Raw genomic sequence first — 72,089 nt, 5'->3', positions numbered from 1 at the left:
CCCACTGCCGAATTACCACCCAAGGCCCAGCTTTTCGGCAGCGGGTCCTGGGACAGAAGGAACCCCCCACTGAGGGCCTTCGGGGCACTTCGGTGGTGGGTCCCGTAGCGGAAGGACCCCCCCCCCCGCCTCCGAATTACCGCTAAAGACCCGGAACGGAAGAAGCTCCGGGGACCCAGAGCCTGCGAGAGTTTTCCGGGGGCCCCGGAGCGAATGAAGGGCCCCGCTCTAGGGGCCCCGAAAAACTCTTGTGGGGGCCTCTAAGGGGCCCAGGGCCTGGGGCAAATTGCCCCACTTGCCCCCCTCCTGTGGACAGCCCTGCCTCTGGATACATCTTGCAGTCCCCACCAGCAGACGGAAGATTTGGCCACCGGAAGCCTGCTGCTGTGTCACTCGAGAGCCACACTCAGCTTTCAAGGGTCGGGGGTGTTTTACTAGCTTGTTGCAGACGTGTGTAAGTGCTTGAGACTAAGTAAAGTTTAGCTTTAAGTGAAAGTACTCTTGTGTTGTCCTGTTTGTGCCAGCCATCTCTCGGTCGGACGGCCATGTCGCTCTTGATTTATTTCCTGACACTGCCTCGCACAGAGTAAAAGTTACCAAGAGCTTTGGGTTGAAAGAACCCCAGGTAACAGAAGGGTTCATCCAGATTATTGGACTTGAACACTTCAATCGATGGAGAACATGGTCCTCTGATGTAAGCACAGTGTGGTTTTGGCAACATTAGTGAGGTTATAAAATGGATCTTGTGCCATTAGTTATTAAAATAACTATGTACCCTGGCCTAAGTACAAAAATTGTTACCTGACCTTAATGTTGTAACCAAAAAGAGCAAGGACATTTGACTGGAATACTTATTATTTCAAAATATTCAAAGGTCTGAAGTACCCGTGGGTGATTTTACAAAAGCTGTGGGTGAAATCCTAGTTCCACTGATGGCAAAACTTCCTTGGCAAAACAAGTAAATTCAGTTGACCCAAGAATTCACTCTCTGGCAGCTGCACAATATGTGAGCACAGAGAAGTTCAAGGATGATGCTTCAGTCTTAACTTTGAATTTTCATTCATATCAAAATCATAATTCTAAAAAATATTTAAGAGAGAAGAATTGGCTCCTTTGGTCTACTGAGAAATTCCATCTCAGAACACTGTAGCAGCAGGAAGAGCTGAAGGAATGAAGCAGGACCCTGCTTTCTAAAACTCCAAACAAACTTTAACACAACTAGAGCCCTCACATTGCACCTACTGCCTGCCTGGAGCTGACAAGAGGCAGCACCCCCACCCGCACCCCAAAAAAAGAAACTCTTTAAATAGCCAAACTCCCGGCCTTTCTCAAACCACACCCACCTGCAACCCAGCCAACAGGAGAGGGGAAGCCCATTACAATGTATGACTGAAATTAGCACATTTTGAAATTCTCTCCCACCCCTCCATAGACATGGACAGCCCAGGATGCAGCGTAACTGGTGGGGCTATGCTGCTTGTGAGGAGCTCTTGTAGGGCACTGCGTTCCCTTTTATTTTACGTTATAATAATCTTGCACCTACATAATCCCCGATCCTACGAACACTTAAGAATATGCTGAACTTCACACCTTGTAAATAGACCCTTTCCCTTCAATGAAGCTAACATGCTTAAACTTAAGCATGTGCTTAAGTATAAGCAGGACTGGGGCTATAGACTTTACATATTCAAAGCCCAGTAAAAAGATGAATTGATTAACTCTCACAAGCCCTTTGTGAAGTGAATGAATATTAATATTGTCCACAATAACAAACATGTCCCTGGATTCAGTTAACATTTATGTGCGAGCAACCTGAAAAACTTTAACATCAATACTTTTAAACTAGTTTATTTGCAATTTTTTCAAAGCTTTATCTGTATTACTACATACTAACACCATTTTGTGGCTTTTATAAGCCGTCTTGCATTTCACTGGTATCACATATATGAAGGCTAAAATAAACATAACAAAAAAACCATGGTACAATATGGAAATTAAAATCAGAGGCATAAAAATGAATATCATGTTCTATTCTACTTAATGTATTATGTCTATTGTATTATTCTTAATGGCTATATCACATCACCAGAAAGCTTTATTGCTAGGCTGTGACTTTGAAGCAATACAATCTTTCTTCATTTAGGGTCTGATCCAGTTCCCATTACACTCAAAGGGAGTCTTAAGTTCTCCATAGCTAGGGTGACCAGACATCCCAATATTAGGGGATTTTTCTCATACATTTTTCTTTCTCCCCCCACCCCAAAAATAAAGTGTCCCAATTTTTCACACTTGCTATCTTGTCACCCTACCTGGACCAACAAGGGATGGGAACACTACAGAGACTCATAAGTACTAGAACTAGGGGTGCAGGGGCTGCTGCCACCCCCCTGGTTTGAAGTAGTTTCCATTATATACGGGGTTTACAGTTTGGTTCAATGGCTCTCAGCACCCTCCCAAAACAAATTGTTCCAGCACCCCTGCAAAGACTCCTTGGAGTTATCCCATCTGAGCATCCAGAATGGAGCCAACAGGCCCTTGAAAGCGGATCACATCACTCAGTGTCAAGCTTTTGAGGCAGGCTGGGGAAAGTAAATGGAGAATATGGAAATTCCAGTGGACTGAAGATTTAAATATGCACAGAGATACACCTATCCTCTCATCCTAGCTGAGGTTCCTCTCACCTTTATGATGGCTAAAAAGGCTTATGTGAGGACACTGGCACTGCCATGGGGTCAGTGGCCAGGACATGGGTAGTCACACCTAGTGGTTGGCACAGGCACCGGAGCCCAGGGTCAGAGCCACAGTCAGAGGCTAGGTGCCAGAACTGAAATTAGGAATCAGATCCAAGGGTCAGAAAGAGGTTCCCTGAAGTAGGGCAGGGCTAGAACAAGCACACACAGGAGCTAGCTCAGCCATGAGTACCTGATTTGAAGAGACACTGAACTGCTGCTGGGCTTAAGTGCTGGGCTGCTGACTCTTCAATCAGGCGGTGTAGTCAATCAGGCAGCCAACTACAGGCCAGCTGTTTTTGTTCGGTTCCTAGCAGAGTGGCCCTGCTGCCGGCCCTGGTTCCTGGAACATGGTTTGTGCTGCACCTTTTCTGGGGATACACAGAGGACCCCAGTCTCCCTTCACATCATTATACCCAATGTGCCTTTTTTAAAGAAGAAAAACTGATGTGTCCTTAATTGATTCTGCCTGCTCTAGTAATCACACCTGAGTGATTAAGTTTCTGATCCTCCTCTTACTTACATCAATGTAAAGCAGGAGTATCTCCAACGGAGCCAACAGAATCACACCAGTGTAAAACTGGAGGAAAATAAAGATCTTTGTTCCCAAAGCAATCGTTCACTTTTACAGATTTTCATACACTAAGGATAAAGTTACATTAGATAGGATAAGATGTATGAGGGCTATAAAACCCTCTTGCTTCAGGGTATAGCCAACCTGTAGCTGATAGGTGTTGAGAAGAAACTTCCCCTGTGAGCAAGTTGTGCCATAATTGTCCATTATGGGGACTCTTGCATCTGCTTCTGACACACCTGGTGTAGGCCACTGCCGGAGACAGGATTCTGAATTAAATGAACCAATGGTCTGAGTCTGACAATTCCTATGTTCCTCTGGTGCAAACTGTCATAGCTTCATAATGGAGCTATGAGAATTTGTATCATTAGAGGATCTGCCCCATAATATTTTGTAAGATAGCTCATTGAATAGTCAAAATCGGGTAGTCAAGGCTACTATGCTGGGTTTTTTCCTCTAAAATCAGCCAAAAGTTCGTAGTCATTTTCAAACTGACTTCCATTCTCCAGCTCCTCTGCAAAGAAAAACAATTTCACGATCAGTAGAGAACTTTTAAATATGGTTTTAGAGAAAGTCATATAATGTCAGCATTCATTGTACCTTCTGAATAACAATCTCACACTAATTTTCCTCCCAGGTGTCAGTTACACTGATATCAAAGCAATTGCATATGACAGGAAACTATGGCCCATTACTCTCAAAGTGATTTTTTTTTTACTGTAAAAAGGAGTAGTAGTGGGGATTTCGTGGCTGTTTTACAAAGGCAAATTAGTGCTCAAGACAAATGCAGACCAGAACAATGGTACCAACACTCAAGAATACAACTTCGAGAATTCTGAGCTTAAATGAACCATAAAAGCCCTTTCTATGTGTATTCAAAGCCATATGTGACTGGAAAGCAATTTACTCATGGCCTCCTGGAATTCCCCTGCATTGCTGGGCAAGAACAGATGCTGTGCTTCCCCAAAGGAGAACGTAGGGTGGAGCGGGTCGGGCCATGGCCATACCATCTCCCTGCATCTTCTATTCTACTTTTTGGGCAGCTTGTGTCCCAGGAAGCAGTTCCTGCACTCAGGAGAGCACAGCAATTGCAGTTATGTCAAACCAATGCACTGCTCCTTGTGTCTTCTCCCTCATGAATGTTTTCCACTAGCTGAAGGGTCACAGCTGTCCAATGTGTGTGATCAATTTAAGGTTTGCTTGGGCTGAACAATTCCCTGATTAGCCTGTTCCTTTTGCCACAGATTTGAAATTCTGAATCTACAGCTTACACAGTGCAAAAAGGATAAGATACAGGCGATAACTAAAGTTCCATACTGCTGTAGTGAGACGCAGACCCCTGAGCAGATTCATACAACTGGAAGCATATTTCCCATTATTAGTGCATACAGTAACTCCTCACTTAACGTCATCCAGGTTAAGGTTGTTTTGTTGTTACGTTGCTGATCAATTAGAGAACATGCTCATTTAAAGTTGTGCAGTGCTCCCTTATAATGTTGTTTGGCAGCTGCCTGGTTTGTTCACTGCTTGCAGGAAGAGCAGCCCGTTGGAGCTAGCTGGCTGGGGCTTGGAACCAGGGTGGACCGGCAGCCCCCCATCAGCTCCCCCTAAGTTCCCTGTGTGGCAGCCACCCAGCAGGCTATCAATTACCGGGCAGTTCAGGTATCCCTCCTCCCACCGCCGTGGGCTGCTCCTGCCCTCTGCCTTGGAGCTGCTCCTGGGAGCCTCCTGCATGCTGTGCAGAGGTGGAGGAAGAGAGGTGCTAATCTCAGGGTGTCCCCCTCCCCCCGCTTCTGCTCCCTGCTTCTGTCTCAACTTGCTGATCTACTTAAAAAGGCAATGTACTTAGAGTGGCATCTTAAAGGGGCAATGCACGTCTCTCTCTCTCTCTCCCTCACACACACACACACACACACACACACGGTGTGTGTCTCTGTCTCTCTCTGACATGTTGTGTCTCCTCTCTCCATTCGTGCTGCCTTATAGAGTGTGAGGCTACATTAACAACAATGTGTTAACCCTTGAGGGCTCAGCCAAGCGCTAGTTCATTTAGCAGTAAGGCATTCCCTGGGAAATATCCCACCCTCTGATTTCACCACCTCAACAAAGCTTCACAATCATCATTGCTGTGTACAGTATTAAATTGTTTGTTTAAGACTTATACTGAGAGAGACACACAGAGAGAGTTTTGTCTGATGAAAAAAATTTCCCTGGAACCTAACCCCTCCCCCCCATTTACATTAATTCTTCTGGGGAAATTGGATTCGCTTAACATCGTTTCACTTAAAGTAGCATTTTTCAGGACCTTAACTACAACATTAAGGGAGGAGTTACTGTACTTACATAGCCCCCTATTAGTTATACTAATGTGACTAACCTGGGAGGTTCTATTTGCAATGTCATTTGTCAAAAATAACACTTCCTCTTACAAAGCACTTACAGGAACAGCTATTGTGGCCCCACTTCATAGGCTATATCATAGACTTCATCTCCTGGCCCCTTGCCAGATGCTGCAGTGTTATCTAACGTACAATAGGCTGCATTTGGGTCCTCACTTGTACACAACACTTCATATGTTTGCAAGTCTTTGCTGCTGCTCATTCTGTACGGGGAACCTGTAAAACAATTACTCTGCATCAAAGAGTATATGAATCTCACAGAATTAAAAAAAATCAACTAAATAAAATAGTAACTATCTCCCTTTGAAAGGGACGTTAAATAATTTCTTCTCTCCTACTCCCAAATAATGGAATTTGACTCCATTCTATTCAGCCCAGAATTAAGACTTGTGTTGGTTACTGTCTATAGTACCCCACCTCTAGTAGCGAGGAAAATGATTCAGAATCACTTAGCTGGTAGGTTCTATGGTAAGTAGACAATCACTTCAAAAAGGTTTATCAAAAATTTAATGCTCACATTCATCTCCTGGAATTTCAAGAGCAGCCTGAGCTCTAAAATAAAAAGATAAGGGAAGAATCTATTTAGTCACTTCTATCGGTTGGAAAAAACATTTTTAAAATGATACTGTACTAATATTTCATTGGTTATGTCCATTCAAGGCCATACCTGGGAAGTTGTGCAGATGGCTTTCCTGTAACAGATAAATAAAACACACTGTCAAGTTTCAATGTTTAAAATATTCCTGCAGATCTTACTTACTAATTTTACTTTTCCTACCTTTTGATTTGATTTTCTTTTTATAGATCAACCATGCTATCCCACTGATGATAATAATCCCTACGATCAATCCAGTGGCGGCATACAATGGCACAGAAGCTGAGGCTAAAGAGAGGACCATGGTTAGTTAATCTTGAAAAATTTAACCAGATGGTGGGGAAAACACTTTACCCTCACCTCCATATACGGATAGTGCTTTTCAAGTAATCAAATAATGTTTACCAACTATGTTGATAATACACATTCAGCAACCCATTACTGTGGATGATTCCAGGATACAGTATGCTAGGATTGGTAATAAAAACAGCAGATAACTTGATTTCTGTAAGTTAATTTTTCTTATGAGAAAATATTGCAATACTCTACTGTAATGATGCAACACAATATATGTTACAGTAGCAGTACTGCAGTGCCTAGTGAGATAACTGGAGAATACTGTAGTATTTTAATGGGTTAATGCAGCACAACTGTAAAGCATAAATATTGAGGTTCACATTTTTAAAGGGGCTTTAAACTGTCCTCCATTTTTGAGTCCACAGTCATTTGCAGGTACAAATGTTGGACTCAACTGTGTTTTGCCAAGAGCCCTGAAAAAGCCACAGTCCACCTCCAGGTGTTCCCCTAGCCCTGCACTAAGTCTACACCTGGTGCAGGGTATTTCTTGCAGTTCACTGTCTAGTGTAGCTCGCCAATGTGTTGGGGAGGCAGAGCCAAGAATCTGTCCATTCCCTGCCCATTTTCATTCACCTGCTTACGGAGAGGAGACTGGGGAGGGGAGAAGGGGTGGAGGGAGTGTAGAATCTCTACAGAGCCTTCTGTCATCCCCACACTGCAATCCATGGTTTGTCTTACATCCCGCTACTGCTGTGCAAACCTGACCTTGCTTTTGCCCTATAGCAATTAGGGGCGACATCCTGTCTCCATTGAAGTCAATGAGATATTTGCTATTAACTTAATGGGGAGCTAAGATTTCATTTGTTCCTACAGTTAATCAGATTAATCCCTCAAACCAAGTCATTTACAAAAAATGAAATCTAGACTATATACTCCTTTGGACAAATGGGGGACTGAGGTCAGAGAGATTAGGGTCTAAAAATCCACTAATTTTCCATCCCCCATTTGAGATGCCTAGGACCTGCTATTGCATAGAACTTAGCATTCCATAGCACTTTATATGTTCACTCCCACCTTAGTACTGGCATCTCCCAACTTTGGAGTGCTTGACTTTGCAACCTTAATGCTATTTTAATGTGTGTGTGTATTGAGGGTAGGGGGTTAAATTACTACTTTCTTAAGAAAGCAAACTGAAAAAACAGAAATTCTATTATGTGACATCATATTGATACCCACCAGGTCATCAGCAGGGCTGGGACATTTAGATCCACCACAAAGACCTATGCCACGTAAGCTAACATTGACACTGATAGCAGTAGTAGTAGGTTGTCATGTGGATCAGCACTAGAGGGGGACAGGACACCTTCCCCGTGAGTTTCACAGATATTTGCTAACAGCAGAGGAATGGTGAGACTCAGGAATCGTGACTTCCATGCCAGGCTCTGGAGGGGGTGGCTCTAGCAGGCATGGACTCTTCTGCCCAATCTCCTCCCAGCATGACCCCTTTTGCCTCATCCTCTCAAACCTGTCCTTGTCCCAGTCCTGGCTCTTCCCCATCCCAGTCCTATTCTCCATGCCTACCCTAACTGCAGTCACCAGGTTTCTCATCCCAGTCCCAGTCTCCTTGTCTCACCCCCTCCAAACTTCCAGTCCCAGCCCCGATCTCCCTTCACTCCCAGGTCCAGCCTTTTTGCCAAGCAGTTCCCAGTTCCTCCCTCTTCCAGCCCCTTATCCAACCCGTCTCTCTTCCCAATGCTTGCTCCAGTCTGCCCCTCCTGCACTCATCTTCTCCAGCCCCACTTGTTCAAGGATGGCTAGACAGCGAGTGTGAAAAATCGGGATGGGGGTGGTGGGTAATAGGAGCCCATATAAAAAAAGAGCCCCAAATATCGGGACTGTCCCTATAAAATTGGGATATCTGGTCACCCTAAATGGTTCCCAGTCCCATTCTCCCTCCCTGGGCTCCTTGTCTAATAGCAGCACTTTCCCCACTCCATCCCAGCTCCTTAGCCCTCTATTTTTTGCCCAGCCATTCTCATTTCCCCCCCCACACACACACACACACATATCCTGGCTGATCAGATCTCTGCCCCTCCCCTTTCCTCCTCCCCCCATCCCATTGCTTCGCAGTGCCAGGCAACTTGTCCAGCCAGTCCAAATCTCTTCCTAGTTCCTCATCTGATCTCAGTCTCCCACCACCTAGTGGCTTCTAGTGTCCTTCCCCCCTCCACACACACACACACTTCTGTCTCCAGTTCTCAGTCCCAGTCTCCCCCGCCCCAGCTCCCAGTCCCAGTTTCCCTCTTCCGCTGCCCCTATCCACTAGCCTCCTGCATTCAGTCTCCCCCACCAAACTCCTTGTCACACTCTGCTCTCTCCACCCTCCCACCACTGACTGACTGGCTTCTAGCATCTCTTCATTCCTCCTCCTCCACGAAACCTGGGCCCAGCAGGGATGTCACTGGGAGCACAGAAGTTCAGTCTCAGTTCAATTGCTTGGAACTAGACACAGCATGGCTAACAGCAGCCCAGACCTGCAATTGCAGGGAATGTCCCACTCAGCACTGGGCTGGAGCACTGGGGAATTTAGTGGCTGAAATCTAAGAAGTGTTTACTGAGCATCTGTGCACTGTGATTTTTAAAGGCTTATAACTTGGCCAAATTTGGGCAGACTTTCATGGGAATGGTAAAAGAGACACCGCTAACACTAAGGGTGCTCTCCTGCCAAATGGCAAGTCCCTATTCCAAAGCATTGGGGCACTAGATCTGTTCAAAGAAAATGTCACCAGAATTTTTAACATGGGCAATACAGCATATTTTTCCATGGATTGTTCTCAAAAATGGCTGAACCATTTTTGCTGAAGTTTTCCCATCATGGAAAAATTTATCCCAAATAGCAAACATTTGGCAAAATTATAAGCAACTCTGGTACCAACCCCACCTACAAAACATCTAACTTACATGGAATGGCTCGATTCCTCACTTCTATTGAAAGGTTATTTGCAATCTTCCACACATGTTTTCCTCCTGACCCAGTATTTACAACACATAAATAAGTTCCACTGTCAGAGTCAGTAACCTTCAAGATAGTTATATTATGGACTACATGTTTCTCATCTGAATATAAGCTTGTATAGTTCAATAGTCGTCCTTTGATCATCTCATCAATACAGCAATGTGTATTATACGAGAAAGTATATGGCTCTCTCTCAACAGAAAACAGGCATTTGCTTGTGTCTGTAGATTTGATCCAATACATAACAAATGTTTGTCCTGATTGCTTCATTTGAAATTCACAAGAGAGAGTGATGTTACTTTCTTCTTCTACTAAATGATTATCGTGTGATTTTGCCGGAATGGTCTCAAATGTCTCCTTATCTGCAATACAGAATGAAACAAACACAAAAGATATGACAAACATGCACTGTAACATGTTACATGCTTTGCCTTTGAAAGGATTCTTAGAAGTTTGAAAATTTTCCAATAAAAACACCATCTCAGATACAGAATTCAGTGCAAAAACATTGTTGTTTAAAGTGGGGGGAGGATGTTTTATTTTAATGAACAATTTACAAAGCATTTTTACATTAACAGGTGCAAATACCTACAGTACTATGGCTAGAAATCAGCTATTTTAAATAGCCATTTGGGGCCCGATCCTGTGAGGTCTGAGTACCTTCTGCAAAGTTGCCAACACCTGCACATTCCATTGAAGTTGAAGGTGCTCAGCTCCGCACAGAAGGTTCTCAGCACTGCTGTCAGAGTCTACCCTCACTTGAAACTGGGCGGTTTCAAAGTGAGGACCCGCATGTCTTCCCCCCACCCCAAAATCCTAGGGTAGGTCTCCCCTTCGGCTGCCACCACCCGGTCAATTCCGTGGGCCGGGACACCCCTGTTTCCCCCCTTGGGAACACAGATCAATTCACAGAGGAGGAACCTCCCCCCTCTTCCCTCTCTCCCGCCTGCTCCGGAGACAGAGATGCCTGGATTCAAACGCCTTGAATCTCTACACACAGGGAAGCAGCCCACTTCCCCCTCCCCTTCCCCTGAATTTCCCCAAGGGAAGGAATTAACCAAGTCCAAAGAAAAGAAAAGAATTTATTAAGAGAACAAAAGAAAATACAGAATCTCTATGAATCCAAGCTGGGCACTCATAGGGTATAACCTTGCTAAGTTCTGGAGAGAATCCTCTCTCTTTCTCAGTACAACCAGTACAAGCAGAATTAAGAATAATCAATAACAAACACACAGAATTGCAAACATAGGATTATTAGATAAGGACACAAAGTATCTTTCTAATACTCACTATCTTGACTAGAAGGAATTAGTTCAGAAAGGTGGAACTTGTAGGGACTTGATTAACTCGTCTGGTCTCTTGAACTCCAAACGGCCAAAGACAAAGACCCCCCCAAACAGAGAGAAAAAGTTCCCTCCTAGGAGTTTCAAAATCTCTTCCCTGATTGGTCCTCCGGTCAGGTGCCCACCAGTACTATGCTTTAACCCTTTACTAACTATTCATGACACGCCCCCCAAATCGTCACAGTGGGATCCACTGGTGGCGATTTCCTCCTAGAACTGTAAAACAACCAGAGTAATAAAACACATGCACTATTACATCGACTGCTAAGCATGAAAACATAATAAGAACAGTTTTTAGCCACTTGATTCTGGGAAACTGTCACGAGAGAGTGCATCAGCAACTTTGTTGGAAGCTCCTGAAATGTGTTGAATGTCAAAGTCAAAGTCTTGGAGAGCTAAGCTCCAGCGGAGAAGTTTCTTGTTGTTTCCCTTGTTGGTGTGAAGCCACTTTAGCGCAGCATGGTCAGTTTGTAGCTGGAACTGCCGGCCCCAAACGTATGGGCGTAGCTTTTCCAAGGCATACACAATGGCGTAACATTCTTTTTCACTGATGGACCAGTGGCTTTCCCTCTCAGACAGTTTCTTGCTGAGAAACACGACAGGATGGAAGTTGTGATCCGGTCCTTCCTGCATTAGTACCGCTCCTACCCCACGTTCAGATGCATCGGTGGTAACTAGGAAGGGTTTGTCAAAGTCTGGGGCCCTTAATACAGGGTCCGACATGAGCATCGCCTTAAGCTGGGTAAAGGCTTTCTGACACTCATCAGTCCACTTAACTGCATTTGGCTGGGTTTTCCTGGTCAGATCAGTTAGTGGGGCAGCGATTTGGCTGTAGTGTGGTACAAATCGCCTGTAATATCCGGCCAAACCTAAGAAGGATTGGACCTGTTTCTTTGACCTTGGGACAGGCCACTGTTGGATAGCCTCCACCTTGGCCTGTAGGGGGTTGATGGTTCCTTGACCCACCTGGTGTCCTAGGTAAGTCACTCTGTTTTGGCCTATTTGACACTTTTTGGCCTTAACAGTTAGTCCTGCCTGCCTGATGCGCTCTAAAACCATTTTCAAATGTTCTAGGTGTTCGGGCCATGAATCAGAAAAAATGGCCACATCATCGAGGTATGCAACTGCACAGTCTTCCAATCCTGCTAGTAGACCATCCACCAGCCTTTGGAAGGTGGCAGGTGCATTCCGCAGTCCGAACGGAAGCACAGTAAACTCATACACCCCTGCATGGGTGATGAAGGCAGATTTTTCCCTGGCGGGTTCATCTAGTGGTACCTGCCAGTATCCCTTGGTTAAATCAATGGTAGAGATGAACTGGGCACGTCCCAACTTTTCCAATAGCTCATCAGTGCGTGGCATCGGATAGTTGTCTGGACGAGTTACAGCATTTAGCTTACGGTAGTCCACACAAAAGCGTATTTCCCCATCTGGTTTGGGAACCAGAACCACTGGAGATGCCCATGCACTGGTAGAAGGGCGGATGATACCCATCTCCAACATGTTGTCAATCTCCTGTTTAATAGCAACTTTGGCATGAGGTGACACCCGGTAGGGTGGTGTTCTAATCGGGTGAGCATTACCTGTGTCAATGGAGTGGTAGGTTTGCTCAGTCCGTCCTGGGATGGCTGAGAACAAGGGCGTGAAGTGAGTGCACAGCTCCTTGAGCTGTTGCCGCTGCAGACGTTGCAGGGTTGTGGAGAGGGTCACCTCTTCCACACCACCATTTCTTTTACCTTCGTAGTAGACACCTTCAGGCCACTCGGTGTCATCTCCTTCCTGAACTGTAAAGTGACAGACCTGTAATTCTCTGGGATAAAAGGGCTTTAGAGAGTTAACATGAAACACTTTAGGCTTTAAAGAGGAATCAGGGAATGTTATGAGGTAGTTAACAGCTCCCAGGCGCTCCTGGACCATGTATGGTCCTTCCCAGGACGCTTCCATCTTATGGGCCTGTTGCGCCTTCAAGACCATGACCTGGTCTCCTACCTTGAAGGACCGCTCCTTGGCATGTCGATCATACCAGACCTTTTGCTCCGCTTGAGCATCTCTTAAGTTCTCTCGAGCAAGGGCCCAAGAGTCTCGGAGGGTGTTTTGAAGGTTGCTTACAAAGTCCAGAATGTTAGTCCCTGGAGGAGGTGTAAACCCCTCCCATTGCTGCTTTACCAGCTGTAATGGCCCCTTAACCTCATGGCCATACACCAGCTCGAATGGTGAGAATCCTAAACTGGGATGTGGAACAGCCCTGTAGGCAAACAGCAACTGCTGTAACACTAGATCCCAATTATTGGAGTGTTCATTGACGAATTTGCGGATCATGGCCCCCAAAGTTCCATTGAACCTTTCCACTAGGCCATTAGTTTGGTGATGGTACGGGGTGGCAACCAAGTGATGCACCCCATGAGTTTCCCACAGGTCTTTCATGGTCCCTGATAGGAAATTTGTTCCCGAATCTGTAAGAATTTCAGAGGGCCAACCCACCCTGGTAAAAATGTCAGTTAAGGCCTGGCACACAGTGTTAGCCCTGGTGTTGCCTAGAGCTACTGCTTCCGGCCATCTGGTAGCAAAGTCCACAAAAGTCAGTATGTACTGTTTTCCTCTGGGGGTCTTTTTTGGGAAAGGACCCATAATATCCACAGCTACTCGCTGAAATGGGACCTCAATTATGGGAAGTGGCTGGAGAGGGGCCTTGACCTGGTCTTGAGGTTTTCCTACCTTTTGGCATACCTCACAAGACCGCACATACTTGGCAACGTCCTTGCCCATCCCCTCCCACTCGAAGGACCTTCCCAACCTGTCTTTGCTTCGGTTCACCCCAGCATGGCCACTGGGATGATCATGGGCTAAGCTTAAGAGCTTTTCCCGGTACTTCGTCGGAACTAGCAACCGTTTTTGAGGATGCCAGCCCTCCTGGTGTCCACCAGAAAGACATTCCTTGTATAAAAGTCCTTTCTCCACAACGAACCGGGATCGGGTAGTAGAGCTGAGAGGCGGTGGGTTGCTGCGTGCCGCCGCCCATGCTTTCTTGAGGCTGTCATCGGCTTCCTGCTCTGCTTGGAACTGTTCCCTTGAGGCGGGAGACACCAGTTCCTCTGGGAGCGATGTAGGTGATGAGGTTGTTTCCGTTGACTGTGAACCGCTCTCCGCTGGTGCACAAGGCGTCATTTCAGGCTCCGGCTGAGCCTCTTGGGTAGGGTTGTCTGCTGGTTTTTCCAGTTCAGGCCCGTTGTCGCCCTCTGGCGGTGGAGTTGTAATAGCTGGCGCCGGTGCTGGCGCTGGGTGCCCTTCCAGTTCCGGTTCTGGGACTGGATGAAGTATGGCTGCTGTCGGTGTTGGCCTGGGATCCGGTTCCACCACCTCTGTCTGGGTCTCTGGTAACACAGACGGGGTCTTGGTGGATGGCTCAGGAACAGGGATGGGTGCAGCAGCTCGTCTGTCTTGGCTTCGTGTAACCACTCCCTCTGTTTCTGGCGGCTCAACGTGATGGGCCAAGTGGTTGCCCAGAATCATGGGGACAGAATAATTGTCATAGACAGCAAAAGTCCACGTCCCTGACCTGCCCTTGTACTGGACAGGTAAACGCACTGTAGGTAATGTTACAGGTTTTGACATGAAGGGGCGAACTGTCACTTTGGTTTTCGGGTTGATGAATTTGGGGTCCACGAAGGTTCGGTGGATAGCTGACACATGTGCTGCACTGTCTCTCCATGCGATAACTTCCTTTCCGTCCACTCTCAAAGTTTCCCTAAAGCATACGGGTATTTGAGAGATATCTAATTCCGGGTTTCCTTGGTGTGCAGGTGCAAGGAGTTGGACCCGGTTCAGGTTCTTTGGGCATTTGGCTTTGATATGCCCCAATTCATTGCATTGAAAACATCGCCCACTTGATGGGTCACCGGTTTGTGTTGGTCTACTGGAGACTGGTGAGGTAGAGTGTGACTGTCCTTGGGTTGTAGGTGTGGGTTTGATTGGTCCTCGACGGTAGGGTTTAGTGTCGGTGTGTACCTTGTGGGATTCGCTCCCCTTGGCAGCAGTTTTCTTGTTCAGTGTAACTGCCATCCATTGGGCTCCAATCTCCCCTGCCTCAGTGATATTTTTTGGTTTTCCATCTCGTATGTAGCGTGTAATGTCCTCAGGAACACCATCCAAGAACTGCTCCATCATTATCAGGAGGCTTAGCTCGTCCATGGTTGTAACATTGGCTCCTGATAACCAGGAAGAATAATGCTTGTCAATGTAGGAGGCGTGTTTTGGAAATGACTCCTCTGGTGTCCATTTCTGGTCTCTGAAACGCTGACGGGCGTGATCAGGGGTTATGCCCATCCTGTATTTGGCTTTGGTTAAAAACAGTTTATAGTCGTTCATGTTGTCCCTAGGCATTTCAGTTGCCACCTGTAACAAGTCTCCGCAGAGCTGTGACCTCAGCTCTACCATGTATTGGTCTTCAGGGATCTTGTACCCAAGGCAGACCCTTTCAAAGTTTTCTAAGAAGGCCTCAACATCTTCACCTGCCCTGTAGGCGGGAAATTTTCTCCGAGAAGGTTGATCAGTAGGTTGAAGAGGGAGTGGATTGGTTGGGTGATTCTGCTTAAGCCTTTCTAATTCCAGTTCTTTGTCTTTCAACTCCAGTTGTCTTTTGTGCTCAGCCTCTTTGGCTTGTATTTTCTCCATTTCTCTCTTGTGCTCAGCCTCTTTGGCTTGTATTATCTCCATTTCTCTCTTGTGATCAGCCTCTTTGGCTTTTTCTTTCATTTCAATCTCCTTGAGTTTTAATTGTAATTTCATGTCTTGTAATTGCAGTTCTTTGTGTCTTGTTTCCAGTTTAGATGCGGCCTTGGCACTCATTGTGTCTGTGTCCTGGCGCTGGCCACACCCCTCTGCAGTCCGTGAACTGTTTGTGGTGTTTGACAGTCCCTAACCCTGGCTATGATAACTTGAGTACAGAAAGATAAAGCAATCCTCTGTATAGCAAACTGTGGTTTGTGTAATGTTACTGCTTTGTACTGAGAAAGAGGGAAAGAGTAAAAAAAATTCCTCTGTCTCCCTCTGCTCTGAGTTGCTGTACTCAGCAGCCCAGCTGAAAGGCTGCTGCTAACAATACCCCTGAGAAAAATCTGGTCTATTTCCTCAGGGATCTGTGTTCTCCTGTCTCCTGATCCTTTCAAAAGACACAGGGAGAAAAAAAAAACCTGGCTGGAGGGTTTCTCTCTCCCCCCCCAAACCTGTTTTTCCTGTTGGATGGGAATGAACTTTGGCGAGCCCTTCCCCCCACCTAAGGAATCCTGAGTGGTACCTCGTATCACAATGGACGCAAGTACCGCTCCACAGGAGGGCTTTGTAACAGAAAGCCCTGCAAAAAACTGAAAATACTTCTAACCCTGAAACTGCCTCAGAGTGCCTCTGGTAGAAAAGCCTTGCCTCTCTCTCTGGGTCCGAAACACCGCTGCCACCATGTCAGAGTCTACCCTCACTTGAAACTGGGCGGTTTCAAAGTGAGGACCCGCATGTCTTCCCCCCACCCCAAAATCCTAGGGTAGGTCTCCCCTTCGGCTGCCACCACCCGGTCAATTCCGTGGGCCGGGACACCCCTGTTTCCCCCCTTGGGAACACAGATCAATTCACAGAGGAGAAACCTCCCCCCTCTTCCCTCTCTCCCGCCTGCTCCGGAGACAGAGATGCCTGGATTCAAACGCCTTGAATCTCTACACACAGGGAAGCAGCCCACTTCCCCCTCCCCTTCCCCTGAATTTCCCCAAGGGAAGGAATTAACCAAGTCCAAAGAAAAGAAAAGAATTTATTAAGAGAACAAAAGAAAATACAGAATCTCTATGAATCCAAGCTGGGCACTCATAGGGTATAACCTTGCTAAGTTCTGGAGAGAATCCTCTCTCTTTCTCAGTACAACCAGTACAAGCAGAATTAAGAATAATCAATAACAAACACACAGAATTGCAAACATAGGATTATTAGATAAGGACACAAAGTATCTTTCTAATACTCACTATCTTGACTAGAAGGAATTAGTTCAGAAAGGTGGAACTTGTAGGGACTTGATTAACTCGTCTGGTCTCTTGAACTCCAAACGGCCAAAGACAAAGACCCCCCCAAACAGAGAGAAAAAGTTCCCTCCTAGGAGTTTCAAAATCTCTTCCCTGATTGGTCCTCCGGTCAGGTGCCCACCAGTACTATGCTTTAACCCTTTACTAACTATTCATGACAACTGCATGTTCAGTTCATTGGTGGTCATCAAAATAATAATTCATGGGCTGGACCAGCTGTCTACTGGCACCACAAAAGTGGGGCATGCTCTTAGAGGTACTAACTATGCAACTCCACCTACAGATACATGTCCAGTTTCACTGAGAAAACTTCTGAGACTTAGGAACACATGAAGGAATTCTTCCACTCTACTCTGCCTTGATAAGGCCTCAACTGATCAATTCTGGGTGCCACATTTCAGGAAAGATGTGAACAAATTGGAGAAAGTCCAGAGAAGAGTAACAAAATGATTAAAGGTCTAGAAAACATGACCTATGAGGGAAGATTGAAAAAATTGGGTTTGTTTAGTCTGAAGAAGAGAAGACTAAGAGGGGGCATGATAATAGTTTTCAAGTACATAAAAGGTTATTACAAGGAGAAGGCTGAAAATTGTTCTTCCTATCCTCTGAGGATACAACAAGAAGCAATGGGCTTAAATTACAACAAGGGTGGTTTAGGTCGGACATTAGAAGAAACTCCCTAACTGTCCAAGTAGTTAAGCACTGGAACAAATTGCCAAGGGAGGCTGTGGTATCTCCATCATTGGAGGTTTTTAAGAACAGGTTAGACAAACACCTGTCAGGAATGGTCTCGTTATTACTTAGTCCTGCCTTGAGTGCAGGGGACTGAACTAGACGATCTATTGAGGGCCCTTTGGTCCTACACGTCTATAATTCTATGATAACATCTGGGAAACCACATTCTCACACTGCAGTAAACACAAGTTGTCATTTCTGCTGCCTGGTTCAGGGTCCGCCTTGGCCTAAGTGCTGATAGTATCAGCTACAAGATACATTATTAGACAAATGGCTGAAAAACTGTGAAATTGTGAAACAGCTATTAAAGATTACATATGTTCTGAATAAAGTAGTTGAAGTGCAGTGTATATTAAATAGGACATTCAGAGAACACTCATTTTTAATATGTGCATGAACACATTTAAAAACAACAATGGCCTATAGAGTGAGATTCTGCAGCATTTATAAGGTCAAATTTTCAACTAACCTCAACCAGGGTCCAAATTGCAGACACAACATTTAGCATATACCTGTTATGGGTGCTCGACAAATATTTGCACACACAACTTAGGTGCCTTGTCTGCACAAATAGTTGTTTGTATGTGCAAAATAGGCACACAACCAATGTTATGAGTACAATTGACTGAAAGCTTAAAACACTAGAGGTAAGATTCTGTGCTGTGCCCCTAGATGCACAGAACAAAACTCACAACCCAGGAGGAGAGGGGCTGAAGTGGATTTAAGCAGCCCCCCAATACAATTTAGGCAGACCTGAGGGACAACTGCCCTGAATTTAAGCAGTGCTGCATTCTGCAGCCTGGCCGCAAGCCATATCTGCTATGTCAGGAGTTGCAAGAGTGTTGCTGAAAAGACAGTCTGCTGCTGTCTTCCTTAGTTCCTCTGCCAAGGGGGAATTCTACCCACACCAGATGTTCCTTATTTAAGTCAAGGGAACACTGGTGGAGAATAGTATTATTCACTGTAAGTAAAAGGGGCAGAATCTGGTCCTCAGTCCTGAATTCTATAAATAAAGCTCCTCTTAAACTCACTAACTCCCTTTCTGGCCTCTCAGCTCTAGAATTTATTAATAAAAATAAACCCCCTCCCCCACAAGAAAAGCACTCACCTGCAGTCAGGTTTATTATCACCACAATAAAAAAGTTATAATGTCTGCAGTGAGTCACATTGATAAAATGTGGGCAAGTCTGTGATGTTCCAGTATTTGTAAATTGCTCACATGCAAATACCCCACCACCTCTGGAAGTAGAAGTTGATAATCGGTTTGTACACTTTGTTTTATCAGAGCAGTTGTTTGGTCCATTGATTACTTTGGGCTGTTGATTACTGCAGTTGATTACTTGGAATTGTTGCAGAGATTCTTCAGTTTCATACCAAACTGTTTCCTTCTTCCCATTAGCCACTGTTCCATTGCACATAAGTGTGAAATTTCCATTTTCATAATGATGAAAGAAAGTCTCACCTATTAAAAATATGTAAATTGTTAATGATGTTAAATGATTCAGAAATCATCTTACAAATAATAGTGTAAAGAAAGTGCTGAAGGCTCTGAGCATCATTAAGGGCCCAATCCTGTGGACTTGTGTGCTTCTGGGATGCTGCTCTGTTTCTCCTGGGTCATGTTGAACATGCTCTCCTTGCCATCAGCAGAAGCTCAGTGCTCTTTGATTTCCCCAGTAGCAGGCTTGAGCCCATATTCAATTAAATAAATACATAAATAAATAGAGCTGAATGCAATTTCTCATTCAGAATTTCCTTAGCAAAATGGAAATTGGTGACATGTAATATATTAGCACTCTACGAGTTCGCTGAGGGCCAGACTCTGTGATCCATATTGCTGAGAGTAGTAAGTAAGGTGCTACTCCTTCTGAGTAAGGGAGGCAAGAGCTGGCCCCAAATATAGAGAAAATCCCTTCCCTAAAAAGTGACTCAGTTTTGCTTAGTGTAATATTCTATGAAATACTTCACTAAGTGCAATGTAAAATGTCATTGCCACTTGAGAAAACCGAAGAAAGAGTTCACGCTGTTATCTTTGCTTTTGTTGCAAAAGTGTTCCCACAGACCCAGGTGTAGCCATAGATTCACTGCATCCCAGGGCTGTTGCTGGATCTATTGCTCGGAAAGAGAGATCTGGGAACCACCAGTAAAATCTCCCCACTCCCAGTTAACTTTGCCACCAGTTTGTGCACTTTTGAAACATCCCCCTAACCCTCCCGCTCCATATTTCACACAAATGCACTTTCCTGACATCTATAATGACCCTCCCCACTCCCCAGTTCATTTATTGGTTGAGAAAATAACCTTTTACAACATTGTTAAAGTCAGTAAATATAGCTTGCAATCAGGAATACTTCTTGTTGAATTATTAATAATATTAGAAATAATTCATATTAATACGGGAGACAACAAGACACTAATTTAACCATAAATTCCCTTATTAAGTCCAAAGGCCAAATAGTATTTTAACATGCCTCTAAACATGCCTGTCAGCTTTAAAATAAGCAGTCACTACGCCCAACACAGTAACAAAGTATTCATAAGCATGTGATCACTTACAAATAGGCCAGACCTAGGGAAAACCTAGGGTATCTAGTCCTGGTGTACACAAGCATAATCAGGTGGTAGGGTGTGATAAAGAACCCTCAAATTCACAACTCTTTTTATACCCTTCAAAAAAAATGATGCCAGAGCCAGTTATTACATTAGCTAATGGCTAATTTGAGAGTTCACCCTAATTTTCAGTTTTAATCCAGATAAGATTTACAACGTGCTTTCTCCCAGGATTTTTGCTCCTTATTTCTTCTCCTCCTCCCTACTGTCCAACAGCTTTTTCATTGAACTTGGGTTCACCCAGGCTTTACTTTTAAGATCATATAGGTATGTGGGGTGGAAAGGTCCAGGCTGGCTTCTTTGCCTTATTTAAAACCATCTGCAGTCAACCCTGTCAGTCAGAGGCATTCTTCTAGAAATTTCCTTATCTCATTAATTTTTTGAACCAGCCATGCTCCCTACTCCATGTCTTCTGGCCTTATTATTTTCAAGGCTTTCCTACTACTTGCTAGTCAGGGCCTTTCTTTATAACACAATCTATTCTTAACCAAACTTAAAACAACTCTAATTCGTCAATTTCATATTTATTCCACACTTCAGTATGTGTTTGATTTAAACATCCCAGAAAATGAACTTGACACAAAATACTCGTAAGAATTAAGAAAGTGAAATATGCATAGAAAGGAGCAATTATTCTTAATGGGAAACATACCAGTAATTTGTCCTAGAAAAGCCAGGATCACCAGAAAATACATTCTTCTGGGAGGAAGGGTTGCAAAGGTTTCCTCTTCTTGGTTTTGTCTCTAATTCTAAAAAATGTCTTGTGAAGAGAGAGGAAAGCGGAAGTTTGGTGAGCACAACAAAAAGTAACAGGAAACAAATAATGAGAATTACCACACTGCCCAACTGCAAGATATGCTGTTTATTTTAGAGTCGGAGACACTTCCATCACAAACAAGCCTACTGTCATTCAGTGATGACAGAGGTAATGTATACCTTGGGAAATAAAGTCCAAAGACTAGAGGCTCTTAGGCAATAGGAGAAAGTCTTCCCTAGAAAAGAAAGTCTGAGGTGTCCACAATAATTTGCTGGCTATCCCCTGCCCATATCAGTTGTGTGACTCCTGCAGTGTACCAGGATAGTGTAGGCCTCACACAGTGGACAAATATCAGGTGAAATGGAAGCTATTTTAGTCTCCCACTTATCTGGGATTCCACTGGGCCTAAGCCAATTATCTGAAAAGCAGCCCTATAAGGTATCTGGGTCAAAGATGCAGCAGTCACTGAGTTACTAACTGGTTCTTCTTCCCTGCCCCAAGGAAGACATCCAGACAGAAAACACCATTTGGGGAACATAGACCACGTGAGGGCAAAAAGACTCCTTCATAAGTCTCCACTACCTCCACAGGGGTAGTGGGTGTGAAAATCAGAGAGAAGGTGAGTAGGGCCTGTGAACAGGCGGTGTATGCCACTCCAGCTCATTTGTACAAACTGCTGCATTGGTCCTTTCACATTTAAGGGGCAAGGTGATACCCACCAGTTTGTGAGAAATAACATGACTTTATTCCCCTCCAATAAATGGAATTAACTCTTCTAATCAAAAATCTGTTTGTCTTGTCTTCAGAAATGCTAGATCTTCAGGGGAGCTAGAAAAACCTCAGTCGGTCTGACCAAGTTGTGCTGAGGATAGGAGGACATCACAGGTAGTTCTCTAATCCACTGTCAGCGAGTATGGCAGCTTGTCTGGGCAGTAGGGATGGCTGGAAAGTCTTATCAAGATCCCCTGGAGTTCTGTTGGGAGTTGTCTTAAACATGGGTTTTTTTGGAGCTTGAAGCCTCAAGAAGCAGCCAAGAAGCAGCAGGCTGAAGCTGAAGAATGGAAGCTGCTTGGAAAGAAGACTGGAACAACCTGGAAAGCAGCTACCTGAAAAAGCAGCAGCAGTAGTAGAATTCCAAGGTTGCCTTGGCAACGAGGAGCTACCTTGCCAGCAGCAACAGAAGATCAGTAACCACCACTGCATCCGCAGCAGAGGAGCAACAGCCACACTCTGGGAATCGGACAAGACAGAAGGACCAATAGAGGAATTTGAGGAAAATTTAAATAAGGAGCGTAAATCTGATCTTCTTTTTGATCTATTATTTAAGAGTGTATGGGTTTATCTGTGAATAAAGCTGGATGCCTGCTTCTTGAATGAGATCTCTGTTACCCATCCTGCGACTGGCTGATCACCGGATGTTACAACTCACAGGATGTTAAATGTCAGGTGTTAAATGTTAATTGTCACATGTTAAGTATCAATGTTCATGTTAAGGAAATGTTTTAATCTGTGCATGCAGTAATGGTTTCTCATATGTGTATATAGGGGCTGCATATACTGCATTGTATTAAGTACGAGGGTAAATTATATCATTAAGACAAAAAGCCTTTATGGATACAGGACCTCTATATGCTTGTTACATTGAAACCTCTGTATTTCTTGTATGTGTTAAGATATCTTATGTAGTTTGTGTCTTTTGTTTTATTGCACTGCTTTAACTCCTTATGTAATTCTGTTGCATTTTACTATGCTCTATGTATCCTTGCTTGCTTCGTTTACTACATTGTAACCATTTATTTCCTCTAATAAATAAGTCTTTTGTTTTTGAAGAGTTACTGCTTGTGTGTGCTTCCTAGAGCAGAAGGCTGTATCCCTGTCCTTTCAGCAAGACTAGCCTGCTCTGGGGAGCCCTCTGCGGGTAAGAGACAAGCCCCCTGGTAGCACTCTGGCAATTCCTTTAGGGCGAGCCACAATCTTGTTTACCCCTTTTGTTAAAATTAGACAAACTTGTAAGTAACTTAATTAGTGTCTAAAGTTTTGGGTAACAAAGCCTCCCCCTGCTGCTGGAAGTCCTGTAGTGCTCTGAAAATCTCCCCGTACTCCCAGAAGACATTGTAGCACTATGAAAACTTCCCCAGACCTCCACACGCCATCATAGTGATAGGCAAACCTCCCATGTACCACCAGAAGCCATCACAGCACTGTGAAAGCCTCCCAGGGCTGTACTTAGGCATACACAGCATATGCAGCTGCGTGGGGCACCCCAAAATTGGGGGCTCCATTCCCCTCACTGGAATCCCCTCCCCTGCACTGGGCCGGCAGGCTTCTCCCCGCCCCCAGCCCAGCCCCTCCCTCCTCAGCTGGCCAGCTGAGAGCTCCAGCCTCCGGCTCTGCCCTCCCAGCGCCGGGGAGCCCAGAGCGGTGTGGTAGGTTACTGGTGGTGCAGCAGCCTGGCCCATGCCATCCAGAGCCTGCCTGCACCACTTGGTCTCCAGCAGGGGCTGGGCTGGGGCCAAGACAGGAGAAGCGAAACTTCCATGCGGGTCAGCGGGGGGAGGGGTGAAGCGGGCCAAGTAGCGGGAGAGAGAGGAGGAAGGGACTTAAAGTGCCAGTGCGCTCACCGTCTCTCACCACTTCCCTCTTTCTCACACACACACACACATTAGAGTGACCAGATGTCCCGATTTTACCCCCCAATTCCATCCTGATTTTTCACACTTGCTATCTGATCACCCTATCTCACACTCACATACACTCTGCCTCTCACAAGTCACAGTCCCCCGACACAGATTGTCACACACACATGCAGTCTCACACTCCCCAACACACACTGTGTCAGAGTCTCCCAATGCACAATCACACACACTGGCTCTCTCTCACACACAAATAAACACACAGACACACTCTGTCTCACACACACACACACACACACACACACTTGTTGTACTGTCATTGTTATTACTGCTTGGTACTTCCTGTCAAAATGCTCATGGCGAGCCAAGAGTGGCTAGGGGCTGGAGGAGGGCTGTGGGCTCTGGCAAGATTCAGGCTCCGTGTGACAGCGCAAAGCCTGTCTTGAGCCACTGCAGGTGCGTGTCAGCAATGGGTGGGGGGGGAGTTCTGGAGGTGGTGACTGTGCCCCCTTGACACACTGGGGTAAGCAACACCAGCTGGGGACCACCTTCAATGGAGCATAGGGGAACTAGTTTAATAATACTGTGTAAGGCCCCATAAATCCTAAAGATGGCCCTGAAGTCTCCCATACTTCCAGAAGCCATCATAGCATTCTGATAGCCTTCCCCTACTGCCACAAGCCATCATAACACTATGATAGCCTCTTTGTACTGCCACAAGCCATTGTAATGCTATGATAGCCTCCCGATTCCACCACAAGCCATCGTAGCACTCTGAAAACCTCCCCATACTTCCAGAAACCCTCATAGTGCTATGAAAACCTCCCTGTACCACCAAAAAACATCATAGAACTATGAAAGCTTTCCCCTACTGCCATAAGCCATTACAGCGCTATAAGGTTTCTCTTGACCACCACAAGCCATCATAGTGCTATGAAAACCTGCCCATACCACCAGAAGCCATGATATCACTATGAGAACTTCCCTGTATAGCCAGAAGCCTTCATAGTGCTACGAACGCCTCCCAGTACTGCCATAAGCCTGCATAACAGCATGAAACACAAACTTAAACATATTGAAATGGGCCACTCCTAAGGGAGAACGTTTGTGGTCACAGCCATCATTGGCATTTCTGTTTCTGTAAATTCAGCAGGAAGGAAGGGTGAACCAGTTTGGAAAAAGTTACAAAAAAACTCCCACCTCCCAACCTTTGCCCAACCTTAAGCTTATCCTGGACCAAACTGTTCCCAAAGTTAGAAAATATCTGGTTCCTACAGGCCATGAGATGGTAAGTATACTTCCACCTAATCTCTCCCCGCAGTTTGCCTTCTGTGGATGCTCTTCTAAGGCCTGTGAGCTTCCTTCAGGGGACATAATGATGGGCCTATTCATACCTCAAGCCCCTACATTAGTATCTGGAGTCAACTACATCAGGATTTAGTAATTTCTCACTGAGCCCTGCTGCTCTCTCTCTTTATGGGTAAAAAGTATTCTGGAATTTGCAGCTCACATAGTCCTGAGAAATGCCAGTTTCCTCTTTTCCAACCTCTCCCCATTCATGCAAGATTAGTGGCCAGAAAAAAAATCTTCTTAATAATCCCATGGTCCTTTCAATTCACTAACTGTTTCACTCAGCCTAGGGCAGAAGGCCTCATGTATGCCCTCTGCAACCCTTAATCCTCACACTAAGAGCCAAATCCTGAAGTCCTAATTTAGTTTAACTCAGTCAAAACTGTACTGATTTCCATAGGACCAGGATCAAGCTGTATGGGGCAAACCAGTTTCCAGCCTAAGATACTCAGGCTGGTTGCTGAAGAGATCCATGGTCGAGGGAAAGCTGGGGAGGAATCTTCCTTGGAAAGTTATAAAGTTGAGCCACTGTGGAAACTATTCTCTGGAAACCCTGCAGTTCAACCCTAACCCATCCCACTGCCTGTTCCATTCCTAACTCCAACTCCTGACAGGGTTCTGTGCCATACAGAAGGAATAGTCCCTGCCTCCTAAAACCAGCACTCAACAGAGGAACCACACTATTTCAACTGTCGGAACCACTCTGCTACTACAGAAAGGGATGTCCCACCCCTACCCCCTCCATTGAGCAAAATGAAGGGACCACATGATGGCAGAATGGCACTAAAAACCAGAAGGGGCTGCTCCATTGTATAATGACTGAAGACTCTTCCTCTTGGTTTTACAGAGACTTTGTAAAGTCAATTTAGAAGCAAATTTTAGTTTTGCAAAAGGAAGCTTTTAGAATACCTAGCAGCATCAATAGAAATATCCCTGGGTCTGTGTGTTTATTTCAAAGGCAACAGGTTGCTGAGATTTCCAGAGAAGTGGATTTCACCAGACATCTTCAGTTGATATGAACAGAAGATGTGCATCCCAAATACACTGCTTTGAAAATATCAAACATTATTTTGAAAGGATTAATATTCCCCTGCGGAGAAAAAGCAAAACCAGCTCCTCTAATTCTCTTGTTCAAGCAGCATGAAATGCAGAGACCAAACAAGGAGTATAAATGATGACAAGTAAATTAGGTGTGTACATTTTTCTGTGTTAGTAATCCAACCCCATAGCTCCGAGCTTTATTTTGTTGAAACCCCTGTTGTGATTCATCAGCAGATTCCCTTCCATGAGTCCTCCCACCGTGCCCCAAAACTGCTGCCATTGTATGTCCTTACTTCAGTCCATTGTGTCCTTCTCTGCTATCCTTTCAGCCAGTTCCTTCCCCCTGCTCCCAGTCTTGTTTTTCCTCCCTTTGGCTTTCTCTTTTTGCTGCACATCCCTGCAGGCTCTTCCTCTCCACTCCCACACTAACCACAGACCACATCCTGCCTGAGGCTTAAAAAGGATATACGTGGGGGTCTTCTGAGACTGAACTGCACATGTTGTTATGGCTGAGTTGAGTACCACGGCAGCAGGCAGGAGAACCATGGATCAGTGGACTACTGACTGAACCTGTAACCCTGTACACATCCACTGCTCCCACAACCAGTTGCAGTAAGGGGCCACCATAGAAGAAAGAAGGAAAGGTGAGAGGGAGAGTTTTACCTGCATGGTTGCAGACAGCAGTGTAGATCCAGGTCAGGTAGCTTTCTCTCTCTGCCCACAGGGCTCTTGTTCTCTCACTCATACCTGCCTGGCACCCACCCATGAAGTTTGGAGACACTGGTCTAATGTTGTTATTTAGTAACATGGATATGGATATGATTTTAGAAAGATATAATTTTTACCTGAAAATGTCCCCTTAAGCACCTTTAGGAAAAAAACTGTTTTCAAAAGCAAAAGTCAAGTAATCAACTGTTTTATATATGGGCTGGATCACACAAGGTTTTACAAGAGAAACATTTTTATTAAAATCATATATAAACTGTTTCTCTGACTTACTGTATGCTTGTTCATTTCCTGTAAGATTCACTTTGTTACAGATTTGCTATTATAGGAGAAAAATCTCTTTTGTGGGGAGGCGGGGGGAAGAGGGTTACAAAACGCCAATGATTTCTTCTCCACCACATATGGCTAAATATTTACCAGATAGGTATACAGACATCAAGAAAAGGAATTTTAAAAACAACTTTTAAGAAATACCTGTAAATGTTTTAACTATCTCCTTCCAGTGAACAGGAATCTCATCTCTAGCTGCCATTTTAATTATACTTCACAGCAGGTGGCCAAGTGGGAGATACAAAGTGGGACTAAAAGTGTCATTTTTGCCATTAGAGAGCATTGGAAATCAAAGCTGTAAAGTTTTAAAGTAAGTTCTATAATATGTTAAACACACTTTGGGCTATATTGGCAGCAAATGCTAATTTAGCCCTTGATCCAGCAAAGACTTTGCATTTGCTTAATGTTACACACTGCATTGTCCTACGGAAATCAATGGGTTTTAAGACCTTGCAGGATTGGGGCCTTAACTGTTGCACTATTTGTTCCACACCTTTGGCCCATAGAAGTCATTGGGAGTTTGCCACTGACAGTTCAATGGCACCAGCATTTGGCAATATGGGCCTGGGCAAAAGCCCATTGAAGCCATTGCAGACTCCTATTGACTTCAATGGATTTTGGATCAGGCCTTATATTCTGAGTGATGGCTTGATCCTGCACCACTTGACGATAACGGGAGCAGGATTAGGCCCTGAATGAATATATAAAATATTTGTTTTCCCATCTAGATTACTACACACAGTGCTGGTGCTAATTTTCATTGTGTAATCTATTATGGAAATTGAAATAAGCACCCGTGTAATATAAAGTACATTAAGAGATGAAAATATTCTTTGGAAATTTTGTAAATGCAATACTAATTCAAATCTACTTATCCATGCTCAATTATTAAAACCTACCTAAATAAATTAAATTTGAAGAGTCAGTTGTCTTACATCAGCAATAAAAATTCCTGGCAGATCATAAAACAGTTTAAGATACATCAAAATGCATCTTATTTTTACATCATGTTCTCCAGAATTATTTGAATAATCACTTTCTCCACTGACAGCAAAACCCTCAAAGTTTACACTGACATAATGAAACAATGCACAAGAACACAACTGATATTAAAACTTACAACAAAATATTGTATACATTATCCTTCACCCCCATCTCAGCTCTACGTAGATATTAATTAGAAAGATCACAATATCTAAGGACTTCGAACGACATGTTAAGTTGCTTGTGTTGCTCAAATGGATTATTCTTAGCCTACAACTACAAAATATAATACTATATAGTTAACATTCACGCACGCACGCACACACACACAATATTTTTTTAAACGAAGCAAAGGTGTCATTTATGATGGTATTTGGATTTTAAAAACTGGTTAGAAGCCGGTTCTGCTCCCAGTGAAGTTAATGGGAATATTTCCAGTGACTTCAATGGGAGAAAGATCTGGCAAGGTAGTGAATTGCAAAGTGATATTGACCTGTTAAGGCTTGACTTTTAAACAGAGCAATTAACTATGGGTACAAGTGATAATATTTCAAAACCCACCAAAGTGGAGGCAGCACTGTGGCGCCTTTAACAAATTTGGCATCACATTCACCAATGTGTTACTCCACTTTTAAACAGCTGTAACTCCACTGAAATCAACTGAAGTAAGACAATGGTGAGCTAGGACTTTGCTCTCTAAAAATTATTTATCAACTTAGCTATTCAAAACTTGCATTTACCGCTTACAGTAAACATACACACCTGTGGAACAGAAGCATGTTATTTGGTACATGCACTTAATTACAAATTGGAATGAGGCTATAGCCTATTTAGACACATAAATGCTCTTTTCTCTGAATAAATCTTGTGATCAGTCATGGTCTCGCCTCTCCCTATGTCAGAACTTCCTGCTTCATTTGGTGAATCTGCTTCTGTAGCTCATCCCTGTCAAGTTTCATTTTGGCTTCTAGAACTTCCCGTAGGGACCCAATGCTCTCATAGATAGCCGCAAACCCTAATTACAGACAGAAATTGAATTAGTTTTATTATTAAAACTAAAGAACATTAGAAAGCAAAATTCAAGATTACAACATGTAACAGTGCATTTTTCATTATCAGTAGGGCAAATGTCCCTAATAAAGACAGACACTGAGCCAAATTCTCTGCTGGTGTAGATGTGTGAAACTCCATTGAAGCCAATGGAGCTGTGCCCATATACACATTATGGTAGCCGGGAGCTGTTGGAAAGCACAAGTCCACATCCTCTTGCCTGGCTACTCCCTCAACAGACTATTGAATTCTTCTGTTTTCTACAGATAAAGAAAATGACAACAAGAAATCTAAATCTAATTGGGTTTCACTCTGCTTTGTAGGAATCTCACCCACAGTGCAGATACCTGTGGATGCAACAGGTGCATGCACAGTTTTGTAGGTACATCTTTGAAGTACCCAGTTGAAAAATCGGTCCCAAAGTTGGTAAAGAGCTTTGAGATCCTTAGATGAAACATAAATTAATGCAAATTAGTATTATTATCATAGCTAAATTATGGTAGCAGAATTCAGAGAACAGAGCACGATAGTAGTGGTCCTACCAGCATTAACTTCAGCTTTCATTTCTTTTATATCTTCATTAATCTCCATCTGAAGCTTGCTGATTCGAATATTTATCTTCTCTTCAGCCTGCTTTGTTCCATGTTCTTCCACGGTTATTTTTTGTATTTCTTCTATTTTATCAAGTTTCTCTGACATCTGGCTGAATCTCATCTCCATGGCCCTTTCACTCATTGCCTAGGATCAGTGAAAATAATTATGTTTGGTTATTCTTTGAGTAATAAATTACCAAATTATTTGGGTAATAAACTGTTCATTCCCTGGATAGGCAACAAGTGTCAATGCTTACTTATTTTCTATACAAGATTTAAACGTTTATGCAGTTATAAAATATAGTTAATAAAAAATATCAAATTGGCTTGGTCACTGTAAGCTGCTTCTTCATTTTATTTTTAAGATAGAATATTTGTAAATTTAAAAGTAATGTTCAGATTTATCTATCATTATAAGATGGGTTTCAAAAGCTCCCAATCAATGGGAATTTTATCATTGCATCAACAGGAGTGGATTTATGCCCATATTGTGCATTTCTGAAAATCTCACCAAATGTCAACTCAGCAACATTTTCTTGTATATGTCTTTAGAAGTATTTTCAGAACATTTTATTCTTTTATTACAGAAACCTACGGTCTTTTCCTTAAGGGCCAAGGAAATCTGATCAATTTTCTGTAAAAGCTCTTTTTCAATCCGTTCATGTTCCTGTTCCAACCAGCTGCGGGCAGACAATATCTGGCTGCTGAGTTCCTCTACCGCACCTTTTAATCTAAGAGAATAAAATAAATGAGCATATCTGCAAATGTACAAGAGCATCTCAGGTTCTTTGATTACTGGGCTGTAGAGTTTTTAGGACAATCAACATAAAAATCCCCTTTTTCCTCCATAGCATGTTTGTCAGCATATTCATGCAATGTTTTGAAATTTCACACTGCTAGGCTTGGTTTATGTTAATTGTTTCATATAATCAAGGATGAAAGAATAGAACAGCAACTAGTTGCACAAAATATGGTTGCAGTATTTCGAGGCATATACGATGCAGACCCTTCAGGAAATAGTATGCCATAGCCTAGAAACAAGTGTGACATCCCATTCACTTTACAGTCTTTGAAGCCCATGAGAGTTTGGATTGGAAAGGGCTGAGTAAAGATTTTAGGATTTGGATCTACATGTATACATTTAAATGTGCTGTAGAATTTGAAGTCTTATGCATTTGCCTCTCTCATTTTGGCATGGTGCTGAGATAGTTGCTGTAACCGTATGTGTACATACATATTTGCAGCCAGTTTGAAACTGTTACACCTATTCAATTCCGTGTCTGGCTGTTTGCACATGTATATACAGTATACATTCTTTTCCAGGTCTTACTACTCACATTTGGCACACAATGTTTTACAAATTTAGTTCGAAGTGGTTTGTGACCAGATTTACAGAAGTATTTAGGTGCCTAAAAATACAGAAAGGTGCATAGTGGGGTTTCCAAAAGCATCTACACAGGTTAGGAGCTGAACTCCCACTGCAAGTCAATAAGAGTGAGATGCTGAACTAACGTAGCTGTTTCTGTAAAATCCACTAGGCACCTCTCTGCATTTCTAGGTGCCTAATTATCTTTGCAAATCTGGCTCTTACTGACAGGGGCGGCTCTATGTTTTTTGCTGCCCCAAGCATGGCAGGCAGGCGGCTTTCGGCGGCGCGCTTGCGGGATGTCCACTGGTTACGCAGATTTGGCGGTGCGCCTGCAGGAGGTCCGCCAGTGCCACACCATCGGTGTCCCCGCCGCCGAATTGCCACCGAAGCCGCAGGACCAGTGGACCTCCCACAGGCGCGCCACCGAAACCGCCTGCCTACTGCCCACACAGCAACCAGTGCCCCAGGCATGCACTTGCTGTGCTGGTGCCTGGATCCGCCCCTGCTTACTGAGTACTACTACAGCAGTGAGCAAATGTACAAATTAATGTACCTTCATTTGGGTCCCCAGTCCTTCGACACCTCACTCATGCAAAGATCTTCTCATAAGGGTTACTCGGGGTTTGCAAGACTAGCCCTTGATTTATCAGTAGCATGGTTTTCCAATAAGGTGAGTACTCACTTAACATCCAGAAGGTGGAGCTGTTGGTTGCTCTCTTTGTAGGCAATCTTCAGTTTTGCTTCTTGTTGCATTATTGACTGCTCTACTCTGCTCAGAAGGTAAGAAATCTGAAACAGAATTCTGAGTTTACTATTTTTCTCCTCAAACTCGTCACACATTGTGCTTGGAACATAAATACTTATAAGATTTTAAAGGGATGCTGCTCTAATTGATGGCCCCAAACTTAAACCTACTTGCAAATTTTCCTTTTAGTTTTTTAAACTGTCCTCATCATGCAAAATCTACTAAGCCACACAACTGGAGTGGCAGCATTACTAAGATCACAATTTCTCAGCCAACAACGAAGGGGAGCTGTGTCCTTGCAGGTAGAGCATCTGCCTGGACCTTTTTTTGTGAGCAGGTGAGGAATATCTCACCTAGCCACAACCCACCTCCAAAACCTCCCTGTGTGAGGTCACTCTCAGGAGTACTATCCATGGTGCACATTTCTTGGGCAGGGCCGCATTCTTCCTTCCATTACCTACTGGGCTTTCCAAACCCATTGAGAGAGCATGGGGAAGGGGGAGAATAGGATGTATCCCAAATGCACACTTTAATTCCTATTATTGTCCATGTGCACACATCAGGTCATGTTACAACCTCATTCCAATGCTGAATTCCCCTTGATAACAATGGTAGTTACACGCAAAGATTGAAGGTAACATGTGGCCCATCCAGAGAACAGCCCTGTACCAGCAGTCAGTGTGCTGGCAATCTGAATGAAATTGTAATTTTAAAAGTTACTTCTTAAGAGCTGTACACCTCACTACTTGCATTACTCAACATGAGAAATCTGAGTTTATAAATTAAGGGAATATTTTAATTATATGTGCAGAAAATGCATCTTAAACCAATCAATTTCTATAAATCAGCTTCTGTATTTCAGGCATTCATTAAAACGGAACAGATTGTTTTAAAAGCTAGTAGGAAAAAACCTGAATTATCAGACTGCTCTTGTGTGCCAAGCTTTAGATCAGTGTGAAATTTTTATGGCATACAATGGAAATGCTAATGTTCAACTACAGTAACTTGAAGAGTGAGACTGTAGTTAGTGGGTTACGGAATATAGATTTTTTCCATGTTTTAAAATTGTAAGTGTAACTTACTTGAATCATGGAAAATGTCTTTGTTGAGCTCTTTTCTTATCAGGGTTTAAATACAGAAGTTGGAAGTGTCATGGGATTGATTTTCCTCTGTGACTAATATACCTACAGTACCACTGGCTAACTCAGTGGGATTACTTGATGTGTTTGACAGAATTATTACTGCATTATTACTAGATTGTGAGTGGCCCCTGTGAGGCCACACTAGTGCACAGGAACAAGCAAGAAGCTTGTCTCTCATCTGCATGTCTGCTGTAAAATAGAGAGAGACAGGAAAAGCCCTGGCATCACCCCCTCCATGCTCGCCCATTGAATCAGGCTGGTGTGTCATGCTATTCTGTATACCTATTTTCTTATATGCAGCATTTTGTATAATCCAAAGGGCTCGTGAAAAATGCACAAGGAGCAGCACCTGTGGAAACTGTGCCTGCATGGTGCAAAATGTTCCTGGTGCTCTTGCAGACGCTCTGCATCACTCCTGGTTTGTGGCTGAATGCCACAGACTAACCCAGAGGGAACCCCTACTGAAATGCAGCCATTACTGGGGTTGCTCACAGAAGGCATTAAAACAATACTAGCAACCACTAAACAACATTTTTGGGACAGGAAATTACGAATACTTTATCCAGTTAGAGCAATAGAAGAATGTAAGTAGGTGAAATGGACGTACCAATTCAGATTTGGTCCAGATTCCAGAGCAGACACATTTGCATCTACATTTGCACAGTGTCATGGGATCTTTAATGAGTAAAAATGATCAGGACCTTGATTATGTTTCTTCTGAAAGACAGCAACTCCAGTGGCTTTAGCTTAACAATATGGTGTTTTTGTTCATGAAGTTAAACTCTCCCTCTTATGAAGATCACTTGTTTTATACAACATACCTGTATTTCTGCCTCTTTGATTTTAGATTCCAAGATCATTTTAGAAGCTTGTTGGTCTTTGCTTAGGCTTTGAAGTCTTTCATACGTAATTTTGTGCTCTGCAGACAATCTGGCTAAACCGGCGTCGCACCTGTTCAGATAGATAAATAAATACCAAAGCAATGGATGACTGTAGCTGAACACAATGTATAGGCCAAACTTTTAAAAATATATCTATTTTAGAATGGACATTTCTATGAAGGTATCCGTCTTTCCTACAAAACATTTCTTTTCTATGAAAGTCAAAGAAATATTGATATCTCATAACATCCACCCAATTGCCCCATAACTGGTATAAGTCTCCATACTGTAGTAGATGCAATCCTGCGGTAGATCTCAGCTCTGAGATCATATGGACAAAAGGTGTGCTTATGGAAATCACATTACAAATTCAAGGATATACAATTTCAATACCTTATGCTATTCCTTATGATCCATCAGACATTCTCTTAACGTGTGTGTAATTGGCCATTAGTCTGATACACAGGCAGCCACTCACACAGTTTACTTATTAGGTGCAATTAGAAAGTAATTATAAAGAGCATATTTAAATTATTGCACCTAAGCTGCTTTGGGTTTTACATGCTTATTTATACTTCTGTTCACAAAATAATAGAATGCAACCATATTAACTACTCCAGGGCCAAATTCTGCAGCCATTAGTTTTTTTGAGGGTTTTTTTTCCTCCAGGTTAAGTTCCCATTAAAGGCAATGAGAGTTTTGCCTTATGAACTGGCAGAACTGGGCCATAAGATTGACCATTTCCCTTCTGCACATTGGAATCCTTCTGTAATTCCACCACATTTTCAGGACAAATGGTGTGTTAAAGTACATGCCTGTGTTTTTTCTCCCACTTTTCAGAAATATTTTTGACTGATAGATTTCATCTACAATAATACAATAAATGGATTAACTGAGTTTTCAATATATAGGTACTGTAGGTTCAGGAGAAAGACCTCTCAAAAGTATGAGTAATGTGTATTTTTGTTAAGGGAAATATGTAACTGTCATAGTTACATAATCTAATCTATGGAACTGATTAAGATTAGATAGCAGTTGAGGTTTTGGAAGGAGCAGGGAGTGGAACGTGACAAGCAACAGCAAGCTAACCTATTATCCAAATTAATCTCACATTTTAACCATTTTTGGTATCATTTCAGTTGGAAAGCATTCACTCAGGGATGCACTTTCATAATCTGAATTATAGCAAGTACCATTGTTACCTTTCAAGCACAAAGGGAAAGTAACAACTCAAATGGCAAACAGAAGATAAGCCACTTAGCAATATGGCAGAACTACAATATGAAAATAATAAGAGAAGCAAAGTAACAGAGAAGTGAGAACACATTAGAAAGTCATCATTTAGCAATTCAGTGTACTGGAGCAAACATGAGATATGGGCAGCAAGAACAACTTAAGTTGGATGTTTTTCAAGGAGATATGCTCTAAGAATTATTTTGCGGAAGCGCTGGCCAGTGTTATACAGGAGGTCAGACTAGATAATCATAGTGGTCCCTTCTGGCCTTGGAATCTATGAAAAAAGTCAACATAGGACTAAAGATGTACCACCAGACCTCCAGACCAGGGTATCCATGGAGAAAGAACAAAGGCTAAAGCCCTCTATGTTGTTACCATTAGTGGAAACCAGAGACATGAAATTATCCTGTGTCTATTCACCAACAGCTCATGGACTCCGAGAAGTGGTTAGTCTTGTGTCTGAGTTCTCATAGAAAAGTATAAAAAGCAATTGCTTTGAAACTACTGTAGCAAAGGTATGCAACAGGCTTCTATAATTTTTATGGCACATTGTTATTTTTGGCGCATATGATCATAGTGGATCTTTGTTGTTTGTGTAATTGAGTACATTTGATAGGGCGCAGCTGGTTGTATGGTATGGAACATAAGGGATTTCCAAAGTATCCCAGATTCTGATCTCAGTTACACTGATGTAAATCTGGAATAAACTGAACATATTAGTTTATATTTTTCCAGGTATATTTTGGTTGGTACCATATGAAAAACGGTGGAGGCATCAACTCAGTGTTAAGACAGCAGCATGCTCTTAATGTTCGTTTTACTAGGATTTTTTAAAATTTTATTTAGTACTCTAGTGTGGTCAAAAGAGAGAATATCTCTATGCTGTACATTCAAGCATGTGGTTGGTATCTGCCCAGAAGAAAGTACAGATATGCTGCAGCTATGGGGCCAGATTCTGACCTCTGTTACACTAGTGTAAATCTGTAGTTAAAGGTTTGTAATGATAAAAGAATGTTTAATGAACGTCTCCACTGGTTTTCAAATGGTACCAATCAAAATGCAGAAAACTAAGATAGCATGATTTACAATTTGAGTAATACCTGTTTCTTAAAATAACTCTGGTTCAGGTTTATGCTAGGCCTCAGGATTGAAGACAAGCTAACAATCTCAAGAGTCTTCAACTCTATTGGGCCAAAATCTCATTACAGTGACTATTCTCATGAGATTTTAGCCACATCCAAATTAGAATAAAAATAGAACCTCTTTATGGTTTTGAATTTTACTCTGTAACAAAACCCTAAGGATGGCATACAAATCCAACCCCACTCCAGTCATACTCCTCTGAAATCTGAACAAGTTCTGGTTTAAGGTTCTTTTTTCGCCAATCTCTAATGTGATTATAAAAGTTCTTTTAAATAAAAATGTATCAAAGTCCCACCTGCAGTATTAATTAATTCCTTGTGCAGTTATTGGTAACAAAATCATGTTGCCAAGCCCACACACCTAGCCAAAAGCATGCTAATGGGACATAAAGACGAAAGAGAAAGGTAACTTTTTTGTACCCTAAAAGATTTTCAAAGGCCAAATAAAAAATATTTGGCACATATTTACCTGAAGTAAGATCATTTCAAAAATATGAAGATACAAATGAGAGGGATTAGAAGTCCCTGAAGAAATTTTGTTACTTGAAATCTAAGTGCTGAGCTTACAAGGCATAAAGGACCTGATTTTCTAAAGGTGGATGCAAAAATACACATCCAGTCACCCACCTAATTTGTTTGTGTAGTTACTAGGGTTATACATGCAATTAGAATTTTGTACAAACAAATATATAAATACATAGTGTACATTTGCATGCTTAATATGCCCATTTTGGCCATACAAATAATCACTTAGTTTCACAGGCATTTTTCCATGTGCAATTGCAAGCACACATTTTTGGAGAGTAGACCAAAGGTATATTTTGTTGTTTGTTTGTTTTGTTTTTTCAGAATGTTTACTGCAAGATCCCTTTACAAATTTCTGTACGTATGTGCACTCAGTAAGTAAAAAAATAACATGGAAGGAGCTGGCTTTGTAAACCAAGTATTCTGGGTTTCAGTATACAATATAATTGCAGAAACCAGTGGTGTTTAATATAAACTGCACAATTATGGAGCAGCTGCCTTCCAAAATTCGGTAAGCAAAAGGAGTATTTAGTTTTATGAATCACTGAAAAGTGTTTTTGTTGCTAAGAAATCATTGGCCAATATGAGGAGAGTCTGCTGTTCTATTACTTCTGAGGTTATGCGTACAGTTGGAGTTAGGGGTGTGATTCCCAGCTCTCATAGACATACTCATACTTGCTCTCATTGAACCAGCATGCTAAAAACAGTAGTGCAGCCTGGGTAATAGTGAGCAGCAACATAGAGTAGCTGAGTGGCATATGTACCCACAGGTTTCAGTCAGGTTTGTACTTTGCTAGCTTGTGCACTTGCTGCTGCTGGGGCACCCCAGCTACACTTCTATTTTTAGTGCGCTACCTCAATGAGAGCTAGTGCAAGTATGTCTATGCAAGCGGGGTGTCATAAACAGATAGTTAAGGGTTAATGTCTCTTTTACCTGTAAAGGGTTAAGAAGCTCAGTAAACCTGGCTGACACCTGACCAGAGGACCAATAAGGGGACAAGATACTTTCAAATCTTGGTGGAGGGAAGTCTTTTGTTTGTGCTCTTTGTTTGGGGGTTGTTCGCTCTTGGGACTAAGAGGGACCAGACATCAATCCAGGCTCTCCAAATCTTTCTGAATCAGTCTCTCATGTTTCAAACTTGTAAGTAATAGCCAGGCAAGGCGTGTTAGTCTTATTTTTGTTTTCTCAACTTGTAAATGTTCCTTTTTTGCTGAGAGGATTTTACCTCTGTTTGCTGTAACTTTAAACCTAAGACTAGAGGGGGTTCCTCTGGGCTATATGAATCTGATTACCCTGTAAAGTATTTTCCATCCTGATGGTACAGAGATAATTTTTACCTTTCTTTCTTTAATTAAAAGCTTTCTTTTTAAGAACCTGATTGATTTTTTTCTTGTGTTAAGATCCAAGGGGATTGGATCTGGACTCACCAGGAATTGGTGGGGGAAGGGAGGGGGGATGGTTAAATTCTCCTTGTGTTAAGATCCCAGGGGTTGGATCGGTGTTCACCAGGAACTTGGTGAAAAAAGCCTCTCAAGGCTGCCCAAGGAGGGGAAGGTTTTGGGGGGACAGAAAGTGATCCAGACACTGAAATTTCTGGATGATGGCAGTGTTACCAGATCTAAGCTAGTAATTAAGCTTAGAAGTGTCCATGCAGGTCCCCACATCTGTACCCTAAAGTTCAGAGTGGGGGAGGAACCTTGACAGGGAATCACACTAAGAGCTCCAAGTGTAGACATAACCTGGCTGTAGCTAGTGGCTAAATGCTTATGGGCTCCAAACCAAGTACTATACAGCAGGAAGTACACAGAAGTACAAAAATGGTTTACTTAAGACTAAATCCTGTACAACACTCATGTGACTTGTAGTAGCATGACATATATTCAAATGTGCAAGATAGCTACTCAGGGTAGCAGTGGTTACACATTATGCACTGTTCTGCCTCACAAGCAAAGGATATATTAGTGATGGGACAGTTGTGTGTCGGGAACAGTCAGCATGTGTCAGTCCCTGCCCCGCCCCATCTGCCTGCTCAGGGGAAAAGGGAGTAAGCAAGCACACAATGCTTGTTTACTCCTATGTGCCTGGAACCAAAGAATTTAACAGTATATCACATGGCTGAAGAATCTACAAGCACAGTAACATTTCAATGAGTTTTCTTACTGCAAGCCTGCTTATGTTTATTTTGGGGCCTTTATGGGAACTGAGCTCTCTTTTAGAAATCTGGCCCCAATTCTGAGTTCTGAGCCCTTCTAAAAATTCTGGCCATAATGACATGGAAAGTTAAAAGAGACTGGTCAAGCCAGAAGCAAGAGGGAAGCTCAAACTGCATTTCCAAGTACCAGATCAAAAGACCACCAAGATTTTTTTAAACTTTAAAATAGTTTTAAAGAATAATCTTCCGCCTGCTAGATGCAAGATAAAACCCTCACTCTGTAAAGCATGCTGCAGGTCTGGGCTTTTGCATTCCTTTGTGTCTTATGATACAAATCTCAAGATGTTGTTGGAATTACATCCACAATTCACCAAGGAACAAACGTTGTAGGGACAAAAGAACAATATTCAAGAACAGCTAGTTGTAATAAGCATAAAAAAGCATTCCAGTCCACCCAGGATGGCTTATCAATTTTTTTGAAGTATTTCTTGATTTTTATGCTTTTGTGAAAAAACATAATGAACATAATTCACCGTGCACAGAAGTTTTAACAGCAGTTCCATTCATATAGCAAGGAAATGCACCCCAGTGCACAGGGGCCAATGAAAGGCAAAACTTAAATATTTATGCATTTATGCATAATTTACAACCATTGAAGCCCATAACAGTGGGCTTCACTGGTATGTGGGACCTTGGACGTCTGAACATGTGTGCTACAGTATATCAGTTTACTGCTAAGACACTTTGAAAAGATCATCCAGTGTTGTAATAACACAGATTTTAAAAAAAATTGGAATAAATATAATCTTTCATATTCTTCAGGGCATAAATCAACCTCTCATTACTGCGGATAAAGAAGAAACTTTCCCTATTGGCATGTTATTCCCTATACCTGCCTTCTGCAGGGCTTCTATTAACTTCCTTTGACAGTAGCCAGGACCAGCTACTTCAGAGACAAAATGCTGGATTAGATGGAGAACTAGTCTGATCTAGTGTGGCAATTCTCATGTTCCTAAATCTTTCATAAAATTTCACATAGTTTAATGATGCTGATTATTTATTATTGATACTAATAATTTATGGTGAACTTGTACAGCATCTTTCATGCTGAACAATTTCAAAGCGTTTTACAAAATGATCAGCAAATTATACGTAAGTAGAGATGGGCATGAGGCAGAAGCTGGAATCTGAATTTAAACTTTCCCAGAGTTTGGAGGTTATTCAGCTGTACGGATTTAGGCTCATCCCTTTATAGAGATGAGAACAGCTGTGAAGTTCAGATTCAGGTCTGAATTTCTCCAGAATCTGGGGGAGTTTGGACTTGGGTTATGCTTCAAAAGCATCTGTCTATAAGGATAATACTACACTCACCGAGAAATGCAGCTACCTGGAAGAACAAACAGAATAGCTGTTCAACACTGTACAGATGAGATGAACTACAGAATGGGTTACAATAGTCAAGAAATAATACCATATCCATTTGAAATTGCAAGGGGAATTTTAGATAGGCAGAATGTAATCACCCAAGTTTATATTTGGCCAGAATCCTGGATTAACACTCAAATTCTTACAAAAGCTGGTCAAAAGTTAACTCAGAGATCTAGCCTGATAGCCAGCAGGCCAGACTCACCCTTTGGGTTCTCCTGGTGGAACAGTTTGGGTGAAATTATACAAGCGAGTTCACTTCAAATTATTGATGAAATAACTGCAAGCAATTTAGGATAGTCTCCAACTACATATTTGTATAGCACCTAGTACAATGGGGCTGCAGTCTCAGTTGGGATCTTTAGGCACTACTGTAATACAAATGATAATAATTATAATCAGGAGTTGTGGGAATTTTTACAGCAAAATGTGATTGTAACTGAAGGCAGTTAATTCATTCTCACAGAACAATGTCCTAATTGAATTCAGCATTTTACAAAGTAAAACAAGTTTTCTTCCCTCCCAGGGGAGAGTTCAACAAAATGCCTGATGGGGAAGCACGAAACAGCAAATAACAAGAGAAAATAAACTGGTTCTGTCTCAGTAATGAAGATGAATTTCCAACCCCTGAGGCACTCTGATGACTGACCGTGAGCATTGCACTTTGTGTAACCTCTGTCATGTAGTTATAATTATCGGGGGCAAGCGAGACCTTCCCTGAGTAAACATATCAAGAAGAAATAATGGTCTAAGTGCTGATAGCCAACCATCATCCTCCATTTTAAGCGCTTTGCCATTTAGGGCCACATTTTGGCAAGTTCTCATTCATGGGAGTACTCTCATTGAATTCAGTGGCACTACTTGCATGAATGAGCACTCACCAATGTGAATAAAGGCTGCACAAGCTGGCACTAATTGTGTTGCTCTAAACATGGGATCTTGTAGAATCTAACTGTGAATCCTTTATATGAAAGAGAGCTATGCAGGAAGACTCATGCAGATGAATTTGGCAGTGACCCTTCAGTGATAAATAAATATTGTTCAATAGTTTGTCTGACTTGAAGACAACAAAGCAAGAGCTGGTTTTGTTCTTTCCTGCTGTACATAAAAGAACCGGCTGAAAGTCTGAAAAATCAGTCCTCTATAATCAGTGCTTTAAACCCTGTTTAAACCATTCCTTGGAAATTGGGCTAACAAGTCAATGTGGAAACTATATGCTGCCCAATATAGACACCAGGAAATCTTACAGAAACTTTTAACCTTTCACCTCCTTCAGCTGAGTTTTTCCAACCTGTTGAAGGTATCAGTAAATCATTTCAGATGAACCACAGGCAACTAGCAAAACTGGTCCAGCAAAAAAGAATGGAATGTCTTTAAAAATCCAGATAATGGGACAAACTCATCCTTGGTGTAATTCAGCAGAAGCCATCTATCATAAAGATTCTGTACGCAAAATTATCTCCTCATCTACAGCTGTGCAACCCCACTACCTTCCGATTGTGTCTTCATTGTCATTGGTGCCAGCTGTAAGTAGGTTTGTCCAGGTGTCACTGAGAGTATAATCTAAAAACAAAGTGTAAGGGCTTGTCTACACTTAAAATGCTGCAGCAGCTAAACTGCACCGATGCTGCTGCACCACTGCAGCATTTCAGTGAAGAGGCTACCTGCACTGGCAGCATAGTTAATCCACCTCCTCAAGAGGCGGTAGCTATGTCAATAGGAGAAGTCCTCCCATCAACATAGCCCTGTCTACACCAGGAGTTAGGTCCACACCCATGAGCGACATAGTTCTACCAACATAAGTTGCTAGTGTAGACCAGGCCTACGTGAGGGCTTAATTTGGCCTGTAGAATCTCTATGCCAGGAGTCGGCAACCTTTCAGAAGTGGTGTGCCGAGTCTTCATTTATTCTCTCTAATTTAAGGTTCCATGTGCCAGTAATACATTTTAACATTTTTAGAAGGTCTCTTTCTATAAGTCTATAATATAGAACTAAACTATTGTTGTATGTAAAGTAAATAAGGTTTTTTAAATGTTTAAGAATCTTCATTTAAAATTAAATTAAAATGCAGAGCCCCCCGGACTGGTGGCCAGGACCTGGCAGTGTGAGTGCCACTGAAAATCAGCTCGTGTGCCACCTTCGGCACATGTGCCATAGGTTGCCTACCCCTGCTCTATGCTTTCCTCCACTCCCTTTACTTTAAACCCTGGGAATAACATGTAGTTTATCTAATGTTTAATAAGATTAACTAGTTTGTTTCTATTTCTTAAAATACATTCAAAAGCAATATATAATTTTATATTGCTCCCTGGGAATGCAAACTGTTCCATGGTACCTTTATTACAGGTGAGCTAATGACTTAGTTCCAAAAAAAAAAAAAAAAACCAGCCTGAACCTCAGTCCTTTCTAAAACTGAACCAAACTGAAGCATTTTTAGAATTCAAGCCCATTTACTGAAGTCGAATTTAGAGAATTAATAGTCATGTAACTAGTTTTAATATTTGATACTGGAATGCAGATTATTGTGCATTGCCATGAAAACACTGAGCCAAATTCATTCTAGGAGTTAGGCCAAGGTTAAATCTGGGCCACTGTCATGAAATGTAAAAGGAATACTTCAAGATTAATAGAAAATCAGCTGATTGCAAAAAATACCCCCAGAACCGACACTTACCTTGCAACTCTCCCCCGAAGATCTCCCAAACCAGACAACTGACGCATTTCCAGGCTCTTTAAGGTAGAATTAGTTCCATAACTGAGGTTATCCCTGACACGTATCTGTTCCTGCAGTGTCTATAAGGCATTAATATGCAAACAGGAGTTCAATAAGTCACTTATTATACATTCAATAGGCCAATTATTATATTTAGCTAAATCCAAATAAAATGTAAAATCTATTTTTAAATTTAATAACAACTGTTTTATAGGCATGCAGAAAGTGGTGCATTATACTCATTTATGGCTTCTCCTGATTTTCAGGGCCCAATCTACACACACAACTCTCACCGAAGTCACACTGGAAGCAGAATTGGGCCCTGAAATACTAACCTATATTTGTCCATCTACCACTACCATCTACTAATTTCTGCAGAGGTCAGGCTTAAGATTGCATATTTGACTGTGAGTGGATCACCTGGATGTGTGCATTGTGGGTGGTGCATGTGGAAAGTGAAAGGGAGTTTTTCTTGCAGAGGTGAGGAGTCTGTATGTTTAGGTGGTAGGGCCTTTAAACTTAGGTTGAAATGCATATTAGCGCTGCATTAACTGATGATTTCCTAGGTTTTCTAGTTTTGTGCTGAAAGGAAATAGATTAGCACCACAAAACTGTTTGTGTAGAATTTATATTTAAAGTCCTGCCACCCCGTACTATTTTTTTCATAGCCACAAAAAGAACTACATACTCTGCATGCACTTTGTAAGGATGTACACACAGTTTACAAACTCTTCAGATGTTATACTTACATCACATATTAAATCTTACTAAATTTTCTGATTAAACTTGGAGTCAATAGCAGAGATGGCGTCAGCCCCGGGAAAGAATCAGAACATACCTCAATGTCCCGGTTAAGCTGCCTCACTATTGCCGTTATGTTTCGGATGTGTTCTTCTAAGAGTTGCCTAGCCAACCGATCTCCTCCCCCTTTGTTCTGCATTCTATGCAAAGTGGAAACAATGTCCTCCTTAATGCGAAAAGCGTGTTCCACAAGGGCAGCAGTTGTTTTCTCATGGCTTAGAATTCTGTCTTCTAGCTGATCCACAAGACTTGCAGATGCTAATGGGACCGCGGTCAAAGCTTGGCTGTGTAGTGGTATATTTCGAATCCGTCTAACAAAAGAAATATATTCAAACAAATGTATTATTAATGCGTTGCCAGATACTGAGGCCCTTACTCAAAACTCTATTGTAGCTTTTAACCACAGCCATGTATGTGAGATTGATACCACCTTAGTAGAAGCACTGGGGAGTAGAGTGCCTCCAGAAAGAATACTACCACCCAGAAATCCTGAACACTTCCAGGGAGAGGCCCACTGCTCTACATAAGCAGGTGCAGCATTTGCTGCCATGAGTGGTAGGTGTAAAGAGAAGTCAGGGCCTCCTCCCCATCTCACCTAGGGTGACTAACCCAGGCATGTACACTTAACAAAAGGATATTAGTGTGTTTTGTGATGAATTAAGACAGACAAAGTAGTGTGGCTGGGAACATGAACTCAGAATGTTTTTTATTAAATTTTGCAAGTATTACTACACATGTGCAAACTTCGCAGCTGCTTTTTTTCCATCCTTGTTCAAAGCAATAACTGCAATAAAGTTAAACAAAAATAGACTAAGAAGGAATATCTTGAGTCTGCATCCATTCTTTTCTCTTCCAATAAGGCTACTCCTGGAGTATGCATCCAAAAACTTCTCCTCTTGGGAGCTGAATAAATACATGCTAAAGCTTTGGAAATCCAGGAGGGACAAAATCCAAGCTACTCACAGTCTCTAAGGCAACTTTTCAAAAAGAGGTCAGCTCCCATTTAGGCACCTAAATAATTGTGCAGATTTTTCAAAAGAGCTCCACGCTGAGCAGCTTCTACTGAAAGCAATAGTTGCTGCTGAGGTGCTGAGACTTTTGAAAATCTGGCCATTGATGAACGCAGTCTTTCACAGAGTTAAGTTTTGTAATCCTTTGGGGGAAAGATTTTCAAAGGCACAAAGAGAAAATTGGTATTCAACTCCCATTGAAAGTCAACAAGCATTGACTGCCTAATTCCCCTTTGTGCCTTTAAACAGCTCTTAGTTATTTTCTTTATACACCTTAGTTATTTCTTTTTTTCTTGTATTCTGTATATGTTATCTGATATTCATAGAGGCCAAATCATGAAGTGAAGGCTAAATTCTGTTCTCACTTACATTGTGCTGTAATTTCACTGAAGTTAATGGAGATGCAACCAGAATGTAAATGAAGGTGGAATTTGGCCCTAAATTTTTACATTCACTCCTTACTCATGAAAGACTTCCACTGGGACAAGTTCTGATGTCCTGGGTTTTCACTCTGTCACAGCTGAAGCCAGTAGAAGTTTTCCTTGAGAAAGGACTGAATAAAAGCTAAGGGCGTCAGGATTTGGCCCGTGATTTGGATAAGCAGAGTATATGTCTACAATATTTAATTTAGTTTAGTTGTTGCATTAAGTACAAAAGCGACAATGTTAAGCATGATTGTAAACAGAGAATTAAAGAAGCACAGATACTCCTGCACTCTGTAGATTCTAGATTTCTAACATGACAGACTGTACCTTTCAGTAGGGGCTGAAAGTGTCGGAAAGATTGGGCTTCGCTGTGCCATTTTCTTTTCAATAATTTATGTCTGTTGAGAAAATACACATTAAATTATTTAACAGTTGTTTATATCTGGCACGGAAATGACTTTGTGTATCTGTTTAAAGTGAACCTTAAGATTATGCTAGCAACTCTAACATTGGAAGACATTTTATATATTGCCCATGATTTTGCTTTCAGCCTACTTGCATCCAAAATTTGATATAACACAAAAAAACAGGGAGGAGAATTAGATGACTAAAAACAACTAAAAAGCTTTTTCAAGTGAATGCAGCATGCATGAAAGCTGCTAGATTGACAAGCCTGGAGGCTGTTGTCCTCTGTTTATCTACAGAACTAATAATAGTAAAGCCTCTCTCTCATATAGCACTTTTCATCAGTCGACCTCAAAGCGTTTTACAGTCTGCAATGTGTTTAGCCTCACAACCCTGTTCTGAAATAGGGAAGCATTATTACCCCAATTTTTTACAGTTGGGGAATTGAGGCACAGCGAGGCTAAATGCTTTGTCAAGAGTCACACAGGAGGTCTGTTCTTGGTGGAGTGAGGAATTGAATCTGGCTCCCTATGTCTTAAGCCAGTACCCTCACCACTGGACCATCCTTCCTCCCAGAACAAGGTTGGCGCAGGCAGTGGCAAAGTGAACTTCTTAACACCAGTCCGTGAACAGGACCACCACTAGGGATGAGAGGATATTACTATGTCAGGGCTTAAGCCAGGTGAAATTTGCCCTGTGAAAGGCCTATAAGGAACTCAAGTGGTTCTGAAGCCTGGTGTTTGTCTTCTGCACAGGGATGAATTTGACATTCAGTTCTTGGCCTCTCTCATGAGAGAGAAGAGTGCCAGATAGTGCCTCTGGTGGCTTTGTGATGTGGACATAAAAGCTTGTTGGAAATTTTCTAATGGAACATTTTTCTGTCAGAAAATGCTGATTCGTTGAAAACTACATATTTCATGTAAATATGTTGATTTTGATGGAATTCTCTTTCAGAAGAATGGAACAGAGTATCCTGATAAGGCTGAAGTGTTCCAATTTGATCTTTTCAGAATGGAATGTTTTGTTTCCAAACAACTTGTCAGGGTTTAAAAAAAAATTATGTAATATAATACAATTTTTTTAAGAAGCTGAAATCAGAATGAAACATTTGTATTTTATTTAATTTTTTTTATTTCATGTCATGGGAAATTTCAATTTTTTTGGTTTTGTTGTGTCTCAGAACAGAAAAAAATTCTAAATTATGGAATATCCCATGAAACAGAAAATCTGGTTCCCACCCAGATCTAGCAGATACCTCCCTACTGTGAACTGGACTGAGACTCACCAAAGTATTTCATACAGGTCACCACAAAGCCACAAGATGATAACTTTCAGCCATTATTGACCTAGTGAGCACAGTGGCAATTATCTATACTACTCCTATTTCCCATTCTAAGTATTGGTAAATTTGGTGTTATCTCAAATATTACTATATGGTACCCATGGGTAAATATAAATTGTGTAATAGTGACCACACAGTGATGTGAAGTTGAATGGCTTTGCAACTCATTACCAATCCTCCTGGCACTGAGGCTGCATGTTTTTGATATTTTTCAAGTATTTACCAGTATGAGAGAAGAATTTGCAACACAAGGATTGTTTGGTAGTTTGCCTCAAAAATGTTCAGATCATAATTAATATTAATGGCGCTATTTTAAAATTTTGTTTTAAATTAGTTTAGTGGGAAATATTCACAAATACATTTCAATTAGAGTGACTTCAGCACATGTAGTCACAACTGGGGTAGCTTTGATCTAGCTAGATCAAATAACAATATCATTGAAGCCAAGAAAGCAGCATATGGACTAGACACTCAAGTACATAACCCAGGGTCTGTGCTGCTACCCCAGCTGCGCAGCTTCACAGCTAGCTCAAGTAGTCATTTGTCTAATTTTAGAAATTAAGTAAATTGCTCAGATGATGTACACACCACATTTTGTCAGGACGGTCAGCAGGATCTGCTGACACCGGATTCCATGCAGACCACTTCCATTTGAGGTAAACTACACTATACTCAAACTATGCCCTTGCTAGATAAAAAGGGGCTACATTAACTGGTTTAGATTTTTTACAAATATATCATTGGGACTATGGGGAGATTTTCAAAAAACACAAAGGGCAATTAGGCATCCAAATCCCACCGACAATGAATGGCACCTAATTCCCATTTATGCCTTTGAAAATTTTCCCCTTTAGTATTGCTCTCTATTATGAATAGTCCCATTAACTACAACAGTACATGTCTGCAGGGTTGGGCCTGTGGCCTAGCTCCAAGCTATGACAATTTACACCAGCGGAAGATCTGCCCCCATGATTCTAAGGTCTTGTCTGTATGATTATTTAGTTCACGGCAAGCCAGGGTGTAAATCTACCTCGATCTAGCCTGCCATGGAATAAGAGTCCGTGTGGACCCTGCTGTCATGCATTAAAATTCCATAATGTGCTTTGATCTACTCCAGGGATCGGCAACCTTTGGCATGCAGCTCACCAGGGTAAGTACCCTGGCGGGCCAGGCCAGTTTGTTTACCTGCCACATCCACAGGTTCAGCCAATCATGGCTCCCATTGGTCGTGGTTCGCCACTCCAATCCAATGGGGGTGGTGGGAAGCAGCGGCCAGCATATCCCTCGGCCTGCGCCACTTCCCGCAGCTCCCATTGGCCTGGGACGGCAAACTGCAGCTAGAGGGAGCCGCGATTGGCCGAACCTGCAGACATGGCAACCGGCCCGGCCCACCAGGGTGCTTAACCTGGCGAGCCACATGCCAAAGGTTGCCGATCCCTAATCTACTCCCATTTTGAAGCAATATAATTTAAGTTCACTTCAGAACTTCCAGTGTGCAGCAGCAGGGTTCACACAGACACTTTAGTGCACAGCAGGCTAGTGTGGGGTAGATTTACACTCCAGCTTGCCAGGTGTTAAGTGTTCATATGGACAATCCCTATACATTGACATCTGTGGTCATCTAAACAACCCCAATACTCACAGGCACCTGCAACTTTCTAAATCGCTATACCTTTCTGATCCAACTCTAACTTGATATACAAAAATTACACAGAAATAATTCTAAACTGTGATTAAAAAAAGCAGTAAAAGCAAGAAAATTCAGTGAAAGCTGACACTCCCCTCTCAATTATGGTAAACTTTTGCATGGATCAATTAATAGTGAGTGTTTGGTTGTTAGCATCTACAGTTGTACCCCAGAATTACCAATCCCCAGAAAATTTTAAAATATCCCAAGTTAAGAGACATATTTCCAGCTGAAATATTCATTAAATTAGTAATTTAAAACCAAAAATCCTTACAAGAAACATTTATAGTTAGCCAAACGAACCCCACCCACTTCATAGCTAGGCTGTGATACTCTTGCTCCGACATAGTACCTCTAATAGAGTAGACGTATTCATGGTGTAATGTACTATTCAACATAGGCAAGTGTATCACAATGTGGCCATTAGTATTACATTTAAGTAACCCAGCCATCTGAAAGCTTGTTTTGAGAGACAAATAGATTCTACAACACTGTACTCTGTGGCACAGACCTAACTGTGCTTCCAATATAATAGGCTTTCCAATTTAATAATTGAAATGTTAACCCTAGTGTACTGGGTCAGGAGCCAGCCATGTTTTAACCAGGTCCCCTAACTCAGTCGTAGTTGGGTAGAGCAGCCTTAAGAAAGAGAGGAAACCCCACACAAAAATAAACAAATTCTGTTGGCTAAAGCATCTCCAGCATCAGGAACTGGGAAATCACCAACTAAGGTCAACACTGCTAACCTATGGCACTGAAGGGAAACAATAGAATATTCCTAGTAATAGGAAATGTTTTAGCATCCATGGTTAATACAAAAATAAAACACAATCAGGATGATACATAATGTTAAGGATGTGTTTACTGAAGAATGGAACAAAAATGTTTGAGAGACAGTACATTATATGGGATAATATGTTACGCAGGTTCAAATATTGGCAGTAAGACATCTAACTAACTTGTGCCTGTAGAAACAGAAGTCACTGAAAATCTGGTTAAAATTTAGTCTTTTAACCATTTGTTTAATATTTCAAATAGTCATAATATATATGGTAATAACCACAGATTCTGATATCACTTGCACCCATGTAACTCTATTAACTTCAGTGCAACAACTCTGGATTTATACCAGTGTAAATGAGATCAGAATTTGGCTCAGTAGGTTATTTGCAAAAGGAGTGGTACCCATAACCAAATCCATCTACTCTATGCCATCTAAAAACAAATGTTTTTGACATTGTAGTGGGGTATACAAACCTCACACGGGGCTGGAAAGGGTTAAAGGGCAGTACTGGACCCAGCTAGCCCCAGCCCTCCAACCCTGCAGAGCATGCTCCATCTGGAGACAGGGGTGAAAAGGGAGCAACCAAGCTCCGAAGTGGGAGGTTGGGGAGGAGTGCAGACCAATCCTGAAGGCGGGCTGGAGAAGCCTCCCTGGAGGAACAGGACTGTATGCAGAGTCCATCTGGGCTGGCAATTGGGTTTCATTTTCATTTTTCTTTTCTCCTTATCTGGGACCAGAAGCTGAGGGAGTGAAGCAGTGGTAGGAAGTGACCCAGGGAAAATAGCTCAGAGAGCCCCTCCCTGTAGGCAAATTCTGCTGACCCTCCTCAGGCCCTGGGTCAGAGCCCAGTGGAGTGGGTGGGTCCAGGCTACCCTACCACTGCCCAATGAGTGGACACTAACCACTAGGCCCTTCAGCCCACCGAGGAGCCTATTACAGACGTAGCAATGATCGCTCCTTTTTCTGATCCTGATCCTGAATTCCATGTGAACTCGGAATTGCTACAGAAAACTAAGAGATCTGATCTATGAAAACAGTTTTGCAATTGCTGATGAAACTTGGTGCAATATGGTGAACAGATGGAAGGAGAAAACAGGTTATTTTCATACAAGTGTCAACTTTTGAAGTTCAAAAAACCTGTGAGGGATATCCTGAAAAAGTATCAAAATACACCTCATGTTCATGCATTAGAACATGTTTCAAGGCACTGCTTAGAAAACAGAGAGCATTTTTGTAGCAGTATGTGTGTTCCACTTACAGCATAGCATTCCATGAATAAGATTTTTTTTTTTAAAGACAGCCCCATTTTAATGAGAAACACTGTAGTAAGTGGCCAGGACACTGACTGGGACTGAGGAGACCTGACTTCAATTCCCTGCTCTGCTTCTGCTTTGCTGGGTGCCCCTGGGCAAGTCTCCTCTTTGCCTCAGTTTCTCCATCTGTAAAATGGGAGTAATGATTCTGCCCTTCTTTGTAAAGTGCTTGGAGATCTATGATGAAAAGCATTATATTAGAGGTAGGTATTATTATTATTTACACATTATGACACTGTACAGATACCAAGGGCCGAATCCTACAAACTGTTCCTCACAAAAGTCATCTCCATTAAGACTATGTTTATACTACTGCAGTAAGTCAATCTACGCTTCACAACTCCAGCTACGTGAATAACGATCTGACGTACCTTAGGCTGAGTTACCGCAGGGTCTACACCGCGGGGGGTCGACGGGAGAAAATCTCCCATTTACTTACCTTACTATTCTGAGTGGGGGTGGAGTATAGGGGTCGAGTGGAGAGCGATCTGCTGTCGATTTGGTGGGTCTTTACTAGACTCTCTAAATCGACCGCCGGTGGATCAATCACAGAGTTTCGATCCCTGCGGTAGTGTAAACCTGCACTAAGTGTCATTAAGACAGGATTATTCATCTGAGGGCTATCCTCACAACAGTCTGTGAGGTAGGTTTGGTTAGCACTATTATCACAATTTTACAATTGGGGAAATTTAGCCAGTGACATTAAATGACTTGCCCAAAGAGGTCATACAGTGAATCAGTGGCAGAGCCTGGATCTGTGCTCATTCCTCTAGTCAAACTGCATGTCAATGGCCCTGACACAGCAAACCATTTAAGCACAGCTTAATTTTAAATATGTGACTAGTCTCATTGACTTCAATGGCCCTATCCCTGATTTATATCACTAGGGACCTGGATATTGTTCCAAAAACTCAAGACAAAATATTAAACTATTTTAAAACATATAATTGACAGTATCTCTTAAAAGTGGTTTGTTTTTTACCTCATCTCACAATGGCTTCATCCTGTCAAACTTGTGCATCTGTAACTCCCACTGAAGTCAATGTCTGAGTGCAGAAAGACTGCAGGATTAGTCACAGATGTACATTCAAATACAAATTGCCCTAAAAGCCACCAAAGGCACTGATTCGTCTGAAACAATATTTCCAAATATGAAATATCCAATTATTTGTCATTTCTAATTTAAACACATCACTCCGTAGACCAGTGGTGGTGCTAGGCCCCCCCTACACACACACACAACACATACTAATAATTAATAGGGGGCCCCCTTGAACTGCTCAGGGTCCTAACCAATTGCATATTCTGCTTATACCTAGCGCTGGCTCTGCAGTACACACTCAGATCTCTCTCAAAACAGTGAGCAGAGCAGTCATGGCAGGCATTTTGGGATACTGGTGGAAGCCAGTTATGTTGACAAAACAAACAGCAGTGTCTATAGTGGTTTGAGCATTGGCCTGCTAAACCCAGGGTTGTAAGTTCAATCCTTGAGGGGGCCATTTAGGGATTTGGGGATTGGTCCTGCTTTGAGCAGGGGGTTGGACTAGATGATCTCCTGAGGTCCCTTCCTCAGGAGATAATAATCTATGATTCTACGATGCTGAGACCTCACACACCTCCAATGACATTCTGAGGCAGTTATCTCATCCTGAATGTTACTGGGGGCATGTCTACATTGGCCCACAGTTTGGACTAAGTGTCTGAATGGCAGTGCGCACCAGAATGCTGCGCTGTAACTCCCCTGTGTGGATGCTGCAGGTGTGAACTTAAAAGGTCCCCAGAGGGAATATACCTATTAGATCTGGTACATAACTGTTATTGTTTACAGAGAACTCATGACCTGTACGTTCTTACCTGCAGCACCCACAAGGGGGAGTTACAGCACAGCACAGCACTTTGGTGCCAACAGCTACGCACGCCTCCTTAGTCTGAACTGTGGGGCAATGTAGACATGCCCTTAGGGTTCTCACCAGCTTCTTCGCTGCCAGGCTTGCAATGGTTTAAATCTGATGTCAGCTTTAAGCTCTATGATATGATTTGTTTACTAGCTCTTCACTGTGGGCCAAGTTCTACAAGTCTTTCCCAGGCCAGAGCCCATGACTGGGGAGTATAACACCCACAGCCCGCAGGGTCATGGGGCTCGGGCTACAGGGCTGTGAAATTGCTGTGTGGACATTCACAGGACCCCACAAGAGGGGGAGGGTCCCAGAGCCCAGGTTCCAGCCTGAGCCTGAACGTCTAGACCACAATTTTAGAATCCCGCTACCTGAACCCGAGCCAGCCATGGGTGTTTAATTCCAGCATAGACAAACCTTGGGATGTTGGTCTACTATATACCGAATATGCACTGGGTAAGGACCTCAGGATTGGGCTCTGCGTGTCTAACAGGCGAGCCTCAGTAAAGGCATGATCCAAAGCCCATTCAAGTCAATGGAAATATTCCCACTAACTTGATCAAGCCGTAAATTCACCCCTTTTTCAGGGACCAAGTCTCCAGCATCTTGTCCACCAGCATTTAAATTCCACGCAGCTCTCTGCAGTTCTGGAAGTGTATGTATGTCCTGTAAATAATAATAGCTACATGTCAGAACTAATAGTTATATTCCCTCTCTATGTATGTGTGTAATATCCATTAATGTTAATGGATGTGCATCAAAAGAAAAATATAACTTTCAGGATCAGATCATGAGCTGGTGTAAATTGACATAGTTCCACTGAACCTAATAGAGGTCCAGGCCCCAAATGTTTAACCTTTTAAGTCAGTAGTTATTTAAAATTAAGTTTACTGCTGTTTGATATGATACAGTAACTTAAAGCACAAGACAGTAAGTCAATATTATCAGATTTACGAGAGTATTATTTCATGAGTTCTTTTCTGAATATTCTAACATTTGTCTTATTGCAGCTACATGGACTCACAGCTGTAAGTTCCATACCTGATTGCAAAGATACTCACTCACTTGAGGCCTACCACAATTTCTGTCTCAGGTGAACCTGGAATACCTCACTGTTATTCCTGTAAATCATTGACGTCAGGAATGCAAAACTTGAAACTAAAGATAAAGCTGCATGCAAGATTAAGGAAACAGACATACATAAATTCAGGTTTGATCCCGTTTTGTTGTTGCATACCTCTCCTTCTGCCACACACACTGAAAGCACCCATTGCCCTGCACATTTGATTTCTAGGGGATGAGAAGAAGGATGTTCCAATGATTTAGGCACTAGCTTAGGACTTCGGCGGCTGGGCTCAATTCCCTGCTCTGTGATAATTTTCTTGTGTGACCTTGAACAAGTCACTTAGTTCTCTGTGCTTCAGATACCCATCTGTAAAATGGGGACAATAACACTGCTCTACCTCACTGGGGTGTTGTGAGGATAAACAGATTACAGATTTTGAGGTGTTCAGATTCTATGACAATGAGGGCCGTACAAGTACCATGCACAGTTTTCCACTTGCCCCTTCTTTTAAGTCACAATGGTAGCAGTTCTGTTCTGTAACTTTCATAACATTGAAATCTACCTAAGGTACATACAATAGGATCTGAGCACCTCACAGTCTGCAATGGATTTATCTTCACAACACCTCTGTGAGGTAGGGAAGTGTCAGGGAACTCAGGCACAGAGAAGCTAAGTGATTTGTCTTAAATCCACACAAGAAGTTGATGGCAGAGCAAGGACTCTAAGGGCTTCCCAAGTCCTAGGCTAATGCCCAGGCCACTGGACCATCCTTCCTGTCTCAAAACAGTCCAGGAATACCTTTGGAGGTGACACAATGTTGTGACAAGGGGTCCTTTGAGAGTGCGTGGCAGGGACAAACTCAGGAAGCACAATGTTGCACTGGAGCATTGCAACATACCAGGATGGTGTTTTGGAGTGAATAGAAATGTTATTGTCATGACTTAGTGTGAGGATGGGTCAAAAAACAAGAAGCCCATCACTTTGCTACATCAAGCAAGCCCTTACACTACATAGCCACATTATGAAGTTTTACAGGTCCCCTAAAATGACTGCAGCACACCTCCATGAGGGATCGTCTGAGAATATGGGGATGATTGTGGAAATGCTATGATGGGGGGAAATTGACATAACAGCACAACACAAACATCACCATATTGTCATGCGACAGAGAGGGGCAAAGTTCAGACAGACTCTTAGTCGTATTAAAGCTGCTGTATTCACTCACCAGTGTTGGATTAGGGCAGGACATGGCTGCCCATCCTTCCCTTGCATCCTAGCAACCTCTCTGCTGGATGTCTCTGCTCGGCTTTTTAATATGTTTTTACTTCTGGGATAGTTGTATGCAAAGATTCATAGAGCGCAGCTAGACAGCCTGGATGTCCATCCGTCCCTTCCTGCTGCTAGTGGAAGCCAGGTCCTCTCCCTCTCCGTGGGCCCTGCTGCCACTAGGCCTGGTAGATGGGAAGAAAACGGCTGCTGAGAGTTGTTGCCAGGACGCTGTCTCCATAGAAACCTGCAGCTCAATCAGAGGGAGCCAGGGTTCTCCTAATAAACAGAGAGAGAGAGGGAGAGACTTATTTATAGGAGGCAAATATTCACACGCCGTCCAGCAACCAGAACAAATCCCGTCTTATCACCGTTTCCTCACAATCTATTTCATAGCAGTGTCAACACGTTGCAGAACAGGGAGGGGAAAGACCCAGCAAATAAAAACCTTATTCCATATGTTACAGCATGAATGACTAACGGTGACAGATTCTAGACACAGTATTGGGCCAAGCATAAATGCAGTGGCTGTGGATAGCCTGCATTCTGTTCAATACAGTCTGCAGAAGCTCTGCTCTAATCAATCTCTTGCTTGAGAAAGGTGATCGATTTAATTGGAGTTACTCCCAATCCTAATGGTGTAAACGAGATGAGAATGTGGACGATAGGGGATTTTTCCCCACAGCATATGGAAAATCCTGGTAGAATACAGGGCTGTCAAACTGTGCCAATTTGAATCAGTGAGAAGTTAAAAAAATTACTTACATTTTCTGTTGGTCTCAAAGCCAGCATATTATTTTGTGCCTGTAAAAGTAAGTAAGTGTAAGTGTGTGTGTGTGTGTGTGTGTGTGTTAGAGCCCATAAAGTGTACATTGACCTACATTTACATGCACAAATCAGATATATAAGCTATGGGAAAGAGTAGCCAGCAAAAATGGTGAACATTGGATCTGCTTCTGCTCTCAAGCTGGTGTGATTCTGTTGACATCATTAGAGTTACAGTGGCGCAAACCAAAAGTAAGTAAAATCAGATCTGTTGCAGCAATCCCAAAAGTAGAGTCTAAACTGCGTTTGCTTTTGGCTGAAATAGATATCAAATCCCACTACTGCTGCCAACACAAATCATCACAATGCTAACCATCTGGTATGTCTGAAGGTTAAAGAGCATCCTGACATGCACATACTTTTAAATAAAAGTGACTAAGGGTCTGAACCTATAGGGCATTGATGACAGATTTGTCCTCGCCATACTCGATGGGCATGCCTAGTACGTATAACATGAGAAACTTTCAGGAAGTCAGCCATTCCTAGGGAGGCCACTTTGACTGAACAATGGCTTCTATCCATCCATTATCTTCTAGCCAATCTCCAATTAAACTTGCCATTACCAGACGAAGACCACATAATGACAGATTTGTCCTCGTCATACCCAGCAGTCCAGGTCCACTGTATCTGTCTGGTTATGGTGAGAAGGGGTTAGTCCTCAGTGATCACTGGCACTTTTCACAGATTTAGGTGGAGTATAGCGTTCCTTATCACATCCATGACATGATGAATCATTGCCACAGACTTGGAGTCATCTGGAAAGACAGGAAGAAGCACATTGATGACTGGAGCGAAGTCTGGTACTGGCTGCTTGCTGGCATGGAAAGTTGCCCAGGAAAAGTCTTCATCTCCATTGAAGGTATACAGACTTCCTGCTTTCCTAACTTGTTCAAGCCACCTGCATTCTTCTTGCAGGGCTTCGGTAATCAGTAGGCAGTCAGTTTTGATTTCAACATTTGCAGCAGGGATTCATTTTCTTAAGATCACTGGAGAGACAATTGTGTAAGACTCAGAAAGTGATGTTAAAATCTTCTTCACTGATACTACAGTATCATAGTCAGGGGTGGGAATTCCATGGACATCTCCCTCCACTTAAGTACTGGGTGGCTGAAAAAGTGGTATCCTAGTTCTGTGGAAGGAGTCTGTTGCTGTGGTGGGGCTGGGATTGTGGTCTATGATGTCTATGGCCACAGACATCACAAAGCTTTAGAGAACAGACTACATTCTCATCCTCGAAGTGTTGGTATGCAGTTTGCTGGTAGAGATGTCCAACGCTCTGTCATAGTAGATGGCCAATCCAAGCTTAAAGAAGGTATCTGGTAGCTCACTTTTTCATGTCTGTGCATGAAGTGTCAAACCAACATAAATAGGCAAATGCATTTCCCATGCTTTGTTGTGGTACAAACTTTCTGTTCCTTCATGGTGACAGATATTGCTGTTGTATTGCAACAGTTGTGCCAAAGTAAAGGTAGCTGGATGAATAGAAACTTGCTCTGAGTGAGTTTTAATGTTTGGACCATCCAACATCATGGACATCAGTGCCAATAGTGACTTGGTAACAGATTTTTTTTGGCATCCTGGGTCAAATGAGCCATGAAATTCTGTTTTCATTTGGAACATGTCCCTTTGAATAATTGTTGCTGTTTGGGATAGGTCAGGGGTTCTCAAACTGGGGGTCGGGACCCCTCAGGGGGTCGTGAGATTATTATGTGGGGGGTCATGAGGTGTCAGCTTCCACCTCAAACCCCACTTTGCCTCCAGCATTTATAATGGTGTTAAATATATTAAAAAGTGTTTTTAATTCATAAGGGGGGGGTCACACTCAGAGGCTTGCTATGTGAAAGGGGTCACCAGCACAAAAGTCTGAGAATCACTGGGTGAAGAGCTTCTTCCTCACAGTTTTCCTCACATGGAGTACATGTACAATATCCTGCTTAAAGGCAAGGAGCACATCATGGGTGCTTGGAGATCTGGAGTATGTGAAATTATATGGGATTTTAGTTCAGTGCTGTGAATGTGCCCAGCCAGTGTCATCCCAGCTGTTCTAGTCTAGCTGTATAGAGCCTTTTGAGGTGTGTTAGTTTAAAGAGTGGAGCCATGTCTTTATTCAGTCTTGTCTCTTCAATGTATGCTGTCAGTTTAGCAAAGGCAATCCCACATGACGTCTTCTCTGTGTTGCTTTGCTCAGTTTTCTTCTCCCTGGTTTTGCTGTAGAGAGACACCAAACATCTTGCATGATACTTTGCCTCTTGGGCCTCTAAATCCCCTCCACTTAGTTTTGCAACCAAGTGCTGGTTTTGCAGATGAAGTGCACTCTTGTGGACTCGACTATCAATGCTGAGGGTAGAAGCTTCATGGAAGTCTTCTAATGGTAAGCTCATTTCACAAATAAAGCACACTTCTTTTTCTGGAGGCCCTTTGTGTTCATCACTTAAACGTGTGTATTCCCTCTGCAGTTCATCAAGGTGATCCACAGCTTACTCAGTTCTTTTTTTTTAAATCCTCAGTCCTTTTAAGTTTGGTCCTGTTGTAACTTGATATAGCAAGATTTGTGCTGTTCATTGTTCTTGTTCAAACTCTTTTCAATACCATCACCATCATTTAATATGCATATGTTTATGAATATGGGAAGTGCTTTCACTTTATGGAATGTCTGATATTTTCTGCCAGAGTTTGATAGCCAGATTCAACATGCTTTCTTTTCAATTCTGCTGGATTAACTAACTGCACCTGTGTCTTCCTGACAAAGACACACTTCAGTCAGTGGAGAAGTGGGATGTCTGTGTTGATGGACCTGGCTCTCGAACCAGTTTGTGTCTTTTTGAGAGGGGCGAAGCACTAGTAGTAGCCAATGGTATTTAATATTTTTTACTACAGTGTACAGCTATTACTCAATCACCAAGCAGCTTTCACACAACCAAAGTAGCATCTGAAAGAAAAAGAGAAATGTGATTAAATTCTGCCAAGAACACACTGGCAATCAAAATTAGTACAAAATGTCTCCTTACAGCAATTTTAAGGTCACGCTGAAGCAAAACCAAGAATACATCCCTGGTGTGCAGGGGTAGCTCTAGGCATTTTGCTGCCCCAAGCATGGCAGGCAGGTTGCCTTCGGCGGCTTGCCTGTGGAGGGTCCGCCGAAGCCGCGGGACCAGCAGACCCTCCGCAGGCAAGCCGCCGAAGGCAGCCTGCCTGCCGCCCTCACAGCGACCAGCAGAGAGCCCCCAGTGGCTTGCCGCCCCAAGCACGCGCTTGGCGTGCTGGTGCCTAGAGCCGCCCCTGCTTGTGTGTCCAACTGTAAAACAATGTAATTTGCCAATAATGACAATGATGTTAAAATGGCTGCCACAGCCAACATGGCATGAGCTGGTGATGTCTCCATATCTAAAAATCTTTATTGGGTCATGCCCTAAGACAAATTTCATGCTTTTACATAAAATGCACAATTCCGTCTTTTTTTTTCTCCTCGCAGATCTGATCGGTTAAATATATAGGTGCAAAATTCAACCTTTGGAGGACCCCGCATGCCCCAGAAACCCCATGGTAGCCTTCCACAAGGGTCACAGGAGTAGCCATTCTCCCCAACATCCACTAGTTTGCTTTATTACTCAGGCTTGGTGCAGGGAGAAGCATATTTAAAACTAAATGTATATTCAAGGCATTTTTAGTTTAAAAGAACATTCTTCTTAATTTTTGTACTCTTCTTAGAATCATGACTTACCATTAAAATTTATTTCCACATTGGTTTTCTTGTACTCTTTCTGACACACAATGCTCCCCTGATTCTTTGTAACAGAATTTAAACTTAACATGGTTATTGAATTCACTTCTTCTTTAGTGCACGACCAACATCTTCAAAGCACTTGGTGTTTGTCAATTAACTGCTGCTGCAGAGGGAGCACCAGAGGAGAAACTGTTTTTGTGAAAGACCAATTAAAATGTTGCATATTTTTATTGTGTATTTAGTTATTTACTTATACTACTTCCTACTGATAAGGTTCATGGTCCTGCAGTCCTGACTTAGGTGAATATCTAATTCAGTTCAGTCAAGAGTTTCCCTAAGTATCAGGCCCAAAGAAGTAGTTTGTGGGAGTTAGTTTATTTAAGAGGGAAAATAAAGAGGATGTTCTCCATCTTAGAATAATCTTAACCTAGGTCAGAGTTGGAGCATACACAATGAAATTCCTTTTCAAAGTGTCTCAATAAATTCAAAGCAATTGACCACATTTAAAGATCATTTTCAAGTACAGGTTGAACCTCTCTAGTCTGGCACCATTGGGACTTGACCGGTGCCGAACCAGAAAATTTGCCAAACTATGGGAGGTCAATATTGTAGCGAGCGGTTCTCTTTTTATTTTTATCTCACTGAGGCGAATAAACAGAACAACGTTTGCAACGCCACCTAGCCAAGGCTTACCAGCTCTCTTCATAACAAAGTGTTAGTCTTGTTACACAATTTTACTGCATTGGCACAAGGAAATAAGTAGATAAAGTTTAAAAAAACATAAAATAAAATCACGTCGGACCATGGATGTTGCCGGACCAGAGATGCCGAACTAGAGAGGTTCAACATGTAATTGTTTAGGGGTTTTTATTTATTTTTTTGGTGGTCATATCATATTAAAAATTAGAAAGACAATTGTTTTCCTTTGACATTGTGAAAATATTGATTGATTTTTTTGTCTGGGTGAAAATTAGCTCATTAAACAACTCCACCTTATAAAGAATGCTACATTGCCAAACATCATTGTTGTTGTACCTGTAACCATATTTGTTTGATATTGTCAACAGAGAGCATGACAATATTTTTGTGTGCTCCCACAATATATTTATTTTCTGATAATGAAGAGATAGATTGCATTCTTAATTTTGCAACTTTCCCTGTTGAGATCAATAACAATAATAACCATTAATGAAACGGTACTGACCAAAGATTTCAGTCAGAAGTGAAGACTCATTTTAAATAGTGGCAATATAGGTACAATTTTTAGCTTAAAAACTTTGAATTGATATTCATGAATGTTTCCACTGAGGACAAAAGGGCAAATTTTATTTTTATTTACTCTGGAGTGACTCAGGTTCACACCATGGAAATCAATGGAGTTGCTTGATTTTTATACCAGTGTAAGTGAAAGCAAAATTTTGTATAAATGGAATTTTGCAACTAATTTCAATGGGAGCAGGAAAGAGGTCTCTGGGCCTAGGGTAACCAGATGTCCCGATTTTATAGGGACAGTCCCAATATTTGGGGCTTTTTTGAATACGGGTTCCTATTACTCACAACCCCTGTCCCGATTTTTCACACTTCATAGAATCATAGAATCATAGAATTCAAGATCAGAAGGGACCATTATGATCATCTAGTCTGACCTCCTGCAAGATGCAGGCCACATAAGCCGATCCCCCCACTCCTTTAGCAAGCGACCCCTGCCCCATGCTTCGGAGGAAGGCGAAAAACCTCCAGGGCCACAGCCAATCTACCCTGGAGGAAAATTCCTTCCCGACCCCAAATATGGCGGTCAGCTGAACCCCGAGCATGCGGGCAAGACTCTCCAGCCATACCCTCTGGAAAAAGGTTAAGAATATCATATCATTGACCCATTGTACTATTTATCAGTATGGCACTTAATTAACCTATTGACTAAGCCCGGTATCCTATCATACCATCTCCTCCATAAACTTATCTAGCTTAATCTTAAAGTCATGGAGGTCCTTCGCCCCCACTGTTTCCCTCGGTAGGCTGTTCCAGTATTGCACTCCCCTGATAGTTAGAAACCTTCGTCTAATTTCAAGCCTAAATTTCCTGACTGACAATTTATATCCGTTTGTCCTCGTGTCCACATTAGCACTGAGCTGAAATAATTCCTCTCCTTCCCTGGTATTTATCCCTCTGATATATTTAAAGAGTGCAATCATATCTCCTCTTATCCTTCTTTTGGTTAGGGAAAACAAACCGAGCTCCTCAAGTCTCCTTTCATACGACAGGCCTTCCATTCCTCGGATCATTCTAGTGGCCCTTCTTTGTACCCGTTCCAGTTTGAATTCATCCTTCTTAAACATGGGAGACCAAAACTGCACACAATACTCCAGATGAGGTCTCACCAACGCCTTATATAACGGGACTAGCACCTCCTTATCCCTACTAGAAATACCTCGCCTAATGCATCCCAAGACCGCATTAGCTTTTTTAACGGCCACATCACATTGCCTGCTCATAGACATCCTACGATCAACCAGGACTCCTAGGTCCTTCTCCTCCTCCGTTACTTCCAACTGGTGCGTCCCTAGCTTATAACTAAAATTCTTATTAGTCATCCCTAAATGCATAACCTTACACTTCTCACTATTGAATTTCATCCTGTTACTAATACTCCAGTTTACAAGGTCATCCAAATCTCCCTGGAGGATATCCCTATCCTTTTCCGAATTGGCAATACCTCCCAACTTGGTGTCGTCCGCAAACTTTATCAGCCCACTCCTACTCTTGGTTCCCAGGTCAGCAATAAATAGATTGAATAAAATCGGACCCAAAACCGAACCTTGAGGAACTCCACTGGTAACCCCCCTCCAACCCGATAGTTCCCCCTTCAATACTACCCTCTGCAGTCTCCCCTTTAACCAGCTCCTTATCCACCTCTGGATTTTCATTTCGATCCCCATCTTTTCCAATTTAACCAGTAATTCCTCATGCGGTACCGTATCAAACGCCTTACTGAAATCCAGATATATTAGATCCACTGCATTTCCCTTGTCTAAAAAATCTGTTACTTTCTCAAAGAAGGAGATCAGGTTGGTTTGGCACGATCTACCTTTCGTAAATCCATGCTGTAAACTATCCCAGTTGCCATCGGCCTCATGCTCCGTAACCACTCTCTCTTTTAAAATTTTTTCCATGACTTTGCATACTACAGATGTTAAACTAACAGGCCTGTAGTTACCCGGGTCACTTTTTTTCCCCTTCTTGAATATAGGAACTACATTAGCTAATCTCCAGTCAAACGGTACAATCCCCGAATTTAGAGATTTATTAAAAATCATCGCTAACGGGCTAGCAATATCACTCGCTAATTCCCTTAATATTCTAGGATGAAGATTATCCGGGCCCCCCGATTTACTTCCGTTAAGCTGTTCAAGTTTGGCTTCCACCTCCGATACCGTAATGTCTGTCCCCATATCCTCATTCCCATCGGTCCCTCTATCACTATTCCTTAGCCCTTCATTAGCCTCATTAAAGACCGAGGCAAAATATTCGTTCAGATATTGTGCCATTCCAAGATTATCCCTAATCTCCACTCCGTTCAAAGTTTTAAGCGGTCCCACTTCTTCTTTCTTGGTTTTCTTCCTATTTATATGGCTAAAAAACCTTTTGCTATTGGTTTTAATCCCCTTCGCTAGGTCCATCTCCACCCGTCGCTTTGCCTTTCTCACTGCTTCCCTACACCCTCTGACCTCAATAAGGTAGCTTTCTTTGCTGATCCCTCCCATTTTCCACTCCTGGTACGCTTTCTGTTTTTTCTTAATGACCCCTCTAATATGCTTGCTCATCCAGCTCGGTCTAAAACTGCTACCTACGAGCCGTTTTCCCTTTCTCGGGATACATGCCTCTGACATCTCCTGCAACTTCAACCTGAAGTAACCCCAGGCGTCATCTGCCTTTAGATCCCTAAATATGTTAGTCCAGTCCACTTCCCTAACTAGTCGCCTTAGTTTAGTAAAGTTCGCCCTTTTGAAATCGTAAACCCTAGTCTCAGATGCAATATAGATTATCCTCTCATTTATTTTGAAACGAATTAGCTCATGATCACTCGAGCCAAGGTTGTCCCCTACAACTATTTCCTCAACAAGGTCCTCGTTACTCACCAAAACCAGATCTAAAATGGTATCCCCCCTCGTTGGTTCAGCAACTACTTGATGAAGGAATTCATCAGCTATCACTTCTAGGAAAAGCTGAGCCCTATTATTATTACTAGCATTTGTTTCCCAATCTATATCCGGGAAGTTAAAATCCCCCATGATCAAGCAGTTCCTATTAGTGTTTACCTCCTTAAAAACATTAAAGAGCTCTCTATCCGTCTCCAGACTAGATCCCGGCGGTCTATAGCACACCCCAATCACTATCCCGGGTGAGGCTCTAGTAGTTTTCTTCCCCAATGTGACCATTGCCCAGACAGACTCCGTATTATCCATTGCATTGCTAGTTATTTCATTACATTTCACCTCATTATTGATATACAATGCTACTCCCCCACCTTTACCTTTGCATCGGTCTTTCCTAAACAGCACATACCCTTCCATACCTGTACTCCAGTCATGGCTACCGTTCCACCATGTTTCGGTTATTCCTACGATATCCGGTTTCAATTCTCGGACCAAGAGCTCCAGTTCCTCCATTTTATTACCTAAGCTTCTCGCATTGGTGAACAAACATCCTAATTTTTGCTGTTGGGCTCCTCTCACTCTTTTCACCCAACTCGGTAGGGACACAGTACTACCAGCATGACCTGTAGATCTAGTATCCGTCCCCGCCCTCTTCCTTACACCTGCCTGTCCCCCTCTAGCTATATCTGTTGTTATCTTGTTGTTCTCACTCCCAATGTATAAATTTGGCGTGGAGAGCACCAGGACCTCTCCCAACCGTCTCCCCTCAGTGTCTAGTTTAAAGCTCTTTTAATCAGATGAGCCAGCCTCCCTCCTAGAAGTCTACTTCTTTCCCTACTTAGGTGGAGCCCATCCCGTGAGAACAGTTGTCTGTCCCCAAAAGCCTCCCAGTGCCCATACATCCCAAAGCCCTCCTTGTAACACCACTCCCTCAGCCAACTGTTAATCGTCATGATTCTCTCACCCCTTTGGCGCCCTTCCCTAGGGACAGGTAGGATCCCACTGAAGATCACCTGAGCCTCAATTTCCTTGAGCGTCTTACCCAACCTGGCATAGTCTCCCTTGATCCTGTCTAGCGAGAATCTAGCAGTGTCATTCGTTCCCACATGAAGGATGACCAAAGGCTTCTTACCTGCTCCTCTTAGGATCCTTTTCAACCTCAGGTCCACATCCCGTATTTTAGCGCCCGGTAGACAGCACACCCTTCTGTTCTCCGGATCGGCCCTGGTCACAGGCCTGTCCAACCTTCTCAGTATGGAATTCCCAATCACGTAGACCTGCCTTTGCTTGGGGATAGTGCGGTCCTCTAACCTATCCCCCTTCCCCCCTCGTTGCACGCTCCTTCCATTCCTATCATCCCTTGTGGTTCCCCTTAAGCCATCCTGTAACCTCCCTGGGCCCAAACTTGGTGCTGCCTCCATAGACTCCTCCCCTCTTTCTATGGGACTGGCCGCTCGTCTCTTTTTCCTTGGCCTCCCACCGTCAGCTACCATCTGCTTTACCCCTTCCTCATTCTCCAAACCTTCAAACCTGTTCCTTAGCTCTATTTCCCCCTCACTGGCTCTCCTTTTCCTCGGCCTGCTTCTCACGGTCACATGCTTCCACCGCCCATCTTCCTCGTCTGGTGGTCCCCCCTCGTTGGCCTTAGCCCCTGCTCCCCCCTGTGCCCCTGGGCGTTCCCCTTCAGTTACTGCCTGCCATTGCTCCATCAGCTGCTCGAACCCCCTTCTATTCTCTATCAGGGTTTCTACCTGTAGCTCTAGGCCCTGGATCTTTTCCTCCAGCAGCTCTATTAGGCGACACTTCATGCAAACATAGTACTGTTCTGGGTCCCCCGCTAGGACCAGGTACATACCGCAGCTGCTGCATGCTCTCATCCTCGGTGTATCCTCCACGGCTTGGCTCATGGCTGCTGCTGTCTCGGCCTCGCTCGGTGCTTGTACCTGGGGAGCACAGGGGACACGGTGCCTCCCCCTTCCACCTCCCCCTGCAAACTCCCACTCAAACTCCCCTGTTAGCAGCCCTGTTTGCTGGCTCCTGTGCCGCTGCCTGGCTGGGCGGCCGCTTTTATAGGCCCCTCCTAGCCTGGCTCCACCCCCTAATCAGGGCTCAGCCTATCCGGGCTCGGCTGCCCCTTCAGCAGTCTGCCCCTCCGGGCCTCTGCTCCTCCAATGGGAACTCCCACTCAAACTCCCCTGTTAGCAGCCCTGTTTGCTGGCTCCTGTGCCGCTGCTCGCAGCTGTGCCGCTGCCTGGCTGGGCGGCCGCTTTTATAGGCCCCTCCTAGCCTGGCTCCACCCCCTAATCAGGGCTCAGCCTATCCGGGCTCGGCTGCCCCTTCAGCAGTCTGCCCCTCCGGGCCTCTGCTCCTCCAATGGGAACTCCCACTCAAACTCCCCTGTTAGCAGCCCTGTTTGCTGGCTCCTGTGCCGCTGCTCGCACTTGCTATCTGGTCACCCTATCCGGGCCTAAATTTGAGATATCCCTTAATCAAGTCCAAAGTCTCTTTAAGTGGAGATCCACGTGATTATGCTCTCAGTTAGACTGTGTATAGCCAGAGGAACTCAATTGACTTTGTGCTTGGGGCGGCAAGCCACTGGGGGCGCTCTGCCGGTCGCCGCGAGGGCGGCAGGCAGGCTGCCTTTGGCGGCTTGCCTGCGGAGGGTCTGCTGGTCCCATGGCTTCAGCGGACCTCCAGCAGGGGACCCGTGGGACCAGCGGACCCTCCACAGGCATGCCGCCAAAGGCAGCCTGCCTGCCGTGCTTGGGGCAGCAAAATGCCTAGAGCCGCCCCTGATTATTATTTATTGTTCCAGTAACACCCAAAGACCCTACTTTGCTAGGCAATTTATAAATGCATAGGTAGGAATGTTAAAGATAAGCATGTGTTTAAGCATGCTTCCTGAATAGGTGTGCTTTCCTTTAAGGCTAATAGTAGGGAATAGGGGACGAAGGCGTCAGATTCAGAGGATGACAGTAATCAGGTCACATGGTTACACTGACTTACAAAGTGGAAAACCTGATTGTTCCCATCATTTACATGTTTTTTACATGTACTACATTTATATCTACACTACATTTATTCCTATGTAACTGAAAGTAGAATTTAGCCCTCTGTTTTTTAGCAAAAATGTTCAAGGGTATGAAAGTATATAATACTTTGAAAAGCAAAATCAAGCAAAAAATACCCTCTAAAGTTTGCTTAATTTATACCATTTGTTTTTTCTATGATATAATATATACATCTAAGAAATACCAAAATGTGTGGTTTGCAAACTGAAAATCTTACATGTTTGTTAATGATTATAAGCGCTATTTTAGCAGTTTTCAAGCATTTGAATATTAACAAAATTAGTCTAATTAATAAAACAGAAACCTGTGGTTTGCATAGTGGAAAATTTGTTCTAAATATATTTCAGGAACTTCTAACAAAAAAGCAGCAGTGCAATTTTTTTTTTTTTTACTGTCAGCTTTAACCAATTTAAAAGCAGACAGAGCAGTGCCTATTTCATGAAAACTTCAAATCTTTTCCAGATTCACAGAGTTCCTATAGGAATGTTATCCTTTGAAACTGCAGTACATTTTGAGATTGAAGGCAAAGTGAAAGTTGTATTCTGCAAGGTTTTCAAATGTTTAGAAATATGTTCTTGGCAAAAACAGTTAAAGCCCTAGATATTTCAGGGCTCGATCCTGCTAGGTGTTGATCATCCTCGCCCTTTTCCAGCAAAGCAGTTAAACATACTTAACATTAAGTCAGTGAGACCACTCATGCACTAAAGTTAAGCTCATGCTTAAGTGTTTTGTTGGATCAGAGCAACAGCACTCAGCACCTGGCACGTACCAACCCCACAGTGTTTAAGTCAAGAAAATGTCTCTTGTATAGTCAGATCACATTATTTCATGGGAGGTATATGAAATACAGATTTGTATGACAATGTATAGGGATGTAAATTCACTTTTGAATCCTACTTTCACACGTTAATTTGGATGGAAAACACTCCTTTCTGCCATGGTGTTATGGTCAGTTCCATAAAGACGCTATCAACTAGGTTTTGTTTTTTTCATTGATCTACATTTAAAAAAATGAAGTGTGACAGAGCTCCTTTAAAGTAGTATGTCCTATATTATTTGTTTTATATTTCTTTATAAACCTCTATAAAGGGTTTTCTGCTGCCCTGGTTATAGTTCTGAAGGTTTTATAGACACCAGTTGACCCATGCTCTGAAACGTGCTGCTGCCGTTTGTTTTTTTTGCAATGCAAGCCCAGGGTTAGTGGGACTCGAATCGGTGGATTCTGGGTTTGTAAGCCCATAGTTTGAGCATCCACACTCTGGTGACTCTAGGTTTAGAATTTCTGGACCTGAGCACCAAACCCGAGCTCCTGCGTCCACACTGCAGTATGCAGACCCCAGTGAAATGGCCATATCCCAGGCTTCCTAGCACCCCCCTCACCTTTCACCACTCTGGTTCACTGTGCAGCTTAAGAAAATGTAACTATCACCCGCCACGTTACAGACAGTTGTCGCAATCTCCCAATACATCCTGCTGAGCCATCTTTTAGGTCTGTGTGCATCCAGAGCCAGCAACATGGAGGAGTAACTGTGACATTCTATACCTTGGGGGAGCATGCTGTAACCCCCTGTAATGGTGCAATGACTCACCCTGCAGCGCCGCCAGAGTTTGGAGCGCCCTCTGCAGGCCCGAGTCTCGCCTGTCACTGGCTTGGTGTCCCTCCCTTGGGTTCCAGAACTCTTAGTATAGCTGTTGATATGCTCTATGTAGTCTGGTGCTTCTGGAGCAGGGCCAGAACAGACTGGTGGATCACATCGTCCTGAGGACCTGGTATGACCAGCAGTGGGTCCAGAATTTTCACATGAAGAAAGCTACATTTCTGAAGCTTTGAGAGCAACTTTCAATCAGAAAGTATGCCTATGACAGCTGGGGCAGAATGCACCTAGGGAACACAAATCAAGGTGCTCTGTGCTCCCCATTATGGACTTGCCTGGGCCAATCGAAGAGGGATAATAGTATGTTTATAAATGTGTTTGTATAATGTTTACAGTAAATGAGCTACTATCACATCATACAGAAATGGGGGTATTTATCACCATGTATTGTACTTATGGGTGATATGACTGATTATGAACTGCGGGAGGATTCATTGCTGCGCATTATACTTATGGGTGCAGTGACTGATTATAAACTGGGGAGGAGAGTGTCTGGCACAAACTGTGGATTTACAATATGGACAGATGTAGAAAAAATATTAAGTAATTGTGTTAATACAACTTCCCAGTTGTCCCTTATCATGTGTTTATCTTTATTATTTGAACTACACATTATACGATGTGATGCAGTAATGGTAACCAATCAACGTTCTTAATAAAATAAAAGCCTTTTTTGTGAACATGGATGTTCACATTATTATTCATTATTAAACCATTGCCAGGCAGGGCAGTTACCTAATAGCACACCAACACACCAGCAATAAACACCAAATTAAACAATTTTCAAATAAAACAAAGTACATAAACCAAACATTGAACAGCGCAAACAGCAAACGGACGGCCAACAAATAAATTCCCTAAGTTTGTGTGTCCACTGGCCCCCCATTCTCCTTTCCCTTTCTTCCACATTTAGCGTGCATTTGATGCCACTGCATGGGGGTGGAGGCCTGCAGGGGGAGGGGGTGATCATGGGAGTGAAAACTTGCAGGGGGAGGGCATCATCACAGGGGTGGGCATATGCAGCAGGGAAGGGACCTGCATGGGGTGGAGAACTGCATGGGTAGATTTGCCCTGTCCAGCTGCTGTGAAGTCCTGGTTGTATGGGCAACCCAAGCACTGTTCCTGGTCTGCAGAACATGGTACTGTGGAGGGGGACTCAGGATGTGCTGGGGATGCAGCAGTAGCCTGTACTCTGGTGGCCATAAGCATAAGCAGCCTCTCGAACAGATGTTTCTGCTGCACTCTATCTTCTTCAGCCAACATTCCTGCTGCAGAAACTGCACTGCAAAATTCTCCTTGCACACTGCAATTCTGTCCTCTTGCTCTGCCGCCTGCCTGTGCTGTTTCACTTGCTGTGAATCTTTCTCCCTCTGTTATTGCACCCCATGGGACTCAGGCTTAACCCTCCCTTACCCCCAGCAGGTACCTGGGCCCACAGGGCTTGCTGGCCCATGTCAGACAGAACTGTGTGTACAGACAGGGGGGTCTGGGCTAAGGTGGCCAGATAGCAAGTGTGAAAAATCAGGACAGAGGGTGGGGGGTAATAGGCTCCCATGTAAGAAAAAGTCCCAAATATCGGGACTGTCTCTATTTAATCGGGACATCTGGTCACCCTACCCGAGTGTGCCCAGGCCTGTCCCGCGTCCAGCTGCCCCGCAGAGCACCGCGGGTGGCCCCGGAATGGCGGCAGCAGGCCCCAGCCCCCCCTCCCCATCCGTCCCGCTCAGTTCCCGCAAGGGAACAAATGGGGCTGCCGCTGCCTCCACGTAGCGGGAGGTGAAGCCCCGTCGGAGTCCCCGCGCGGGCAGCTGCTGCCCCCTCACCTCCCACCCATAGGCATGTACAGGGAGCCAGTTCCCCAGGCCGGACCTGGAGCTGCCCCTGCAGGTACCGCAACGCCCTCCTGCCTGTGCTTGGGGCCAGGCCGGATTCAATCACCCCGCGCTCCCCTGCGTCCCCCAGGCCTCCCTCCGGCGCTTGCGTGGCCATACAGCTGATCAGTGCAAGCCTGGGAGGGAGGCAGAATGGTGTGCTTGTGGAAGAGGCTGGGATTTGGGGAGGGATCCAATGGGGCAGTGAGGGGGTGGGGCTGGGGGCGGGGCCAGGGTGGGGATTTGGGGAGGGATCCAATGGGGGAAGGAGGAGGCAGAGTTGGGGCGGGCGGGTGCACGAGCCCCTCCGGGCTCCACCTGTGCGCGGGAGCGGAGGGCAAAATTGCTTGTTTGTCCCGCGTCCCGACCGAACATCGGTCAGGATGCGGGACAAACAAGCAAATATTGGGGCAGTCCCGATAAAATTGGGACATCTGGTCACCCTAGTCTGGGCTCATGCCCCCAAGCTTACACTGCAGTGTAGGCATACTGTAAATTTTAAAACTATGGGTATTCTTTTAAATGTACTCAGATTCCATTTTATTGTGCTGGAGCTTCACAGACATCTTGCTCATACATTATTAGACTGAGAATCTCAAGTGTTCGTAATTTTCACACACAGTGCAGTGAACTGACATTTGAAAGGAAATGCCTTCCTTCAGATCCCTGCACAGCCGCTGAATAAGTATCATTCAGTTAATATGATCGGCTGGGGAATTAGATGTTTATCCTTAATGTAAGCTACATTAAACCACTGTGTTTAAAAGCATGAAAAGGGCTAAACTATGCCTTGTACACAGGCCCCACAGCAAACGGCAGTGCAGAGCCACACTGTTCTGATGGAAAACTGGGAGGCATTTAGCCCAGAGGAGGCAAAACTTCTCCCAGAGTGATAGGGTGCAAGACACTGAGTGGCTGCTATTGTACCCCTTTGTGAGGTGCAACTTGCTGCTCTTTGTACCACTGTCCATTGACTGGTATGTCATTCCACTGGCCCCTGTATTGGTGGGGCCAAAGGCATAGCCCTACTCCCTTCCAGGCTATGTCTGCACTTCTCAGAAGGTGCAGTTCTGCCTGGCCCTTACATGAGCTAAGTAATGAGGTATAGGGGAGAGTCCTTGTATCTTTTGTCACCACTGCAGGCTGTGCAAAGGTAAGGCAGAATCTGGCCCTGTGTGACTTAGGCACTGTGTACAGAGGGAAGCTTTATCAGTTATACCCTACTTGAATTGTGGGAAAATTGTGAAAAAAAATGTGGCTGAGTTGCGGACAAGCAATGGAAAATGGCAGAAAATAATAATGGACCTTATTATATGCGGTAGTAAAGTCCATTATTATTTATCCACGATTTTCTTCTGTCGGCCACCTGGGGCTCAGATCAGGGGCTCGTCTCACTGTCAAAACTCCAGTCAAAGCCTAATATTGTGGAATCCACAATTTCTGCAATATTGCAATCTAAGGTGGTTATTAATTATACTGGTATAGTTATACTATGGTTATCAAATGATTAAAAAAATAATTGCAATTAATCGCAAGATTAAAAAATTAGTTGTGATTTATCACAGTTTAGTTTACATTTATGGGAAATAATTCTGCCTGTTTCTTATTTACAGTATCACCTGAAGGTGAGAACAGGTGTTCAC

At 43.1% G+C, this 72,089-nt stretch overlaps 1 protein-coding gene across 1 annotated transcript; it reads right to left on the bottom strand.

Moving 5' to 3' along the window:
- Nucleotides 1–27,147: 27,147 nt before the first annotated feature.
- On the bottom strand, nucleotides 27,148–55,327 carry FAM81A (family with sequence similarity 81 member A). The gene is made up of 9 exons (XM_044980559.1): nucleotides 55,106–55,327; nucleotides 45,716–45,786; nucleotides 43,991–44,264; nucleotides 43,114–43,232; nucleotides 33,899–34,028; nucleotides 31,873–31,979; nucleotides 30,417–30,552; nucleotides 29,771–29,966; nucleotides 27,148–29,193 (listed from the first exon to the last, which is right to left on the bottom strand). Exons 2-9 carry the CDS (start codon nucleotides 45,763–45,765, stop codon nucleotides 29,072–29,074), a joined length of 1,134 nt encoding a protein of 377 aa, XP_044836494.1. The 5' UTR covers nucleotides 45,766–45,786; nucleotides 55,106–55,327; the 3' UTR covers nucleotides 27,148–29,071.
- Between the last annotated feature and the right edge of the window lie 16,762 nt (nucleotides 55,328–72,089).

Source organism: Mauremys mutica, chromosome 11 (assembly GCF_020497125.1).
Source record: "Mauremys mutica isolate MM-2020 ecotype Southern chromosome 11, ASM2049712v1, whole genome shotgun sequence".
In the NCBI taxonomy this organism is placed as follows: domain Eukaryota; kingdom Metazoa; phylum Chordata; order Testudines; family Geoemydidae; genus Mauremys; species Mauremys mutica.
The sequence above is the reverse complement of the archived record's forward strand: the minus strand, read 5'-3'. Positions and strand labels throughout refer to the sequence as shown.

What these genes read in the sequence shown, in the direction of transcription:
- FAM81A (XM_044980559.1), bottom strand. Translation starts at nt 45,765, where the DNA reads ATGGCACAGCGAAGCCCAATCTTTCCGACACTTTCAGCCCCTACTGAA. An exon ending in TCAAAGAGGCAGAAATACAG is followed by an intron (nt 31,980 to 33,898) that starts GTATGTTGTATA and finishes ATTCTGTTTCAG; the next exon opens with ATTTCTTACCTTCTGAGCAG. An exon ending in GAAAGCTGAAGTTAATGCTG is followed by an intron (nt 29,194 to 29,770) that starts GTAGGACCACTA and finishes GTCTGTAATTAG; the next exon opens with GGTTTGCGGCTATCTATGAG.